The sequence below is a fragment of the Haematobia irritans genome, chromosome 1 (genome assembly GCF_050003625.1).
Source record: "Haematobia irritans isolate KBUSLIRL chromosome 1, ASM5000362v1, whole genome shotgun sequence".
NCBI classification, from domain to species: Eukaryota; Metazoa; Arthropoda; class Insecta; order Diptera; family Muscidae; genus Haematobia; species Haematobia irritans.
Genome location: NC_134397.1, coordinates 270,392,426 through 270,464,514, shown reverse-complemented (window position 1 = coordinate 270,464,514; position 72,089 = coordinate 270,392,426). Strand labels below are relative to the sequence as shown.

The 72,089-nt window shown below is 32.4% G+C and overlaps 1 protein-coding gene across 1 annotated transcript; it reads left to right on the top strand.

The window, feature by feature from the left end:
- The first annotated feature begins 40,961 nt into the window (after positions 1–40,961).
- Positions 40,962–68,771, top strand: LOC142236501 (uncharacterized). Its single transcript, XM_075307716.1, has 2 exons — positions 40,962–44,657; positions 68,631–68,771. The coding sequence occupies exons 1-2, from the start codon at positions 40,962–40,964 to the stop codon at positions 68,769–68,771; spliced, it is 3,837 nt and encodes a 1,278-aa protein (XP_075163831.1).
- Positions 68,772–72,089: the final 3,318 nt, after the last annotated feature.

Below are 72,089 nucleotides of genomic sequence, written 5' to 3'. Positions count from 1 at the left end.
TTTGTGAGAAATTTTTCTATAGAAATAAAATTTTGACAATAAATTCTATAGAAATAAAATTTTGAGAAAAAAAATTCCACAGAAATAAAATTTTGAGAAAATTTTTTATAGAAATAATATTTTGAAAAAAATTTCTATAGAAGTACAATTTTGACAAAATGTTCTATAGAAATAAAATGTTGACAAAAATTTCTACAGGAATAAAGTTTACCACACATTGTTAAAGATCAAGTCTTGCCGGCTTCTAATTTCCTCCTCTAGAGCCACCAAAATTTAAAAATTATTCCAAATTAAAAATGTCCTACATTATGGGCCTACGTCCCTAAAAGATGCTAAATATTAGAACACCCCTACATATAGGGAATTTCCCCTAATTCAAGCAACACTGGCTGTGTTGATATTGCACCTACGGAGTTAGTATGCCACTAATATTGAGCCCATTATTAAAAAAGAGAAAATCGTTAAATTAGTGTGGGTAATAAATACAAATTTGTAAAAATCGAGCAATATTCTTATATGAGAGCTACAAGTACGTATAAGTACGATCGGCTAGTACATCAAAATTTGAAATTTGAGTAACATTGGTTAATAAATAAGAGTACTATGGTAAAATTTGGGAAAATGGACTCTGAACCAATTTGCATAATATTTTGCGGGTTTGATTATTACCACAAAAGGTTACCTTGTGCAAGATTTGAGTACGATCAGTTAAGAAATGAGGCATGTATGGTCAAACATAAGGTTATTAGGGGCGAATTTTTCAAAATCGGGTGATACATATATGGGAGCTATATCTACATCTGAACCGATTTCGATGAAATTTTGCACATACCATTCGTACTACAGAGGACTGAATCAAGCCAACTTTAAGTAAGATCGGTTAATAAATAAGGTTTATATGGCCAAATTTGGGAAAATCGGGCTATACATATATATGGGAGCTATATCTAAATCTGAACCGATTTCCATGATTTTTTGCACATATAGTTAGTGCTATAGCAGACTACATTTAACCAAATTTGGGTAGGATCGGTTGATAAATAAGGGTTTTATGGCCAAATTTAGAAAAATCGGGCGGTACATATATATGGGAGCTATAGCTAAATCTGAACCGATTTCGATGATTTTTTGCACATATAGTTATTGCTATAGAAGATTACATTTAGCCAACTTTGAGTAAGATCGGATGATAAATAAAGGTTTTGTGGCCAAATTTGGGAAAATCGGGCGATCATATATATGTATCGCCCGAGCTATATCTAAATCTGAACCGATTTGGATGAAATTTTGCAGAATTGAAGGGCGATGGAAAAGATTAACTTTTGCCAAATTTGGTGACGATCCGTTTGAAAAAACGCGCAACGTGACCCCATTTGTCGAAATCGGGCGATACATATATATGGGAGCTATATCTAAATTTGATCCGATTTCTTCCAAATTCAATAGCGTTCGTCCCTGTGCCAAAAAAACTCCCTGTACCAAATTTCATCAAAATCGGTAAATAATTGCGACCGGAATCCTGTGAACAACAAATACATGGACAGACGGACGGACGGACACCAAGCGCTAGATCGACTCAGGAGGTGATTCTGAGTCGATCGGTATATATTTTATGGGGTCTAAAATCAATATTTCTGGTAGGCACATTTTTTGGCCGATCAAACTTATTATACCCTGACCACTATGTGGTTTAGGGTATAATTACTTGTTGTTATTGAAACCGGTTATCTGCTTTAAAAAATACCGTCCACCTGTTTTGGCAAAAATTACGGGTTTTCAAAACCGATTAGAATCGACTTTCAAAAAACACTGTTTTTGATCACTCTAGATCCAATGCAAACAATTTTTTTTGACCGTCAAATGTTTAGGTAATATTGAATGTATGCTGGTCCCATTAATGCCCACGTCGAAAGTTGTAAAAAAATAGTCGCACAAAGATGTTCATAATTAAATTTCATTTTTAGCGAGATTAATTTTTTAAGTTACTGTAGACAACACAAGTAGCACTGGTATGTCAAAACATTCTGACTACGTATAACCTTAAAATTTTCAAACTTGACGATGGAGCTGTCAGTTGTCACATTACAATACTACACTGTTAGAAAAATATGTTTTTCATATGTTCCGATATAAACAAACTGTGTTTCGGGCACAATTTTTAAACACAATATATTTAAGTGCAAACATGTAATGTTCCTAAACTAACACTAAATGTTTGGGACACATATGTTAATATGTTATAATATATAAAGGGTGATTTGTTAAGAGCTTGATAACTTTTTTTTAAAAAAAAACGCATAAAATTTGCAAAATCTCATCGGTTCTTTATTTGAAACGTTAGATTGGTCCATGACATTTACTTTTTGAAGATAATTTCATTTAAATGTTGACCGCGGCTGCGTCTTAGGTGGTCCATTCGGAAAGTCCAATTTTGGGCAACTTTTTCGAGCATTTCGGCCGGAATAGCCCGAATTTCTTCGGAAATGTTGTCTTCCAAAGCTGGAATAGTTGCTGGCTTATTTCTGTAGACTTTAGACTTGACGTAGCCCCACAAAAAATAGTCTAAAGGCGTCAAATCGCATGATCTTGGTGGCCAACTTACCGGTCCATTTCTTGAGATGAATTGTTCTCCGAAGTTTCCCTCAAAATGGCCATAGAATCGCGAGCTGTGTGGCATGTAGCGCCATCTTGTTGAAACCACATGTCAACCAAGTTCAGTTCTTCCATTTTTGGCAACAAAAAGTTTGTTAGCATCGAACGATAGCGATCGCCATTCACCGTAACGTTGCGTCCAACAGCATCTTTGAAAAAATACGGTCCAATGATTCCACCAGCGTACAAACCACACCAAACAGTGCATTTTTCGGGATGCATGGGCAGTTCTTGAACGGCTTCTGGTTGCTCTTCACTCCAAATGCGGCAATTTTGCTTATTTACGTAGCCATTCAACCAGAAATGAGCCTCATCGCTGAACAAAATTTGTCGATAAAAAAGCGGATTTTCTGCCAACTTTTCTAGGGCCCATTCACTGAAAATTCGACGTTGTGGCAGATCGTTCGGCTATTCATGATGAAATGTCAAAGCATACTGAGCATCTTTCTCTTTGACACCATGTCTGAAATCCCACGTGATCTGTCAAATACTAATGCATGAAAATCCTAACCTCAAAAGAATCACCCTTTATTATGTTTGGGGCATGAATGTTTCATAAAAATAATATGTGTGAATGTAAACATATATACATTTACAAATTTCGAGTAAACATATATGTATATGTTGTGATATTTTATTCAGAGAGCGACAGAGAGAGAGAGAGAGAGAGAGAGAGAGTATAGAGAAAGAAATAGAGATGGAAACCCGTAGGGTTGACGAAAGATATCAACATCACACAGCGAGAAAATCAAAAGAAAGCAATTTCTGTGAAACCGCTTGTATGTTGTTTCGCAAACTGTTTTATGCTAAGGCCAACAATTTGATATGCTTAAGGCTAAATATTATTTAATTTGAATATTAGAATGAGTATTCGGAGTAAAGAGGATAGACATTCGGAACCAAGAGAATATACATTTGAAAAAAAAAACACCATGTGTTTTCGCCTTGAGAGCAGCATTTTATGTATGTATGTTAGGTTAGGTTAGATGACAGCCGGATGTATCAGGCTCGCTTAGACTATTCAGTCCATTGTGATACCACATTGGTGAACTTCTCTCTTATCACTGAGTGCTGCCCGATTCCATGTTAAGCTCAATGACAAGGGACCTCCTTTTTATAGCCGAGTCCGAACGGCGTTCCATATTGCAGTGAAACCACTTAGAGAAGTTTTGAAACCCTCAGAAATGGCACCAGCATTACTGAGGTAGGATAAACCAAAGATTATAAATTTGAGGAAGATGGGAGATTGGCTTGCGTCATACCAAATGTTGCATTTACACAGAAAAAAAAGTGTCTCGTAAATTTAAGAAAATTTTTACAATAATTTATTACAAGAATTTTCCAGAATTTTAGTTCATTTTTCGTATCTTCAACGAAAATTAACTACTCGGAAGGAAATTTTACAAATTCTAAGTAGCAATCGTTTAGTTCATGGCCTACAAAATACGATGGAAATTCCCTTAAAAAATTTCTTAACTGATAGTTAAAAATTCGTTTGTCATGCTATAAAACTACTTGTGAAATGTAAAGTATTTTCTAAATAATAAGTGCAATTTACTATAAGATTTTTTTGTATGAGAAAATATTTTTTTACGAAAAATGAACTTGAAAGTGGATAGGAATTTCTTACTGACAATTCCTATAGTTAATAATTGTTGGTAAAAAATTACCCAATGAAATATTTTTAGTTCACATGTAATTAAATTTATAGACATTTTCGTCAAAAATGGTAGATAACATTTCATGAAAATTTTGCAAATTTTAAGTTAAACGTTTCATCGTTCATAAACTGGTGTGCTTTTACGAATATTATTCTTAGAGTAAATTGTCAGCAGATGCTATGAACTAATGCATAGTACAGAGATCTTTATCGGCATAGTGGAATGTGATTAATGTAAAGATGATGTTACTTGAGTTTTGTTGTGTATACATGAGCGTGGGGTTGTTTTTATTTTTGTCCATTTAGTGGTTTGTGAGTGTGTGTGTGTGTTTGTTATACGCGGATGGTTTATTTGGCTGGATGAGGTGTTGTTTTCAATAAAGGCACATGTGTTTTTGTTGTTGTAGGAATGTTTTGGCTTTGCTTGGTTTTGTTTGGCATGCTTCAGTTGTATAGTTGGCGTTGGCGTGGGCTGTTGCATCTTTTTAGCTGGTATGCAACAAGGGAATATAAAGACATGGAATATTTTGGATTTTTGAGACATATATTGGTGTTTGTTTATTAAACCTTTTAAATGAAAGTTATTAATATTTTATCGGTAGTTTAGAAAAAAGTTATTAAGAATATTTAGGAAAATATGTTGAAAGTGTATTGAAATTTTTATTATTCTATGTAAACAAATAATATTCAATTCCAGATGAATTTGGAAAATTTTTGTTATATCTCAGCGTATAGTTTATTCATAAATTGGTAAGTATTTTTTTAATATGACTATCTTTTAAAAAGAATATTTTTTATGTATATTATTATTTGTTAATTAATTTTTTGGAAACCAGTTTAATGTTTTTCTTTGTTGTAAAAACAATATTTAATTTCAGAGCAACTCCAGATGGATTCGAACAAATTTAAAAAATAGAGAATTGGTAAGTTTTCTTTTAAAAATTGCCTTTTTTCGACTAGAATATTTACGTTTTTATGACATTTTTATCATCAAAATTACAGGTTTTTAATACTTTATTTTAGTATTTCTTTAATAAATTTTTTTGGAAACCAATGTAATATTTTTAATGTAAAAACAAATATTTAATTTCAGAATAACCCCTTAAAAATTTGGACAAATTTTTAGTACTCCTTTGTCTGTAATTTAATAGTGAATTGGTAAGGATTCTTTAACTTTCTTTTAACTAGAATATTTGGTTTCTTATGCATATTATTATTTTTTTCATTCGATTTTTTGAAAACCTATTTAATAATTTTATTTAATGTAAAAAATAAATATTTAATTTCAGAGTAACCCAAATAATTTTGGACAACTTTTTATATTTCCCCTCAGCGTACAATTTAATAGAGAATTGGTAAGTTTTATATTAAAACTTTGGCTTTCTTTCAACTAGAATATTTATTTTATTATATCCTTCACATCGATAACAACACAGTTTTGTGAGTTTATTTAGAATACTTCATTATTTCTCTAATTGTTTCAGGTACAAATTTTATGAGATACGCTTTCCAAAGAAAAGTTGAATTCCTTACACCATTTGATAAAATGCCCCCAAATATGGTAAGTTACAAGCTAAAATGAAGAATTAAAAATTATATTTCATTACATGGTGTTAATTTTTAACAATTTTCATTTTTGTTTCCATTTTTCCAGCAAGATATGTGAAAAAATTACCTACGATGAATAAAAAAAGGATAAGTAAAAATGTCCAAACAGCGGGTTCAAATGAACTACTCGCTGTTCCACGTGGTCATCATTTTTATTCACAAAAAACATTGTATTAAGAACTTTCATCATAAGTTTTTATAATAAAGTACTTTTGCTTAAAGAAAGTTTAATTTTAATGTATGAACATTTTCATAATTGTAAAACGGTTTGTTGTTCCTTTAATTATTTAATTTCTCTGTACTGTGGAATGATTGATTTATTTATAGTTTAGTCGTCGACATTTTGAAGAGACTGTTAACCAATTTTTATTATCGGGTTTCCCACAAAATAAGCAAGTAAACCAAAATAATACTGACTTTTTAACTTGGTAGGGGTATATAAATCTTATGGTGTTGTAAAAATGAACTAAACTACAATGTTATAGATGAACTAAAATTTAAGAGAATTATAAACTAGACAAGTTGAAAAAAATCTTAAGGGCTAAATCATGGTCAATATTACTACAGTTTAGTTCATTTTGCAATGGAAAAGGGTTCACTGTTTTTTCAGTGTACCAGATTAGTTTAATACATGTTTGTAATCTTTTAGTTGTTTTTCGTTTTTATTTTTTAAATGAAATATGTAATTTTCATAATGCAACAATGTTAAATTTTAGGTAACAACAAAAAAAATTATTTATGGAAATTTATTTCGTGTTCTTAATTTCTTTTTATTTGCATTTTAATGCTATGTCAATACTTGTCGTATACGCGTTTGGTTCGAGTATTAAACTAATAAGGTAAATGGTTTGATGTGCTCAGTAGCCAATCTCCCATCTTCCTCTTCTATAATCTTTGGGATAAACCACCGCTGAAAAACTTTTTGGTGTTCGGTCGAAGCAGGAATCGAACCCACGACCTCGTGTATGCAAGGCGGGCATGCTAACCATTGCACCGCGGTGGCTCCCTTATGTATGTATGGACATGTGCTTTATTTATCATTTTGGCATTATGGGCACAATTTTTTTCTTGGTTCGTCAAAAGAAATCGGAACGAACGAGGAATAAGTCAAAATATTCAGGCAAAGAAAACTAAAAAAAAAAAAACGGTGGAAAATATACAAAAATTACAAAAGAATCTTCATAAAAATAACGAAAGTGCACTATACTCTTTTTAGAGTTGGGACAGTAAATTGAAAAAAATATATAACATGTTGGCTGATAAGTCCCCGGTCTGACACATAGGTGGCGTCGCTAGTATTAAATGCATACTATTTTTATATAGTACCAACCTTCAAATGATTCGTGTCAAAATTTGACGTCTGTAAGTCTATTAGTATAAGATGATAGTGCGTCTTTTGTGAAGTTGCTTATTGTGAAAAAAAAAATTAAAAAAAGAATTTCCTGTTTTGATAAAATACTGTTTTCTGAAGGGAAAAAATACGGTTGAAGCAAAAACTTGGCTTGATAATGAGTTTCCGGACTCTGTCCCAGGGAAATCAACAATAATTGATTGGTATGCAAAATTCAAGCGTGGTGAAATGAGCACGGAGGACGGTGAACGCAGTGGACGCACGAAAGAGGTGGTTGCCGACGAAAACATGTTGATGATTCTGAGCGGTGTTTGCAGCTGTTAATTTTCCGTCGATGTGTGACAATGGATGAAACATGGCTCCATCACTACACTCCTGAGTCCAATCGACAGTCGGCTGAGTGGACAGCGACCGGTGAACCATCTCCGAAGCGTGGAAAGACTCAAAAGTGCTCTGGCAAAGTAATGGCCTCTGTTTTTTGGGATGCGCATGGAATAATTTTTATCGATTAACTTGAGAAGAGAAAAACCATCAACAGTGACTATTATATGGCGGTATTGGAGCGTTTGAAGGTCGAAATCGCGGCAAAACGGCCCCATATGAAGAAGAAAAAAGTGTTGTTCCACCAAGACAACGCACCGTGACTGAGAACGATGGCAAAAATTCATGAACTGGGCTTCGAATTGCTTCCCCACCCACCGTATTCTCCAGATCTGGCCCCCAGCGACCTTTTCTTGTTCTCAGACCTCAAAAGGATGCTCGCAGGGAAAAAATTTGGCTGCAACGAAGAGGTGGTCGCCGAAACTGAGGCCTATTTTGAGGCAAAACCGAGGGAGTACTACCAAAATGGTATCAAATGGAAGGACGTTATAATCGTTCTATTTCTCTTGAAGGGAACTATGTTGAATTATAAAAACGAATTTTGACAAAAAATGTGTTTTTTTTCTTTGTTAGACCGGGGACTTATCAGCCAACCTGTTACGGCCGTAAGTTCGGCCAGGCCGAAGCTTATGTTCCCTCCACCATTGATTGCGTAGAAATTTCTTCTAAACACTGCCATCCACGACGGAATTATTTGCGTTGCGGTAACGCTTGCCAATGGCAAGGTATCTTTTGTCCTAATGTCCTACAGTTTTGACAAAATTTTCTATAGAAATGAAATTTTAACAAAATTATCTATAGAACTAAAATTTCAACAAAATTTTCTATAGAAATTAAATTTGACAATACTTTCTATAGAAATAAAATGTTGACAAAATTTTCTATAGAAATACAATTTTGGTAGATTATTTTTGGCTCAAGTGGCAATCATGATTATGAACCGATATGGACCAATTTTTGTGTGATTGGGGATCGGCTATATATAACTATAGACCAATTTTTGTATGGTTGTTACCGGACATATACTAACACCACGTTCCAAATTTCAACCGCATCAAATGAAATTTGCTTCTCTTAGAGGCTCCGCAAGCCAAATCTGGGGATCGGTTTATATGGTGGCTATATATAATTATGAACCTACGTGGACCAATTTTTGCATGTATGCTGGAGACCATATACTAACACCACGTTCCACATTTGAACCGGATCGTATGAATTTTGCTCCTCCAAGAGGCTCCGGAGGTCAAATCTGAAGAACGATTTATATGGGGGCTATATATAATTATGGACCGGTATGGACCAATTCTGACAAGGTTGTTAGAGACCATATACTAACTCCATGTACCAAATTTCAGCCGGGTCGGATGAAATTTGCTTCTCTTAGAGGCTCCGCAAGCCAAATCTGGGGATCTGTTTATATGGGTCCTATATATAGTTATGAACCGATGTGGATCAATTTTTGCGTGGTTGTTTGAGAGCATATACCAAAACAATGTACCAAATTTCAGCCGGATCAAATGTGGTTCTCTTTGAGGTTCCGCAAGCCAAATCTATCACAATGGACTGAATAGTCTAAGTGAGCCTGAACCTTAATCGGGCTGCCACTTTAAACCTAACATTAAACTAAGCCAAATCTCGTGATCGGTTTATATGGGGGCTATATATAATTATGGACCGATGTGGACCACTTTTTGCATGGTTATTGGAGACCATATACCAACACCATGTACCAAATTTCAGCCGGATCGGATGAAATATGCTTCTCAAGCCAAATCTGGCGACCGGTTTATATGGGGCTATATATAATTATGGACCGATGTGGACCAATTTTTGCATGGTTGTTATAGACCATATTCCAACACCATGTACCAAATTTCAGCCGGATCGGATGAAAAATGCTTCTCTTAGAGGCTCCGCAAACCAAATCCGTTTATATGGGGGCTAGACGTAAAAGTGGACCGATATGGCTCATTTGCAATGCCATCCACCTACACCAATAACAACTACTTGTGCCAAGTTTCAAGTAGATGGTTCGTTTCGTTCGGAAATTAGCGTGATTTCAACAGACGGATGGACGGACGGACGGACATACTTAGATCGACTCAGAATTTCACCACGACTCAGAATATATATACTTTATGGGTTCTTAGAGCAATATTTCGATGTGTTACAAATCCTATGGTGGAGGGTATAAAAAGGATTAAACAGTGAAAAATAAAAGAGTAAAATGATTAAAAAAAGTTTAGTTCCTCTTTATTAATAAGTAGTCCAAAAGGAGTTGACGGACACCTTCAAATATTAAAGCGGACATTAAGTTCGAGTTGTGCAGCTAAAACAATTGAAAAAGTTTATTTTCTTTAAAATGAATTTTTAAAGAAAAGTAAAAGGCAAAACATTTTAGAGGTAATTTTAGAGCGATAATGCCAACATAATACCGGCCTTAAAGGTAAAAATTAAATTAAGTAACTATAAAACACGATAAGTTTTAAATGCATTTAAAATTGTGTTAAATGCTAGTAAGAAACTGTTCACGCCTAAATAAATTTATGTGTATATTATAAAATTATTTATGAATGTTTATACTCGACTCCACGTTCTTATTTTGTTAGAGTTTTGGATTTCCTTCCAAAATTTCCCCCACTCAAAAATTTCGTCCCAATCCACGAAAAAATATGCCCAATACCGGCAACACTGTCTAGAAGCTACAATTTGGATTAAAAAGCATAGCAAGATGGAAAAGAGCCATCTAAAAAAGCGTCTTCTATGGACGTTTTTATATGTTGTCAGCATACACAGATTTTGTAGTTAACAGTCGATTTGTGGATCACACAGAAAAAAGTCACTTGTTAAACTGATGCTAAAATAATTGCAAAAAAAAAATGTTTAATTTATTTTTAAAACTTAAAAAAAAACTAGCAGAATTAAATTTACTTTATTGTAAATATGTTTCAAAATGTTTATAAACTAAACGTTTTTATACAAGTCAATGACCCTACAAATAAGTTCAACGCTTACTAAAGCAGAAGAACATGTTCATACATTTCTTAATAATAGTAAGAATGAACTATGATAAAGTTAATATTATAATGATTTGGCTAATTTTCGCAAAAGGTAGTTCAAAGTGCCTATAAAACAGTTCACTTTTTTCCAGTGTATCAAAAATCTATCAGGGTTGGCCTGTCACAAACTGTGACTTTTGCGACATACATTTGCGACGGTATAATACGTATGTCGCAAAAGTCGTAAACCTACTGTTGAAAACCAAATTTTGAATAGAAGAAATCCTGAACATTTTTTAATTTAGTTTGACAGCATTCGCTGTGAGTTTCTGCAGAAATTTGTGAAAGTTTTCCATGGTCAAGCCTATTTTCTCAGGTGGTATCGAAATTCCCGTTGGTGAGTGTGCAAAATACCTTGGGGTTATATTGGACAGGAGACTGAACTTAAAGCTAAGAAAGGACGAGAAAATCCACGGTTACCCTGTACTCGTGCAAAAGGCAATAGGGAAAATGTGGGGACTAAAACCGAAAATTGTGAACATTCCTAAGAATTGAAACTTCTTCGCACATACCATCGTCTTGGATATTATCGAATTCGCTGCCTAGCTGACGCGACTAAAGTATTTTCAGTTTGCGACTTTTGTTACTTTTTCTACATTTACGACGCGTATGTGACGTTTACGTTTACAACTTTGCGACAGTCGCAAACCTAAAAAAGTTTGATACAGACCATCTTTGAAATCTATTATAATCAATTCTGAAAAACTGTAAGTCGATTTGAATCAATAAAAAATGAAATTTCAAATAGTTTGATGGTGACACAAAAACAATTTTATTCTGTTTTAGTTAGCGTTGACCTTATATGTACGGTCATTGAAATATATAACCACATACTGTTCATAATAAATTGGAGACCTACTTGAAATAAATAATATTTCATCGGTGAAAATTTTCATAAAAAATTTTAAAAATAAACTTATATGTAAAAATAAGTTAATTTTGACATCATTTTAGCAAACAGCCCATCTCAAATTTAACTACATATGATAAAGACATGTAATGGACAACCTAAATAAACTCATCGGCTAGCTATATTATTTTTAGATTATTTACGTTAGCTGACTTTGCTTCCTTCTTTTTAATGAATTATTTCCCATAATATTAAAAGCAAATATATTACTTCAATCACAAAAAAAAAACGTCCAGTGTTTGCCCAGCAACAACAAGTGGGAGAAGTCCTCCTAATATTCATAAAATCACCATTATCATCTACCATAAATCACTTTTACGAGTTTTACCAAAAACCAACCATATTCACTGGCTTTACCTATTCGTCATAAAAAAGAAACATAAACTCTGTTTAGGCATCATACACGTGCCCAAATTTATGATAATACTAGCGGATATTAATACATCATTTAAATATAATATTTCTATATATTCTTATTGTTATATGCTGAGCTAATAAATCAGAAATTGAATACCAAATATGGGTATTTGATTGAGCAAAGTAGCTTTTAATGATGTGCTAAAATTTGATGGGTAAAACTTTTATGACCTCTATGGCGGGGAGGGCTGAGTAAGGAGTGACAAAGTCCAAAGCTGATACATACAACTAATATACAAAGTTAACAAATAAATCCAATTTTATTATGAATACTGGATTCAGAGCAAATACTGAATTTGAATATCTTTTAATAAAGATACAAAGAACCACTGACAGTACTAATATTACAATTCTGATTTAATTTGGAATATTGAACTTTACTTAATATGTTTGTAAATCGCCTTGTCAATATATATACAAAAATGGAAAATCTGTTCTCATTTTTAGTGTATATGACTTTATTATATAAGTTTTATTATTTATCCAAGATTCATTTAAAATAAGAAGCGATCAACGGAAAGGTTGTCATATTTTATCAATTGATGACTCCGTAAAACTGGCATAGATCGGTTGGGAAGTTTCGAGGCATCCACCATGTATCTCTGACCATGAACTATCGGACTTCCATTTGTTTCGGTCAATTCAGATTCCCTTATTGGCTTAAAAAGAAGCCTGGCAAAATTATTCGGTTTTCCGCCAAGAAAACTGACAAAAATATTGACCAAAGGTGAATGAATATGCAAGATATATTTAAGATAGGGTAATATTGGGAAAATTCACGGCTGACACATTTTTGATATTTGGTCGCAACTGGGATTGAGACCACGGTTGCCACAGTTGGTAGAATTCTACCAAAACTTGTACATTTTTACATTTGTTTATTGGAATGGCAGATTTAGTGATGTTTTTGTAGATTTTGCCGAATATTCCCCTCCAACTAAGAGGTATTTCAAAAATTTTCTGCAGAAATTTTGTCAAAATTTTGTATAGAAATAAAATTTTGATAAAATTTTCTGTAGAAATAGAACTTTGATAAAATTTTCTATAGAAATAACATTTTTATGAAATTTTCTAAAGAAATAATTTTCTATAGAAGTACAATTTTGACAAAATTTTCTATAGAAATAAAATGTTGACAAAATTTTCTTTAGAAATAAAAATTTGACAAAATTTTTTATGGAAATAAAATTTTGACAAAATTTTCTATAAAATAAAATTTTGAAAAAATTTTCTTGAGAAATAAAATTTTGACAAAATTTTCTTGAGAAATAAAATTTTGACAAAATTTTCTATAGAAATAAAATATTGACAAAATATTTAAAAAAAACATTTTGACAAATTTTCTAGAGAAATAAAATTTTGGCAAAATTTTCTATAGAAATAAAATTTTGACAAAATATTCTTTAGGAATAAAAATTTGACAAACTTTTCTATAGAAATAAAATTTTGACAAAATTTTCAATAGAAATAAAATTTTGAAAAAATTTTCTATAGACATAAAATTTTGACAAAATTTTCTTAGAAATAAATTTTTGACAAAATTTTCTATAGAAATATAATATAGAAAAAATATTTTTTAGAAAAACAATTGTTTAAACATTTTTATATAGAAATAAAATTTTGACAAAATTTTCTATAGAAATAAAATTTTCTGTAGAAATAGAACTTTGATAGAATTTTCCATAGAAATAAAATTTTTATGAAATTTTCTAAAGAAATAAAATTGTTATTAAATTTTCTATAGAAGTAAAATGTTGACAAAATTTTCTAGAGAAATAAAATTTTGACAAAATTTTCTTCAGAAATAAAAATTTTACAAAATTTTCTATAGAAATAAAATTTTGACAAAATTTTCTATAGAAGTAAAACTTTGCCAAATTTTCTATAGAAATAAAATTTTGTCAAAATATTCTTTAGAAAAAAAATTTTACAAAATTTTATATAGAAATACAATTTTTGACAAAAGTAGAAACAAAATTTTGACGAAATTTTCTGTAGAAATAAAATTTTGACAAATTTTCTATAGAAAAAAATTTTGGCAAAATTTTCTATAGAAATACAATGTTGAAAAAATTTTCTTTCGAAATAAAATTTTGATAAAATTTTCTATAGAAATAAAATATTGATAAAATATTCTCTAGAAATAAAATTTTGACAAATTTGTTTTAGGAATACATCTTTGCAAATTACGTTTTATTATTTATGGCTCGAGTGGCAATCGTGATTGAGACCCACCACAATAAGAAGAACCCTTTTATTTAAAATAAAAAATTAATTAAGAAAATATTCATAGTCGTTTCTTAAAATTTGATTAAATTTAGGACCCGAATCTTGGAAATTTCCGTCCCTCTATTAAAGTCGTAAGTCTTTGAAGCAGGGCAAAATTTCCTTAATGTAAAGTAAACTATTTTTTATTAAAAAAAAAGGTTTTCTTTAAATCAAGTGAGATATTCTAAAGAAAATTTTGTCAAAATTTTATGTCTATAGAAAATTTTGTCAAAATTTTATTTCTATAGAGAATTTTGTCAAAATTTTATTTCTATAGAAAATTTTGTCTACATTTTATTTCCATGCAAAATTTTGTAAAATTTTTACTCCTAAATAAAATTTTGTCAACATTTTAATTCTATAGAAAATTGTGTCAAAATTTTATTTCTATAGAAAAATGTGTCAACATTTTATTTCTATAGAAAATTTTGTCAAAATTTTACTTCTATAGAAAATTTTGTCAAAATTTTATTTCTATAGAAAATTTTGTCAAAATTTTATTTCCATAGAAAATTTTGTCAAATTTTTATACCTAAAGAAAATTTTGTCAAAATTTTCTTTCTATGGAAAATTTTGTCAAAATTTTATTTCTATAGAAAATTTTGTCAAAATTTTATTTCTCTAGAAAATGTTGACAAAATTTTATTTCCATAGAAAATTTTGTCAAATTTTTATTTCTAAAGAAAATTTTGTCAACATTTTATTTCTATAGAAAATTTTGTCAATATTTTATTTCTATAGAAAATTTTGTCAAAATTTTATTTCCATAGACAATTTTGTCAAATTTTTATACCTAAAGAAAATTTTGTCAAAATTTTATTTCTCTAGAAAATTTTGTCAAAATTTTATTTCCATAGAAAATTTTGTCAAATTTTTATTTCTAAAGAAAATTTTGTCATGTCTATAGAAAATTTTGTCAAAATTTTACTTCTACTTTAAAATATTCATAGTCGTTTCTTAAAATTTCATTAAATTTAGGGCCCGAATCTTGGAAATCTGCGCCCCTCTATTAAAGTCGTATGTCTCTGAAGCAAGGCAAAATTTCCTTAATGTAGGGAGCCACCGTGGTGCAATGGTTAGCATGCCCGCCTTGCGATCACAAGGACGTGGGTTCGATTCCTGCTTCGACCGAACACCAAAAAGTTTTTCAGCGGTGGATTATCCCACCTCAGTAATGCTGGTGACATTTCTGAGGCTTTCAAAGCTTCTCTAAGTGGTTTCACTGCAATGTGGAACGCCGTTCGGACTCGGCTATAAAAAGGAGGTCCCTTGTCATTGAGCTTAACATGCACTGAAAAAAAAGCATACTCGGTTCCAAAGATTTTGTCTTTACTTTAAAAAATTTGGTATTGATTCCGAGCCAAAGAAGCGGAGAATACAAGTAAGGATACTTTTAAGACATGATTCTCTTTTAAATTTAGATTTTGTGTACTTGCTTCTAGGAAGCAAATTTTAATTTTTCGCTTTCTCAGCTTTTTTTCTTCACATGCTATCAAAGTCCTTTAAAAGCGAGTTAACGGCAACTTTATTTTCCAAATTAGGACTCGACTTCCAGTAGAAATTATGCTATGTTTGAAGTAAAAAACTTCTTTCAAATAAAGTTTTGGAAAACATGTCATATATTTGAACGATTTTTTGCTTTGTAGTCAAGATGCTAAAAGACAATAAATTTAAAGACAATTTCATTAAATTTAAAGAATTTTTCTGAATTATTAAAGTCAAGTTGACCTTAGCCTATAAATTTTTTCTTTCATGTTAAGATACCCATTTTTAAGTCAAATCACTTAATTATAAGGACAATACGACTTCATTGAAATGTTTATCGACTTTTGGACAAGGAAAATAACTTTATCTTAGAGAAATGCGTCTTCTATGCTAAGCAAAATTTGTATTCGTATTTTAAAGACATGAAATCTTTGACCTCACGACAATATTTTTTTCAGTGTGGAATCGTGCAGTACTCAGTGATAAGAGAGAAGTTCACCAATGTGGTATCACAATGGACTGAATAGTCTAAGTGAGCCTGATACATCGGGCTTAGGTGGCAGCCCGATATAACCATCAATACAATAAATAACAAAAATTGGATATAGATCGCATTTATCGAATTTTCATTCTCCTTTCCCGGTATATTATTTAACCTAACCTACCGGTATATTACTAAAGCTATTCACGTCCAAACAAATGCCAATGTAAAAATGCAAATTATAACCATTACTTCAAAGTAAAAAATATTTTCTTAATTGCAAAACAGCTTTAAACCAAAGATGCAAAATCCCCAAAATAAGTCTTAGCCTATATTTGAATTAATTCAAGAACGAGTTTTTTAAATTAATATAAATTAGTTAAATTTAGATAGCGTAATCTTTCAAAACGATGTAAATAATAACATCTTTGAATTCAAGACTGTTCTTTTAAGTTCATGAAGTGAATCCTGAACTTTCCGATTATCACAGTTTCAAGGACATTTTAATTAATAATTTCCTTTGGAAACATGGACCATAGCTATGCCTTTGACTTTGCCGAATATTTTCCACTGTTAAGTGTTTTCACGTCTCAACTATCAAAATATTATCGAGCCATAAAATAGTTTTTCTCATCAATGCATCATCGCATTTTGTTATGAATGAAAATATTTTCTATCGTATTATTCGCAACTCAATGAACTGCAATCGCTTTTGTTTTGTACATTATTTATTGGCCAATATCGAATAAGCTACGCATCAGAATATGTTCTATAATTTAATGTCGATAGAAGAGAGCTTTCACCAGAACAAACGGTAAAGCTTTATGGCATTTATTGTTAATGAATGTTGTTTGCGGTATAAAATACGTATGGATATAAATAAATTCATTAAAAATATTGTGGACAGCATTGTGGTCATTTATGTGAAATTATTTATTACATGACCATGAGATGTAATTTTCTATTTTTTTTTTCTAAGGATGTTACCCATTGGGTATGAGAGAACATAAATATCTATGTGATGACTATTTTAGGCCCTACAAATTGTATGCCATTGTAAATTTGAAATATTAAGAATTAAAGGCTAGATCATTTTGATTTATGTTTTATTGCATATATGAGTTTACAACGTTATAACCAATAAACAGTGGCGCCAGAAGCAGAGGTTTACAGGCATAGGATGGTGATGAGGACATTAAAAGTATGTCATTCCGCATGATGAAATTTCGATTTTTGACTATACAAAGTATATATACAGAAAAATATCACCAAAATATTTCCAATTAAAAAGGTGCTTGGGGTTGAAAAAATTAAAATAAATTAAAAAATAAATGATTTGAATTAAAATGAAGGAAATATTTTACATTTTAAATTAAAATATTAATTATACCAACTGACAAAAAACAAAATATTTTCAATTAAAAATATTGTTGAAAAATTTATTTGGAAATAATTAGCTTCATAATATTTACTTAAGTTAGAGTAGAGTTAATTCGATTTATTTTAACTGAAATCTAAAGAAAACTTTATGTATAGTTACAATCGGAAAATCCACAAGTAAGTCTAAACTCTTGTGAAATTGCAAAAAAATATTTCATCTAAAGGATTGCCTCAACTAATAACAAGTATATACGGCCGTAAGTTCGACCAGGCCCAATCTAATGTACCTTCCACCAAGGATTGCGTAGAAACTTCTACTAAAGACGGTCATTCACAATTGAATTACTTAGGTTGTGGCCGATGGTAAGGCATCTTAAAACTTCTTAACATCATCTTCTAAATTTTAAGTTCGTCTATGCGGGATATATATTAGACAAAAGAAAAGTCGATTAAATACGTATATATTCAGTTCTTGACCGGTGTATATACACTGTTAGAAAAATATGTTTTTCATATGTTCCGATATAAACAAAATGGGTTTCGGGCACAATTTTTAAGCACAATATATTTAAGTGCAAACATGCAATGTTCCTAAACTAACACTAAATGTTTGGGACACATATGTTAATATGTTAGAATATATTATGTTTGGGGCATGAATGTTTTATAAAAATAATATGTGTTAATGTAAACATATATAAATTTACAAATTTCGAGTAAACATATATATGTTGTGATATTTTATTCAGAGAGCGACAGTGAGAGAGAGAGTATAGAGAAAGAAATAAAGATGGAAACCGGGAGGGTTGACGAAAGATATCAACATAACACAGCGAAAGAATGAAAGCAATATCTGTTAAACCGCTTGTATGTTGTTTCGGAAAACTTTTTTATGATAAGGCCAAAAATTCGATATGCTTAAGTCTAAATATTATTTAATTGGAATATTAGAATGAGTAAAGAGAATAGACATATATTAGAAGGAGTAAAGAGAATATACATTCGGAACGAAGAGAATAGACATTTGAAAAAAAAACATGTGTTTTCGTCTTGAGAGCAGCATTTTATGTATGTGTGGACATGTGTCATTTTGCATTATGGGCACAATTTTTTTCTTGGTTCGTTAAAAGAAATCGGAACTTATGCTAACCACTGCTCCAAGTGGCCAACAAATGTATGTTTCTGTTAAATAATGTTATGTTTGCATGGGCTCGTGGGCGCTGCAAACTATGTTATATAAATGTAACTTGTAACGATAATTGTCTATTGGTGACTATAACAGCTACGTAGCCCAGTGGTAGTGTGTTGGTTTACAAATTGCATGGTTCCCGGTTCGATTCTCCGTCCAGGCGAAAGGTAAAATTTTAAAAAAATTATAAAATTGAATAATTTCTTCAACATTATTTGCATTACAGAAAAAGGTGTCAAGAACTAAAAATTTCGTGGAAGTGAAAATTATGTGAGGGAATGAGCACAATCTTCTTGGGGAGAAAATTCTTCCAAGCATATAATATTTTTGGGCTCAAAATGCTTCCACACATATAATATGTTCACATAAAACAAACATAATAATGTTTCGGCAATATCCAATAATATATGTGCTTCCTGCAAAATATGTTTGGAACATATGTTAGAGAAGCGATTTTTTTTGAGGGTGTAGGCAAGAATTAATTACGAGCCGATATGAACTATTGTGCGGTAATAATAGAGTCTACCAAAAATTGCAGATTTTTTACTGTTTGGTAGATTGGTAGAATTCTTGATATTTTGGAAGATTTTGCCAAATATTTCTCTCCAACTAAGAGATGCTTCATAAATTTTCTATAGAAATAACATTTTGACAAAATTTTCTACAAAAACAAGTAAGGAAAGTCTAAAGTCGGGCGGGGCCGACTGCATTATACCCTGCACCACTTTGTAGATCTAAATTTTCGATACCATATCACATCCGTCACATGTGTTTGGGGCCATATATAAAGGTTTGTCCCAAAGACATACATTTAAATATCACTCGATCTGGACAGAATTTGATAGACTTCTACAAAATCTATAGATTCAAAATTTAAGTCGGCTAATACACTAGGGTGGAACACAATGTTAGTAAAAAAATATGGGAAACATTTAAATCTGTAGCAATTTTAAGGAAACTTCGCAAAAGTTTATTTATGATTTATCGCTCGATATATATGTATTAGAAGTCTAGGAAAATTAGAGTCAATTTTACAACTTTTCGACTAAGCAGTGGCGATTTTACAAGGAAAATGTTAGTATTTTGACCATTTTTGTCGAAATCAGAAAAACATTTATATGGGAGCTATATCTAAATCTTAACCGATTTCAACCAAATTTGGCACGCATAGCAACAATGCTAATTCTACTCTCTGAGCAAAATTTCAACTAAATCGGAGTTAAAAATTGGCCTCTGTGGTCATATGAGTGTAAATCGGGCGAAAGCTATATATGGGAGATATATCTAAATCTGAACCGATTTCAACCAAATTTGGCACGCATAGCTACAATGATAATTCTACTCCCTGTGCAAAATTTCAACTAAATCGTAGTTAAAAATTGGCCTCTGTGGTCATATGAGTATAAATCGGGCAAAAGCTATATATGGAGCTATATCTAAATCTGAACCGATTTCAACCAAATTTGGCACACTTGACTACACTACTAATTGTACTACTATTGCAAAATGTCAACCAAGTTGGGGTAAAACTCTGGCTTCTGGGACCGTATTAGTCCATATCGGGCGAAAGATTTATATGGGAGCTATATCTAATTCTGAACCGATTTCAATAAAATTTGCCACACTTGACTATAGTACTAATTGTTCTTCTCGTGCAAAATTTTAAGCAAATTAGGGTAAAACTCTGGCTTCTGGGGCCATATAAGTCCATATCGGGTGAAATATATATGGCAGCTATATCTTAATCTGAACCGATTTCTTCCAAAATCAATAGGGTTCTATTCTGAGCCGAGACACATTCTTGTGCCAAATATGAAGTCGATTGGACTAAAACTGCGACCTAGACTTTGATTACAAAAATGTGTTCACGGACAGACGGACATGGCTATATCGACTCAGGAGCCCACCCTGAGCATTTTTGCCAAATACACCATGTGTCTATCTCGTCTCCTTCTGGGTGTTGCAAACATATGCACTAACTTATAATACCCTGTTCCACAGTGTGGCGCAGGGTATATAAACATTCTGACAATTTTTTTATAGAAATAAAATTTTGACAAAATTTTCTTAGAAATAAATTTTTGACAAAATTTTGTATAGAAATAGAACTTTGACAAAATTTTCTATAGTAATAAAATTTCGTTTTGTTTTTGAAATAAAACTTTGACAAAATTTTCTATAGTAATAAAATTTCGTTTTGTTTTGTTATTGTTGGCTTTGTTCTTTAATCATTGTTGTTGTTTTTTTTTTTTTTTTTGATTTCAGCTTAAAACCATGCATTGACTAAACTACAAGTGTAGCTTAACCAACAGAGGAAAAGAATGTTTGTCAAGATGGTTGGATGGACGCACGTTTCGGAATTGCCACATTCCTCATCAGCATCCTCTACTTGCAGCAATACTATCAACCAATTATCAGAATAAATTCAGGCAGTTCATTAAACCCAACAATGAAACACACTTGAACCTTCCGAAAAAAGGTTTTATATGATAGCCGGCTTATGCCGAAATAAATTCGTACAAACATATCTCTTTTGCTTTGCCACCGTCAAATCATCGATTTGAGTGCAGTTGGCTGGGTTTATTGTGAGCGTGCTTCCTCCTCTTTCAGTCGTTTTCTTTTGTTATTGTTGGTTTTGTTCTTTAATCATTGTTGTTGTTTTTTTGATTTCAGCTTAAAACCATGCATTGACTAAACTACAAGTGTAGCTTAACCAACAGAGGAAAAGAATGTTTGTCAAATTTATTTGGGCAATCAAATTTTTAATTTAACCAATTTAACAATTATTTGAAGATGGCGAAGAAATCTATAATTTTTTTAATCAAAAATATTTTTTATTTATAATTAATTCTGTGATTGACACTATCATTTTTGTCGAAGTTTCAATTAAAAATTAATTGCATTGCAATTAATTTTTAATTGCAAAGACATCTAGATTTCATTCCAAAGAAATAAAGACAGAAATTAACAAGTGCCAAATTAAATTCTTTCTGACAAGAACAATTTCACTACCAAGCACAGACAAAGGGTAACCATCAAATGCAAATAACGGGGATTATCCAAGAGGTGCCAAGGGATGACTAGTTTTACAACAGAGGCGAGCTGACGATGGTTTTTTTTTGTTTTTAGCAAGCTTCTTGAAGTTAGTCAGTTATGGTGATGGATGCGTAGGCAATAACTTCAATTTATAATACGGAAAAGAATTTTAAAAAAAGTTTATCCTCTCGGGAACCCCATAAAATTTAATTTTATTAATAATACTTGTCCCTAATATTGTTCGTTATTGCAATTACGATTTGTAGTAATAAAGTAAATTATAAAAAAAAACTGAAAAGTTTAACAATATTTTTGTCGTGTAAAGATTCCATTAACTTCATCCGATGTTGGACGGTTTAGGATATATAAATCCTGGGTTAATAATATAATTGGTTTCCTCAGACTTTTCTTACTGGATTATAGTTGATACAATACTATACTTTGTACTGGACTGGAACAATGGACCGTCTATATAGCTTAACTCCCACTTATGCACCACTGTTCACTATCATTCCTGAGCCTTAAATCATTTCGAAATAAAATTTAATAAATCTTATAGAGCTAAAGTTATGACCTTTTGCCCCCATAGACTTATGTTTGACCTTACTAGGTGCTGTAGCCTAATCCGATTTGTACTTGCCAATCATACATATGTAATAACAATTATGTATGATTTACAAAGAAACGAACATACTCGCATTTAAGATGATGCTATTGGTGAAATGTTAAATGGCGTCTGACAAAAAAAAAAAAAAATCAAGGCCACTGGCCTATTTTACCAACTCCCTCAATCATTTAATGTCATTAGAATCAAATTATTTGCATGACTATTTGCCATAATCAACATGCCAGATTTGTTTACTCGAACAAACAAACCAACTTTCCATCACACAAACAAAAGAGGCATTAAATCCACTTGAAATTTGAGTTGACAAAATGTTGGCAATACATGAAAACCCAAAATCGTTTTGCCTCTAATCTAGGATCAATGCCCCTGTTATTAACAGAACAACAGAACCTTAAAATCACTTATAATCAAAATGGAAAGTAGTAGTGTACTCGTAGTTGAAAATATTCACAAATATCATTTCATTTAATGTCAGATAACTACCCTTTTGACTTGTCATAAATTTGGGATATTTATTTTTTTCGTCATAAAGAAAGGCTTTCCCTATTTAAAATGTTTCAGTTAAGTATATGGAACTATTTTGTTTTTATGGTAAACTGTAAACTATACAAAATGTGTGTGAAAAATTTCATTTTCTAAATGGAGCTTATTTTTCACACAAACACATACATAGCATACAAATATTTAGATTTTGCATATTAAGAGTGAAAAATTTGCGGCCTCATCATCATCTCGAGTATTTGCTGATTTCACTAAGTCTATCGATGGAATTATTTTTCATTGATGTCTTAGCTGTAACAAAGACTACGACTGGATTGTCATTGTCATTCACTTTGTCAAGTGAACTTGAAGAGGGTTTATTAAGGGTAAATCCATTTTGTATTTGAGTGCGTTTAGTGTTGATCTCCTTCGAAGGATTCGAATCAATTGTTGGACAAATATGATCAAAATGTTGATGTTAGTCTCATAACAATAGAATGTCTTATTTTTTTAGTTGTATTTCAATTTGAGAATTTACTCGTAGGTTATTATAATAAAATATCGGTTATTAAAAGAAATATTTGTTTAAAAATGAGGTAAAGGGCATTATGCGACGTTGACGCTGGGCACAGAAATTAATGCACTGATATCAAAATATATGTTCATATGCAAAGATTAAAGATTTGAAGAAGATAGGAAATTGGCTTGCGTCATACCAAATGTTGCATTTACCAGATTAGTTTAATACATGTTTGTAATCTTTTAGTTGTTTTCGTTTTTATTTTTTAAATGAAAAATGTAATTTTCTTAATGAAACAATGTTAAATTTTAGGCAAAAAAAAAAATACATTTTCCCCCTTAAGGAAATTTATTTCGTGCTCTTAATTTTTTTATTTGCATTTTAATGCTATGTCGTATACGCGTTTGGTTCGAGTAAATATTAAACTAATGTGGTAAATGGTTTGATGTGCACAGTAGCCAATCTCCAATCTCCCATCTTCTGTAATCTATAATCTTTTTTCATACGTTCCGATGTAAACAAAATATGATTCGGGCAAAATTTTTTTTTATATTAGTATCGGTTGAAGCAGGAATCGAACCCAGGATCTTGTGTACGCAAGGCGGGCATGCTAACCATTGCACCACGGTGGCTCCCAAGAAAAGAAACGGCATTGGTAAATAAAATAAAAAATTAAATAAAAAAATTATAAAAAATAAGACCAAAATGGTTCTTAAAAACTTACACTTTACAAAACTTACATTGGATTTTATTTTTATATAGTTTTCAGATTTATATTTCTATATAGTTTGCACTATCCCATTAACATGGATAAAACACAATTTTCTGGATTGGTTTCGAATATAGTTACAAGGAAAGGCATTGCACCACGGGAGCCAACGTGGTGCAATGGTTAGCATGCCCGCCTTGCATACACAAGGTCGTGGGTTCGATTCCTGCTTCCACCGAACACCAAAAAGTTTTTCAGCGGTGGATTATCCCAGAAGTTTTGAAACCCTCAGAAATGTCACCAGCATTTCTGAGGGTTTCAAAACTTCTCTTAGTGGTTTCACTGCAATGTGAAATGCCGTTCGGACTCGGCTATAAAAAGGAGTTCCCTTGTCATTGATCTTAACGTGGAATTGGGCAGCACTCAGTGATAAGAGAGAAGTTCACCAATGTGGTATCACAATGGACTGAATAGTCTAAGTGAGCCTGATACATCGGGCTGCCACCTATCCTAACCTAACCAAACCTAACCTACAAAGAAAGTTCTCTTATCATCGGATGGAGATTTGAGATCGTTGCATAAAGTGAGGAAGCTTTCTAAATGATATGATACTGATATGATACGATATTCGTCGAACCTAATGAAAATTGGTGGATCCACTTTTCTTCTCCAGTAAGAAAACAAAAAACGTTTCTTTTGTTACCAGTGGAGTATCTCTTTGCAAGCTTCTTGCAAATGCTGTTTTGTGGGCATATTTATATCGGTCCATATATCGAGCTATCACGACCAAATATTGGTCGTTATTTATAAATTGCAGTAAGCAACCATTTCTATTTATTCCTCCCTGTTGTGGTAACTGATTTATTTTTGCAAACTATCACCAAACCTGATTGAAAGTCAGTCTAGCAAATACTTGGTAGTGCTTACCGAGTTGATAGTTATAAAGTGAAATGGTTGCTATGGGCCACAAATAAGTCGTGTGAATGAGTTTTTTAGAACTTATGGTATGCTGCGTGAACGCGAATCACGAAAATATTCTTTTCATGAGTGTATGTGAGGTTAGGTATGGGAGTAAGACTTTTGAGATAGGTACAACTGAAAATTAAGTGAATATTTGCAAAATTAATTTGTTATTTTTTGCAGCTTTGCACGTCCATGGCACTGACAATTCTGAGTGGCTGCATTTCTGTGGTATAGTACCATGTACTTTTAATTTGTCATATATTTAATATTTCCAAATGTTACAAATGTTAAAGATATATTCAAATAAAAATAAACTAAACTGAAATTTTGCTCGTTATTCTTATTTCACAAATGGTACCGAAAGCAAAATATTGATCGTTCCGTTAAATTATCAAGTAGTTACGCTAATTAACGAATGAAATTCTATTGATTGTGATTACCAATATAATTGTCAATTGGTTATCACAACCAATTATGTCGGTTTTATTATGATAGTAGATGCAACCAAATAATTCGGTTGGCAAAGGAATTGGTTGTCCCAACAAATTTGTTTTCTGTGTGCATGCTCTATAACTTCCATGCAAAAATTGATTCATTACGGTTTGTAGTATATCCAGCCCCCATATAAACCGATTCAAAGATTTGACTACCAAAAACTTTTGGAGGAATAAATTACATGCAGTTGAAATTTTGTACTTGACGCTAGTACACCCTCAAAAAAAATCGCTTCTGTAACATATACCCCAAACACATTTTGTTTCAAGCATATATATTTCAGGATTGCTCCAAACAAAATATTGTTTGTATTGTTCAAACATATTATGTTTCACCTTAGGCATAGACGGGTAGAAAAAAAATTAATGAATTTTTTTTTTTTTTGATATATTTTTAAGGCGCCAATTTGTTACTTCCATTCTTTTACTTGCAGCATACTCACTAGGTCTCTCTTTCATTCTTTACAGGCTAGTTCTAAATTAATATATGTTTGCATCCAAGCATATTATTTTTACAAACATTTTATGTCCCAAACATGTTATGCTAGTTTATGAACATTGTATGCTTGCACTTAAAAATATTGTGTTAAAAAATTTGAGTTCCAAACATATAATTTTAACATCTAAACATATGAAAAACATTACATTTCGTCCGTGTATATGCGTGCTAAAAACTAAACAAAACTGGTCCATATCGGTTTATAATTATATAGCCTCCAAATCAACCCACTCCTCTGAATTTGGTTTTAAGCCCCCATAGGGGATTTATTCGTTCCGATTGAAATTTGACCCTCTAATTTCATGCAGAAATTGGTTCGATTTTACTTCTTGAGCTTCTAGAAACAGTAGTTTTTATCCAATTTGCCTGAAATTGGAAATGTAGAGGTATTCTAGGAAAATAAAGAGATGTGCCGAAAATGGTGATTAGCGGACCATGTTTCGATATAGCCCCCATATAGACCGATCTCCCGATTTTACTTCTTGAGCTTCTAGAATCCGTAGTTTTTATCCAATTTGCTTGAAATTGGAAATCTAGAGGTATTCTAGAACCATAAAGGTGTGTGCCGAATATATTGAGTATCGGTACAGTTTTTGATATAGCCCCCTTATAAAACGGCCCTCCGATTTGGGATCTAGATTCTAGAACTACAATTAAATGTGCTGAATACTGTGTGTATCCTTCCATGTTTTGGTATAGCCCCCATTATACCGAACTCCCGATTTAACTCCTAGGGTTTCTAGAAATTGTAGTTTTTATTCGATTTGCCACAAATTGAAAATATACTGGCATTTTAGACCCATAACAAAGTGTATATAATTTAGTTGCATATGTCCATTTGGTAAGGCCTCCATATAGACCGATGTCACTTATTGAGGGTATAGAAGGCGCACTGATCATGAAAATGGTTAGAAACTGAATGCAAAATTTCCAGATTAAACTTCTCGTACACTGTTATAAAAATATGTTTTTCATATGCTCCGATATAAACAAAATGTGTTTCGGGCACAATTTTTAAACACAATATATTTAAGTGCAAACATGTAATGTTCCTAAACTAACTCTAAATGTTTGGGACACATATGTTAGTATGTTAGAATATATTATGTTTGGGGCATGAATGTTACATAAAAATAATATGTGTGAATGTAAATATATATACATTTACAAATTTCGAGTAAACATATATATGTTGTGATATTTTATTCAGAGAGTGACAGAGAGAGAGTGTAGAGAAAGAAATAGAGATGGAAATCGAAAGATATCAACATAACACAGAATCAAAAGAGAGCAACTTCTGTGAAACCGCTTGTATGTTGTTTCGGAAAACTGTTTTATGATAAGGCCAAAAATTTGATATGCTTAAGTCTAAATATTATTTAATTTGAATATTAGAGTATTCGGAGTAAAGAGAATAGACATTAAAAAAAAAAACAGCATGTGTTTTCGTCTTGAGAGCAGCATTTTTTGTATGTGTGGACATGTGTTTTGTTTATCATTTTGGCATTATGGGCACAATTTTTTTCTCGGTTTGTTAAAAGAAATCGGAACGTACGAGGAGTAAGTCAAAATATTCAGACAAAGGAAATTAAAAAGAATTGGTGGAAAATATACAAAAATTACAAAGGGATCTTCATAAAAATAACGAAAGGGCACTATACTCTTTCTAGAGTTGGGACAGTAAAATGAAAAAAGGAGGAAACAGTGAAAAATTAAACAGTAAAATGTATAAAAACAAAGTTTAGTTCCCCTTTATTAATAAGTAGCCCAAGAGGACTTGACGGACACCTTCAAATATAAAAGCGGGCATTAAGTTCGTGTTTTGCAGCTACAACAATTGAAAAAGTTTATTTTCTTTAAAATGAATTATTAAAGAAAAGTAAAAGGCAAAACAGGGTCATTTTAGAGCAATAATGCCAACTTAATACCGGCCTTAAAGGTTAAAATGAAATTAAGTACAAAACACGATAAGTTTTAAATGCATTTAAAATTGTGTTAAATGCTAGTAAAAACTGCACACACCTAAATAAATTTATGTGTATATTATAAAATTATTTATGTATGTTTATACTCGACTCCACGTTCTTCTTTTGTTAGAGTTTTTAAATTCCTTCCAAAATTTCAAACTTTTATACCAAAAACAGTTTTTTATTACAAAATTGTTATTTTTCCAATAAAAAAAATAATGATATTTTATCCAAAAGCTCAGTCCATTTCGTTTATATCAAGCACTGTTTCTGAATGTAAATCTTTAATAACCCACATTTCGAAGTTTTATTAAACAATTTAATATAGTATAAATATAAATGTGTAACGTAAATTAAAAAAAAAATATGGTGTTTAGTCGGAGCAGGGATTGAACCCACGACCCTTTGCATGCAAGGCAGATATGCTAACTACTGCTCCACGTGGCCAACAAATGTATGTTTCTGTTAAATAATGTTTTGTTTGCATCGGCTTGTGGGCGCTGCAGACTATGCTACATAAATATATCTTATAACGATAATTGTCTATTGATGGCCATAACAGCTAAGTAGCTCAGTAGATAGTGTGATGGCTTACAAACTGTATGGTCCTCGGTTCGATTCTGAATAATTTCTTCAACATTATTTGTATTACAGAAAAAGGTGCCAAGAACTAAAAAATGTCGTGGAAATGAAAATTATGTGAGGGAATGAGCACAATCTTCTTTGGGAAAAATTCTTCCAAGCATATACTATTTTTGGGCTCAAAATGCTTCCAAACATATAATATGTTCACATAAAACAAACATATTAATGTTTTGGCAGTATCCAATAATATATATGCTTCCTGCAAAATATGTTTGGAACATATGTTAGAGAAGTGATTTTTTTTGAGGGTGTAGTCGTTTAATTAATTGGGATGAAAATCCACAGATTATAGATTTCAAATCAAGGCATTATTTCATCATTTTTGTGCACACTTACAAGAGATGTTTTGATTCCTCTAAAACTCAAACAAAAAAAGGTTCTTATAAATTAAGAATCTGATCTAGTCTTCATAGGTAAAGTCTTTACATTTATCTGTGGGAAGCGTACTGGTTGAGCTGATCTGCTTGTGAAAATATCTGTCATCAAACCCCCCTGAAATTTTCAAAGGAAACTATTATATTTGGTGGGTATTTAAGATTCGGCCCGGCCGAATTTACTACTGTATATACTTGTTTTATCTAACATAGACTCCTTAACATAGACTCCTTCTTAAAATTGTCTTCAAAATTGTAAGTTAGTCCATATAACTTACAATTTTGAAGACAATTTTAAGAACTTTTCTAGGCAATTCGATTAAGGATGGCTGTTATTAGTATAACTTTTTGTCGCAAACCATAGTGGAAACGACATACGATTCTGCCTGACCGAACTTTCGGCCTCATATACTTATTTATTTATGGGTACCTTTAATAGCAGGGGTTTTCTCCGGGAGTTTAAGTCTATTTGGTATATCATTTAGCATTTTTTAGTTCATTCTTATATGTGTTTGCTAGGGTTAACATAGACTATCATATATTTAATCCTAACCTTCAGCATGCCCCATTTTATCTCGTTTATGAAAATCCGTTGGGCATTTTTCCATGTTTATGGATTTTCCCCTTGTAAAATGTCCAATAAATCAATGCACTTTTAATCCCAATAACTTCAAATAGATACACATTGTTTCAGGGGTCATATTAGATGAAGGACAAACAAAATAGCAAAATAGGTTGGTCCCCACTCAATAATTTTCAATACTCCTAGGTGCTTTTCTAATGTAGCATCAAAAACAGTAGCATTATTTTATGCATTTTTAGAAAATCGATCCATAAATAACATGATGATGGAGGTCAATAAAACCCATAAAGTTAATCCATCATTTATCCGCAATATTCAAATTTTTTTATTGGAAACAAAAGCCACAAAATTCCTATGGGCTTAGTTACTAAACTGTAGAAATACGTGTGTATTAAACGAGGACACATTTTAGTTAAACCAACAAAAGTTTGGTGCTAAATTTTGCAGGCCATAGACATATCACAGTTTATCAAAATAAAATAAAGCAACAATTTAAATGTCCAGAAAAATTTCCATAGCATACACAGAAAAAACTCCAACTAAAAAGATGAATGAAGTTGAAAATTTTTTAAATTACTATAAATAATTAATACGATTACATCAAAAATCAATTAAGTCAATGATTGTTTTTTTTTAATTTTAATTAGAAAATTAATTGACACAAATAGCTTTTTAATCGAACTCGGAAAATTTAGCCATTTTTAAATTTTTTTTTTAATAAAAATTTATTTGAAGTAATCACTTATTTAATCTAACTGAAAACACTTATCCAGTGAGGTATTTATAGTTACTATGGACATTTTAAGGACTTCCCATTTTGGTGTTAAATATTCTTTATGAATTAACCGAGCGGTGTAATCGTCAATTTTTGTTGACTAATTAAGCGTGAGAGTTATTTAGGTCGTGGGTTCGATTCCTGCTTCGACGGAACACCAAAAAGTTTTTTTGGCGGTGGATTATCCCACAAAATTTTAAGAATATTTTTATAGAAAATTTGGTCAAAATTTTATTTCTGAAGAAAATCTGGTCAAAATTTTATTTCTATAGAAAATTTTTTCTTTACAGAAACTTGTTCCAAAATTTTTATTTCTATAGAGATTTGAACTACGAAAACATCAAGAATTCTACCAATCTACTAAAAACAAAAAATCAAACAAATTTATTTTTACGTATTACTCGTATATATTTCATTTTCATATGTTTTAAGATAATTTTAAGATAATGTGTAAATTTTGTAATTTTGTTTAAATTTATACACACTGTGGCGCAGGGTATAAATATTGTAGGGAAATTGTTTTGGGAATGTAGGGAACTTGTTTGTCCTTGTAGGATAAACCGAAAATGTAAAAATAAGTTAGATTAGGTTAGGTATGGTGGCAGCTTGATATTTCCGGCTCACTTAGACTATTCAGTCCATTGTGATACCATAGTGGTGAACTTCTCCCTTACCACTGAGTGCTGCCCGATTCTATGTTAAGCTCAATGACAAGGCACCTCCTATTTATAGCCGAGTCCACACGGTGTTCCACATTGCAGTGAAACCACTTAGAGAAGCTTTGAAAGACTTAGAAATGTCAGCAGCATTACTGAGGTTGGATGATCCTCCGCTGAAAAACTTTTTGGTGTTTGGTCGAAACGGGGTTTGAACCCACGACACTGTGTATGCAATTTAAATATAAACAGACAGTAAATGCAACATTGTACATTGTATTGCGCGAAATAACCTTGTCGAGTTGTTATAAAATAGGGTAAATATACTCTGTTTCGAGCTACACATTTCCGATATTTTTTATTTTGGTAAATTATTAGCATACTTTAGGGAGTTATCTAAAATTATGAAAGTTTTAGTATAGCTACACTCGTCTACACAATTATAAGAGATAATGTCATACAGAAAATTTCCCAAAAGTAAACTTGAGCAAGAGATAGATATTACATCCAAGGTGCTAATACATCCGTGGGGCAAGGACGGGCAATACACGGATTGCTAAATGAGCAATCTGAGCGGACAAAAAAATATACTTTTAACCATTAAACTTATAGCATTGAAATTTGGTATAAAATAATCGCAGATATATAGACGCAATTTATAGAAAAAAATGGGCGGTGTTAAATAGGAACCACGCCCACTTCCCGTACAAATGTGAAGGTCTTATAATTTCCTGCAGTTTTAGTCCAATAGACTTCAAATTTAACACAGGTGCTTTAGGTCAGAATAGAACCCTAATGATTTTGGAAGAAATCGGTTCAGTTTTAGATAAAGATATATATCTTTCGCCCCATATGCACTCAGCAAAAAAAAGAGCTTCCAAAAAAGTAGTTTGGATCCCCAATCTGTGATCCGGAAGTGGTGCAAACTTGGATCATCTCCAATGCATTTTACATGGGCTTGTCATAGGACTGAAGTACTCCCTTTTTGGATCCTTTGCATTGCTTTAGAAGTTGTGCCCTGGAAGTTAATTTGAATGAAGAAATTTAAATAGCGAAAAAAAATTTCAACTAATTTCACTTGATTTTCATCCATATGTTTTATTACATTATTATTTTCCTATTATCTCTTATTTCGATTGGAGAAACTTTTTCGCTCCGACCAGGGGTTGAACCTGGGTTTGCTGGCACCATAACAGAACACCTTAGCACACTGAGCCACAAACGTCATTGAAAATAAAGCGCCGAAAGGTAAATTCAAATGTTTGTAATACGACATCAAGGAATAACATTATAATTGCTTCTCGAGGTGTTCTTTATTAGTATGAACGAAAAAACTAAGAAACGCAGGTTCAAATCTCACCAGCGGCAATTTTTTATCAAATGTTTTTCTAAAAAAAAAAAAAAATATGTTATGCTTCGTTTTTATTTTTTATTTTCGGCATATATTTTCGTATTAATATATTTTTTCCATTAAAAATCAACAAAAAAATTCTCGTAATGTGCAAAACCTTCTCAAAAGAACTTCCATGGAAGCGAAAAAGTCAAACGGCACAGGTTCAAATCCCAGCGGGGATGATTTTTTTTAATTATTATTTTTTTTATTAATTTTCAATTTTTTTATTAGATTTCTATTTATTTTTTTGTAAAATTTAATTGTCCAAAATTTGCACTTAAAATAGCCTGATTGCGTTCTTTCTAATACTTGTCCACAAGGACTGCATCGGAAGTAGGAAAAACAAGTATATAATGCCGTAAGTTCGGCCAGGCCGAAGCTTATTTACCCTCCACCATGGATTGCGTACAAACTTCTTCTAAACACTGCCATCCACAATCGAATTACTTAAGTTGCGGTAACGCTTGCCGATGGCAAGGTATCCTAAAACCTCCTAATACCGCCTTCCAAATTGTATGTATGTACATACGTGGTTATATTAAATCAAAAAAGATCGATCACATACGTATATAATTCAGTTTGACAAAATTTTCTATAGACATAAAATTTTGACAAAATTTTCTATAGAAACAAAATTTTCTATAGAAATAAAATTTTCACAAAGTTTTCTATAGAAAGAAAATTTTGACAAAATTTTCTACAGAAATGAAATTTTAACAAACTTTTCTATAGAAATAAAATTTTAACAAAATTTTCTATAGAAATAAAATTTTGACAAAATTTTCTATAGGAATAAAATTTTGACACAATTTTCTATAGAAATAAAATTTTGGTAGATAATTTTTGGCTCGAGTGGCAACTATGATTATGAACCGAATAAGATTTTAGCAAAATTTTCTATAGAAATAAAATGTTGACAAAATTTTCTGTAGAAATAAAATTTTGACAAAATTTTCTGTAGAAATAAAATTTTGACAAAATTTTCTTTAGAAATAAAATTTTGGTAAATTATTTTTGGCTCGAGTGGCAATTATGATTACGAACCGATATGGACAATGATGAAAATTTGATTATGAACCGAATAAAATGTTAACAAAATTTTCAATAGAAATAAAATTTTGACAAAATTTTCTGTAGAAATAAAATTTTGGTAAATTATTTTTGGCTCGAGTGGCAATCATGATTATGAACCGATATGGACCTATTTTTGTGTGATTGGAGATCGGTTAAATATAACTATAGACCGATATGGACAACTTTTGGTATGGTTGGACCGATGTGGACTAATTGCTGCATGGTTGTTAGAGACCATACACCAACATTATGTACCAAATTTCAGGCTGATCGGATGAAATTTGCTTCTCTTTGAGGCTCCGACAGCCAAATCTGGGGATCGGTTTATATGGGGGCTATATATATTTATGGACCGATGTGGACCAATTTTTGCATGGTTGTTAGAGACCATATACCACACCATGTACCAAATTTCAGCCGGATCGGATGAAATATGCTTCTCTTAGAGGCCCCGCAAGCCAAATCTGGGGATCGGTTTATATGGGGGCTATATATATTTATGGACCAATGTGAACCAATTTTCGCATGGTTGTTAGAGACCATATACCAACACCATGTACCAAATTTCAGCCGGATCGGATGAAATATGCTTCTGTTAGAGGCTCCACAAGCTAAATCTGAGGGCCCCTTTATATGGGGGCTATACGTAAAAGTGGACCGATATGGCCCATTTGCAATACCATCCGACCTACATCAATAACAACTACTTGTGCCAAGTTTCAAGTCGATAGTTTGTTTCATTCGGAAGTTAGCTTGATTTCAACAGACGGACGGACGGACATGCTTAGATCGACTCAGAATTTCACCACGACCCAGAATATATATACTTTATGGGTCTTAGAGCAATATTTCGATGTTTTACAAACGGAATGACAAAGTTAATATACCTCCATCCTATGGTGGAGGGTATAAAAATCATTGGGGGATACCAAGATGCGCTTTAGAAGAAATGTTTGTGCAATTGTCCAAAAGGACTGCGTCGGAAGTGGAAAAAAATCATTCGGGGATCCCACGATGCGGTTTAAAAGAAATGTTTGCGAACTTGTCCAAAAGGACTGCATCAGAAGTTGAAAAAACTCGATGGGGGATTCTGGGATGGGCTTTAAAAGAAATGTTTGTGGAACAACTTCTAATATTTTTTGCTGGGCACTTATATGGCCCCAGAAGCCAGAGTTTTACTCCAATATACGTTAAATTTGGCACAAGGAGTAGAATTAACATCCTTACTATGCATGCCGAATAACATACGCCCGATTTACACTTATATGACCACGCAGGTCACATTTTCACTCCGATTTATATGAAATTTTGCACAGTGAGTAAAATTAACAATCATACTATTGTTAACAGTAGAATCGACAGCTCAGATTTAGACATATGTCCAAAATACACGGATTTTCCTTTGTAGAATAGCCTCTGCTAAGTCGAAAACTTATAAAACTGACTCACACTTTTCTATAACTCTAATACATATTATCGATCGATAAATCAAAAATGTAATTTTATTTTATTTTTATTTATTTCGTCTAGGGAAAGTATTCCTTACAGACTAATGCTTAATAATAAATTGTGTTTAACAAGTTCTTAAATGTATTAATATTCAAAGAAAAGTCTACGTCGTATAGCAAACTTATTCTATTACATTCTGTAAGAAATCTGGTGATGGGCTCATTCATAGCGTAGCTAGTTCTATGACAAGGAACATGAACAACTTCATTTTACTAAGAATATAAGGACACACACATATAACTTTATATAAGAATAGAATGCATTGCAGAAGTCTTCGATCTTTTAATGTAGGCAAATGTATCAATTTACATCGCTGCTCATAGAGTGGAATTGGCTCAGTAAAATTGAGTGAACTTAAGCAAAACTTCACAAATTTTTTCTGAAGACGTTCAATACGATTGATATGCGTACTACACGATGGGCTCCCAACAATTTGTGCATATTCTAACTTTGTCCTTACAAGCGCAGTGTACAAAGTCTTGCGAACATAAGGATCTTCAAACTCTGTACAATGTTGTCTGATCAAAGCCAAAAAGGCATAGGCTTTTGGCATTATGTAATCAATATGAGCATTAAATGATAATTTAGAATCGAAAAAAATGCCGAGATCCAAAATCTCACTAACTTGCCTAACACGATTATCGGTAACACAATACTCAGATATCATTGGGGAGTGACGACGACTAAAACATATATAAAAACATTTTCTAACATTTAGTGACAAGTGATTAATCTCACACCAATTGTGCGAAGTTGCCTAAAATTTTTTTTTCAGATTTAAATATTTCTCATAATTTTCACTAAAACTGTGTTTCACCATATTCAACTTAAATTTAAGTCTATAGATTTTGTAGAAATCTTACAAATTTTGTCCAGATCGGGTCATAAAGGTTTATGTTCCCATGTAAATGTATTTAAATCATACGAACATGGGAACATAAACCTTTATATATAGCACCCAACTTATTTGAATGATTTGTAATGATATAGAAAATATAGATCTACAATGATTTTAGACCTTCTTCACTTGTTTATTTTAGGATTTTGAAGAATACTGGCTTTGTTTTCGTAAAAACAAAAAATGCTACATTATCTAAAAATATCTATGTAATATGTACTTCACAAAAAAAAATTGTGGCGCTTGCATCTTCAGTGACGTTGAAAAGTCCATAGACTGAAAAATAATAGCCATTGGAAAAAAATAAATGCTTCCAACCTGTTCGTGCCAATGTAGGGTTAAATTACATATGAAATATAGAGGTCAGCTTAGTAGACAAATACATCGATTACTATAACATATTAATCATTTTTTTTCTAATTTCTTTTACTTCCTGAATTGTAAAGCAAACACTATTTTCCCTTTTTCATTCCGAATGTGTTTTCTGAACAATAAAGTTGTGTTTATTAATCCGTGAATTCATCTAAAAGCATCGTTTTTATTCCATCCAAAGTTAAGGTCATTTCTGATTTTTACAGCAATAAACAGTACAAGGTATTGTAAAGAAACATTATTTTAATAATCGCTTCTCTTAAGTAAATTAAAATCATCAAAACCTGCGACCAATTATTCAAGCCAATAATTATACAGTCCATTAGTTTCTAACATGGTCCTCCAATCCGGATTTCAATTTACATAATAGAGAAGCATTCCAAAAAAGCCAACAAAATTATTCTATTTTATTGAAATTCGATCAGTGAATAGGATAGAATAATGTCCGATTGCTGAAAAGTCATATAGTCTTCGCTATGTATTTCGCATTGATTTTCTAATTTACAAGCAAGAATCGTTTAATGTACGATAAAAGAAATATCTTCCGTCGAACCTGAATAATTGTCCATGCTTCAGCTTCTCAGATTTGGATATAAATTCATAGTTAATCAATTTCAAAGAATATTCAAAAGTGTGAAGCAAATTCAAAAATAAGAATAATTTCCAACATGCACATGTGCATAGCAGACCTATGATATAAAACCTCGTCGATTTTATTATAATTTGTTTCCAACATTATTTCGTTTCTCTCATGGTAAATGAGACTCTTTGGTCGAGACAATTAATGTAAAGATCGGTCAAACCACTGTTAAGCATTAATCTCTCTGATTAAGCTGCTCATCACTTGTGCGTTAAGTATAATTCATGATTGGCAACAACAATAAGTACATTGTCTAGACAAGTGAGAGCATTGGGCAACATATCCATAGGCCTATACAAATCAATTGTGGTCAAAGTGGAATACGAAAAGAGTTTTTTTTTATTTCGATCTCCTCATAGTTTTTTTGCTACTTTGTGAGTGACTAGAAGTTCAAGCATAGCTAAACTATTACTTTTTTTAATATTTCGTGAAAACAAAAATTTCTGATATTGAAATTTCCACAAAGATATATATAAAAAAAAAAAAAAGAAATCGCCGGGTATTTCAGAAACAGTAGAAAACCTTTCTGAAATTCGAAAATTGCCAAAAAGAATTTTTTGAATTATAGATGTTTGCAAATGCAAAAACCCTATGGCATTACGGAAAAACGGCGGAGTACCGTAAATAAAAAAAACATATAGCGTGCAATGAAATCCGAGAATTTACAATACTCAGATATCATTGGGGAGTGACGACGACTAAAACATATATAAAAACATTTTCTAACATTTAGTGACAAGTGATTAATCTCACACCAATTGTGCGAAGTTGCCTAAAATTTTTTTTTCAGATTTAAATATTTCTCATAATTTTCACTAAAACTGTGTTTCACCATATTCAACTTAAATTTAAGTCTATAGATTTTGTAGAAATCTTACAAATTTTGTCCAGATCGGGTCATAAAGGTTTATGTTCCCATGTAAATGTATTTAAATCATACGAACATGGGAACATAAACCTTTATATATAGCACCCAACTTATTTGAATGATTTGTAATGATATAGAAAATATAGATCTACAATGATTTTAGACCTTCTTCACTTGTTTATTTTAGGATTTTGAAGAATACTGGCTTTGTTTTCGTAAAAACAAAAAATGCTACATTATCTAAAAATATCTATGTAATATGTACTTCACAAAAAAAAATTGTGGCGCTTGCATCTTCAGTGACGTTGAAAAGTCCATAGACTGAAAAATAATAGCCATTGGAAAAAAATAAATGCTTCCAACCTGTTCGTGCCAATGTAGGGTTAAATTACATATGAAATATAGAGGTCAGCTTAGTAGACAAATACATCGATTACTATAACATATTAATCATTTTTTTTCTAATTTCTTTTACTTCCTGAATTGTAAAGCAAACACTATTTTCCCTTTTTCATTCCGAATGTGTTTTCTGAACAATAAAGTTGTGTTTATTAATCCGTGAATTCATCTAAAAGCATCGTTTTTATTCCATCCAAAGTTAAGGTCATTTCTGATTTTTACAGCAATAAACAGTACAAGGTATTGTAAAGAAACATTATTTTAATAATCGCTTCTCTTAAGTAAATTAAAATCATCAAAACCTGCGACCAATTATTCAAGCCAATAATTATACAGTCCATTAGTTTCTAACATGGTCCTCCAATCCGGATTTCAATTTACATAATAGAGAAGCATTCCAAAAAAGCCAACAAAATTATTCTATTTTATTGAAATTCGATCAGTGAATAGGATAGAATAATGTCCGATTGCTGAAAAGTCATATAGTCTTCGCTATGTATTTCGCATTGATTTTCTAATTTACAAGCAAGAATCGTTTAATGTACGATAAAAGAAATATCTTCCGTCGAACCTGAATAATTGTCCATGCTTCAGCTTCTCAGATTTGGATATAAATTCATAGTTAATCAATTTCAAAGAATATTCAAAAGTGTGAAGCAAATTCAAAAATAAGAATAATTTCCAACATGCACATGTGCATAGCAGACCTATGATATAAAACCTCGTCGATTTTATTATAATTTGTTTCCAACATTATTTCGTTTCTCTCATGGTAAATGAGACTCTTTGGTCGAGACAATTAATGTAAAGATCGGTCAAACCACTGTTAAGCATTAATCTCTCTGATTAAGCTGCTCATCACTTGTGCGTTAAGTATAATTCATGATTGGCAACAACAATAAGTACATTGTCTAGACAAGTGAGAGCATTGGGCAACATATCCATAGGCCTATACAAATCAATTGTGGTCAAAGTGGAATACGAAAAGAGTTTTTTTTTATTTCGATCTCCTCATAGTTTTTTTGCTACTTTGTGAGTGACTAGAAGTTCAAGCATAGCTAAACTATTACTTTTTTTAATATTTCGTGAAAACAAAAATTTCTGATATTGAAATTTCCACAAAGATATATATAAAAAAAAAAAAAAGAAATCGCCGGGTATTTCAGAAACAGTAGAAAACCTTTCTGAAATTCGAAAATTGCCAAAAAGAATTTTTTGAATTATAGATGTTTGCAAATGCAAAAACCCTATGGCATTACGGAAAAACGGCGGAGTACCGTAAATAAAAAAAACATATAGCGTGCAATGAAATCCGAGAATTTACAATAAAATTAGCAGAAACGAATCCAGGTATTAAAAGAAAAACAAAAATATATGCATATGCAAGTGTAGTAAGTGTGAAAATTAAATAATCTCTAACCTATAATATATTAAAGGATAAAGTGTTCCTCATACGTAAAACATTCAGAAAATATCCTTCTCAAGACTTTTTTTCATTGTTTGTGATCATAAGAATTATCAGTTCATATCAGTAATATGAAATATAAGGTTTGTTCCTCGACAATGCTCCATGTCTAATTAAAGAAAAGGTTCACGAATAAAGTGTGACCAGTATCTTTAACTCATTTCAAAAGTGGCGAAACAATTATTTTTCCTTGTGACCGATTTAGAGTGGTTTTCGGTCGAAAACGTTTTTTACTTATTTGGTTCTCCTGCACAATTTTATTCCATTATAAAGGAAAAAGAAATCCATTTCATGATGCGACTTTTCCAGTAAAGGCCTCGTTCGAAAATAGTAAAACAAAATTTGAAGTGTCTTTTTGAATTCTCTTTCTCAATATTCATTATTCGATTTTGGACATTACAAGTGAAATTTTATACAAGAAGGGGAAAGATTTCATCCCGCTATACTGTCATCAACTTTAGTACTTGTTTGCCATTGTGTAATATTTTGCTCTGTGTCTATGGTCATTTTGTGAAAAATAGACGAACAAGCATTTGATTATTTTAGCTCCAATTGCATACCCAGATTTTCCATCGTAAAAATACTCGTTTAACACCGGCAAAAGGAGACTCCAAACCCAAATTTCTGCTTCTTCTTCGAATTCGACATCTATTTCGGGCGTGAGAATTATTTTCGGTTGTGTATGATCATTTCCGTGTATCTTTAGATGAATGAAGTGACTGAAACTTGGGCCAATTAGTGTGAATTTGCGTATACATATAATATCGGAGAAAACTTCTTTTTTCAAATAATCGTTTGAAGGTATCGACAGTTTGCATTGTTCTTATTGAAAATTTGAATTTCAAACGCTTCTGGGTAAGAATCATTGAACAGTTGTAATATTGCTTTGTTCACAGAGGTGATTTTGAGTTTGAAGTTTATCTTCCATGAGAGTGGATCAAATTGGAGTTCTCTGCAGAAATCGTTAATGTTCCAATAATAATTCCGGAATCCAAGGTTTTTAAATCTACATTTTTGTGTGTTTCATTAATTCAAAAAAAAAAAAAAAACAAAAGGGATATATATCATTAAGTGATTACTTTCATTAATCAAGGGATTAATTTCGTACTTTCTCGCATCCAGTCGATTTCTAACTCCTTAATTTCATATCTCTTTCGAATCAGATTCATAATCATGACTTCTTTGTGCAATTTCATTAGAACAACTGATAATCTGACTATATTTAACTCGGGTATTACCGAGGATCTTCTGACATCCTCCTCAGTTCACTCTCTCGAAGTCCATAGGGAGGAACTGCGCGAAATATGGGGGCGGGTGAAGCTGTCCTATGAGGAAAGCCTGAAGGAGGTTTCCATGGAACCAGGCGAGGAGGCGAAAAATGATCTGGAAACCCTTCAGACACGTTACCAAACGGTCTATATTACATATGTCGCATGCGTGGCTAGGTTAAGTGAGTGTATTGAAAAGAAGAGAACATTTAGGGTTCCGGTTGAAATTCCAAACAGCCCCCACATTAACCTGCCACCTTGCGACACTGAAGTCTTTCACGGGGACTATTCTTCCTGGCCTACGTTCAGGGATCTCTTCACGGCTATTTACGTTAATAATTCCCGCCTCTCTTTAGTCGAGAAGCTGTACCATTTGAACAATAAGACGAGAGGCGAGGCTCGGGAAATAGTTCGGAAAGCTCCATTGACGAACGATGGTTTCGAAGTGGCCTGGAAAGCCTTGAAGGATCGTTTTGAAAACAAACGATTGCTTATTAATTCTCAATTAAAGATCCTTTTCAATCTAGATACAATCTCTTCCGAAACTAGTGGAGCTATAAAAACCATTCAAAGTACAATCAATAATGTGATTTCTTCCTTGAAGTTATATCAGGTCGAGGTAGCATATTGGGATCCGATTTTCGTGTACTTATGCTGTACGAAGCTACCGGAAACTACTCTGTCTCTATGGGAGCAATCAGTTAAAACAAAAACTGAATGCCCCTCTTGGTCTGAACTCGATACTTTTCTTACAACACGTTTTCAGACACTGGAGACTGTTTGCGATTTTTCCAATTCTGTTTGTCCTAAAACGACCGTTACTAGCAGTAAAATTCCTCAAAAGGGTCAGAGTCCAAAAAAGATAAATTCATTCCAAAACGGCGTTCATATTCCATCCTGTAAATTGTGTCCGAAAGAGAATCATACCATAAGATTGTGTCCTAAATTTATAGCTATGTGTCTTAATGACAGACTTGCCTGTATAAAAAGACTCAAGCTTTGTATGAATTGCTTTTCCAAAAGCCATATCGTTAAGGACTGCAAAAGTCGATACAGTTGCATGCATTGCAACCAAAGACATCATACTTATCTCCACCAGCAAAGTCCCAACTTTGGCCAAAATAATATTAATTCAGTTTCTGATCAATCTGCTTCTGGTCCATCTACATCCCATTCTGATACATCCACAGATCAATCCAATTCCGATTCTGCAATAAATCAAATTCAGTCCTGTGCAGCTACGGGTTCGAAAAATGTTCTTTTGGGAACAGCTGTCGTCGATATTATCCATAATGGGGACATATTTAAAGCCAGAGCTTTATTCGATTCGGGATCGGAAGCAACATTCGTGTCTCAAAACTTTTTCAATTTACTGAAACTTGAAAGTGATGCTATGACTACCGAGATTTCGGGATTGAATGGGTCCATTTCTGCTTGGTCTAGTCGGTCTTGTAGCTTAAAGATTTCATCTCATATCCAACCAAATATTCTAATCGACGCTACTGCCATAGTGATTCCGAAACTTACATCCTCTTTGCCAACATTCCCAGCAAATCCAAATATGTTCAGGGATATGCCAAACATCCAATTGGCTGATCCAGAATTTTATAAATCGTCATACATTGATATTTTATTTGGTTCCGATGTTATACCAGCATTCATGCTGACAGGCGTTCTTACTGGGGTGTGTGGAACTCTTATGGCACAAGAGACAGTATTTGGATGGGTACTTTCAGGGCCTATACCCATCACTACAGTTCAATCGTTCCGTGCTACTGTTTCTTACCATAATAATTCCAGTTTGGACCAACAAATTTCAAAATTATGGGAGGTGGAAGACTTTCCTAAGAAAAAGCAATTAACAATTTCTGAAAAAATATGCGAAGATAACTTCGAAAAGACCACAAAACGTAACTCTTCCGGAAGATACGTGGTAACTCTGCCATTTAAGGAGGAATTTCAAAAGTCTTTAAAACTGGGTCAATCAAAAGGGATAGCTCTCGCCCAATTTCTCCGAAATGAGAGTCGACTTTCAAAAAATAGAGATCTGAACGATCAATATTCCAAAGTCCTCAATGAGTATATTGAACTAAGTCATATGAAAAAGGTAAAATCCATCCCAAATTTTGATTATGAAAATTGTTATTACATGCCTCATCACGCTGTTATCCGTCCAGAGAGCAGCACAACAAAAGTTCGTGTAGTGTTCAATGCCTCGTGTCCTTCTTCGAATGGACTGAGCTTAAATGACACTCTCCATTGTGGTCCATCACTCCAAAATGATTTGGTCAATTTGCTGCTTCAATGGCGATTCTATAAAGTCGTTTTCAATAGCGATATAGAAAAAATGTATCGTCAGATACTTATCGATCCTCAACAGACCCAATTTCAAAAAATTTTATATCGCAGTTCTCCTGAATCCGACATTTCCGAATATGAGTTACAAACAGTAACTTTTGGTGTTAATTGTGCACCATATCTGGCTTTGCGCACAATTCAACAATTGGCAGTAGACGTTAAGGATATCTATCCTTTAGCTAGTGATGTTTTGCAGTCGTGCATGTATGTAGATGATGTCTTGGCGGGTAGCCATGATGTCACTTCCTCCATTCGTATAAAAGATGAATTAATTTCTGCATTAAGTTCTGCAGGATTCTCACTACGAAAATGGACGTCCAATTCAAAAGAATTTCTCCGCTCTATTCCCAAAGAGCATTTATTAAACGATGAATTTCTTGAATTTGATGACTGCAGTATGGCAAAAACCTTAGGCGTACGGTGGAATGCCAGATTAGACCATTTTTACTTTTCCGCGAAGTCTCTAAATGTTCCTTCCAATCCAACTAAACGACAAATTCTCTCCGAAATTTCAAAGCTTTTTGATCCGGCAGGATGGCTGTGTCCTTACATACTTCTTGCTAAATTACTAATGAGAGATATTTGGGTTTCGAAAATTGATTGGGACGATAGTTTGAATTCTCAAATTTTAGAATCCTGGAATCGATTCGTAGAAGCGTATTCCAATATAGAGGAAATGCAAATTCCTCGGTGGATAGGATATTCACCAGGATGTGAAGTCCAAATACATGGATTTTGCGATGCATCCGAGAAGGCATATGCTGCGGCTATTTACATCCGAATTGAAAGTCCTTTAGGAGTAATAACTACTCATTTACTTGCCGCAAAATCCAAGGTATCTCCGTTAAAGACCATTTCCATTCCACGCCTTGAATTGTGTGGGGCTTTACTTCTGTCAGAGACAATTGATTCCTTGCAGACTTCGTTTCCTATTGAATCCTATGAGTTATACTGTTGGACCGATTCAATGATTGTCCTGGCTTGGTTACAGAAGCCAGCCTATCAATGGAAAACTTTTGTGGCAAACAGAGTTTCCAAGATTACCGAAATCGTAAATAATAACCATTGGTCTCACGTCGAATCCAAGGACAATCCGGCGGATATTGGTTCTCGAGGCGCTTATCCTCACGAGTTTATGAATAATGAACTATGGCGAAATGGTCCTTCATGGTTAAAATTGCCGTCCAGTTCTTGGCCCAAACCCACAGTTTGTCCAGTTAACGAAGATCTTCTTGAACGGAAAGTTATTCATTCTCATTTTTCATATTTTCAGAATTACAATGATCCCCTAGAACGATTTTCTTCGTTAGGAAAAGCTCTACGAGTACTTTCGTACGTTCTTCGGTTTATTTCGAAATGCAAAAAGATTTCTAATATTCCATGTTCTCCCACTATTTTAAGTTCCGAAATTTTCGTGAATTTTATAAAAAGTAACTATATTGTACTTTAATATTCGCCTTAATTTGCAACGTATAATTTTAATTTTATACTTATATACACATATATTGTTAACACCAATATCACCTTACAACTTTATCATTGATTTATATTGCAATACTGCAACATAGGCCGGCAATGTTCGTGCCAATGTAGGGTTAAATTACATATGAAATATAGAGGTCAGCTTAGTAGACAAATACATCGATTACTATAACATATTAATCATTTTTTTTCTAATTTCTTTTACTTCCTGAATTGTAAAGCAAACACTATTTTCCCTTTTTCATTCCGAATGTGTTTTCTGAACAATAAAGTTGTGTTTATTAATCCGTGAATTCATCTAAAAGCATCGTTTTTATTCCATCCAAAGTTAAGGTCATTTCTGATTTTTACAGCAATAAACAGTACAAGGTATTGTAAAGAAACATTATTTTAATAATCGCTTCTCTTAAGTAAATTAAAATCATCAAAACCTGCGACCAATTATTCAAGCCAATAATTATACAGTCCATTAGTTTCTAACACAACCCATAAATACGTAATATTTTGAAATTTTATCTTTTCTATAATTTGAAAACACATAACTTCAAATTTTGATTTTGTTTTTATTTATTTATTTATTTTTTTCGTTTTTTGCACAGGTCCAACAACAATATTATTTTAATGTGAAAGGGTTCCCCTACTAAGATGACTTTCCAGTTTTTATTAAGATCATTCTCAATCTTTCCGCACCACTTTCTAGGTCCTACTTTCATCTTACTGCCAATAAAATGTTAATATTATATTAACATTAAGATTTAAGTATTTAAGAAAATTTCTTAAATACAGTAATCCCTCGATTTACGTCGTCTCGGTTTACGTTGTTTCGATTTACGTCGTCAAATTTTTTGTTCCTTCAAACTTCGATTTACGACGCCATTCGATTTACGTCGTCGACTTTTTTGCCCACATTATAAAAAACGCCTTCCATAAGTACAATAAGTATAAACGATGATGACATCGAAACATTTTTTTTCTGAAATTCTTACTGAATTGCCTTTATTTTTGAAGAATTTTTATTATGTACACACACATACATACATAAATGGACTTAGGAATAGGTATGAGCAATTTTTAACTCGGTTTACGTCGTTTCGATTAACGTCGTCAAATTCCGGATCCAATCACGACGTAAATCAAGGGATTACTGTACTTAAATTAAAATTAGTTGAAATGTGGCATATTGAAAATAATTTCCGAGAGGAAAATCACTCATGCCTATCAATGACACCAAAAAACTGTTTTGCAAAAATGCTCTTTGTTTTTCCATTAAAATTTATAGCAAATTTCCATAAAATCTGTGTATTTTGCTATTTTTGCTTTACTCGACGTATTTGCTCTTTTGTCTTTGGTGGACAATTTGCTTTGTTTTTATGTTTCTCACTTTCATAAGACAAGAGTCTCGATTTTCCTGCCACGTGTAAGAAATGACTGTCATTATCTCTCAACTATTTGCATGCGAAGTAATTGACCTCTATTTCTTTGGCTGCTAAGGAGTCTTACTAAGTTTCTATGATAATATTTTTTAGTTTTGTAGATAATCACATAAAATATAATTTTTATGGGAAATAATTTAGACAAATTAGTGGATGACAATTCTGAAACACCTCATTAGTGTCAGCAGCTAATAAAAATATGAACTGCAACACGTGGAAAGAGGTTGAACTTTTAAATGTATGCTAATAATAATAGTGGAGTTGAAGGTAACTTTAAAGTATATTAATTTTTCTTGAAATTAAAAATCTTTGATTTGGATATCCTCCTCGGAAAGCAAACTAAGGCATGGAATTATTGATCTGTGGTGCACAAAGTATATAACCGCTGTCTAAATGGGTTTGCCTTAATCAATTTGACAAAACAATAATGCAAATATTATAAATTCTTAACTTTATTTTGGCAATAAATTTCCATATATTGATAAAACTATTTTCATCCATATACCTTAGGACGTGTATGTATTTTTGTATAAATATTCGTCAACGCACTACTGGGACTTCTATTTTTAAACACTACTTAAATTGTCCATGCTATTGCCTCCCTCCATTGCGACTGTAAAATTGAAGATATATGAAGAAAAGCAATCCTGTTTCTTTGCCTGGCTATTTGAAGAACATGAGATAACTTTTGGGGTTTACATTATACTAACAGTGAAAGGTTTCAGCATAGATTCAAGTGAGATATGGCTAAATATATGGCGTTGAAATTTGAATTGATTTGATTTATAAGCATGTAATTTGGCTTAATTTCCAGTTACTTTTGGAAATTTCAAAACTCTACATATAATATTGGTTCACTGTGGCGTATGGTTTATTAAAAATATATACAATACGCTCCCATGAACGAGTACATAATCTTATTACTAATACACACTCAAGAACAATTATTTTTAGGGGGTTTAGAAGTAAATTTGCGTTCATAAATTCATGTTGATCGAACTTCCATTTCAACTTCTCGAGCAGAGAGAAGACTTTCTCCTGGTGTTGTGTTTCGAAATCTTGACCTTATTGCAGTTCACAAACAAAAATTTATGTTTTCCTTTTTTTCAATTTACACATCGAAATATCGAGTTCCGACAATATAAAGTATATATTCTTGATCAGGGAGAAATTCTAAGACGATATAAGCATGTCCGTCTGTCTGTTGTAATCACGCTACAGCTTTCAATAATGGCGCTATCGTCCTGAAATTTGTTTGCCGGCAGGTCAAGTTCGAAGATGGGCTATATCGGTCCAAATTTTGATATAGTCCCCATATAAACCGACCTCCCGATTTGGGGTATTTGGCTTATAAAAACTGTAGTTTTTATCCAATTTGCCTGAAATTGAAAATCTAGAGGTATTTTAGGACCATTAAAAAGTGTACCGAAAATGGTGCTTATCGGTCCATGTGTTGGTATAGCGCCCATATGGACCGACTTCCCGCGTCTTCTTGGGCGTCTAGAAAGTGTATTTTCTATCCGATTTGTCTGAAATTGGAAATCTAGAGGTATTCTAGGTGTGCCGAAAATGGGGTGTATCGGTCCATGTTTTGATATAGCCCCCATATAGACTTATCTCCCGATTGTACTTCTTGGGCTTCTATAATCCGTAGTTTTAATCCAATTTACCTGAAATTTGAAATCTAGAGGTACTCTAGGACCCTAAAGACGTGTACCGCAAATGGTGATTATTGGTTCATATTTTGATATAGCTACCATATAGACCGATCTCCCAATTTTACTTCTTGGTCTTCTAGAATCCGTAATTTTTACACAATTTGCCTCAAATCGGAAATCTAGAGGTATCCTGGGACCTTAAAGAGGTGTGCCGAAAACGGTGAGTATTGGTTCATATTTTGATGTAGCCCCCATATAGACCGATCTCCCGATTGGGCTTCTAGAATCCGTAGCTTTTACCCAATTTGCCTGAAATTGGAAATCTGGAGGTATTCTAGGAAAATAAAGATATGTGCCGAAAATGGTGATTATCGGTCCATGTTTTGATATAGCCCCCACATAGACCGATCTCCCGATTTTACTTCTTGGGCTTATAGAATCCGTAGCTTTTACCCAATTTGCCTGAAATTGGAAATATAGAGGCATTCTAGGAAAATAAAGAGATGTGCCGAAAGTGGTGTTTATCGGACCATGTTTTGATATAGCCCCCATATAGACCGATCTCCCGATTTTACTTCTTGGGCTTCTAGAATCCGTAGTTTTTAACCAATTTGCCTAAAATTGGAAATCTAGAGGTACTCTAGGACCATAAAGGGGTATGCCGAATATATCGAGTATAGGTACAGTTTTTGATATAACCCCCTTATGAACCCGCCCTCCGATTTGGGGGATTCTAGAACTACAATTAAATGTGCTGAATACTGTGTGTATCCTTCCATGTTTTGGTATAGCCCCCATTACACCGAACTTCAGATTTAACTCCTAGGATTTCTAGAAATTGTAGTTTTAATCCGATTTGCCACAAATTGAAAATATACTGGCATTTTAGACCCATGAAAAAGTGATTTAGTTTTATCGGTCCATATAGACCGATTTCACTTATTGAGGGTATAGAAGACGCACTGATCATGAAAATTGCTTGAAACTGAAAGCAAAATTTCCAGATTTTACTTCTAGTAGTCATTTAAACAATTGGGTTGAAAATTCACAGATTTCAGATTTCAAATCAAGGCGTCATTTCATCATTTTCTTGCACTTACAAGAAATGTTTATGATTCCTTTAAAACTCAAACAAAAATTGGTTGTAATAAATTCAGAATCTGATCTAGTCTTCATAGGTAAAATATTTACATTTATCTGTGGGAAGCGTACTGTTTGAACTGATCTGCTTGGGAAATTATCTGTCATCAAACCCCCCTGAAATTTTCAAAGGAAACTATTATATTTGATTCATGTTGGTGGGTATTTAAGATTCGTCCCGGCCGAACTTACTACTGTATAGACTTGTTCTTTTTAATTTTTATTTTTTTAATAAAACCTTGTGAAAAATTTATTTGCACGCTCAAAAAAAATCGCTTCTTTAACGTATGTTCCAAACATATTTTGCAGGAAGCACATATATTATCGGATACTGCCAAAATATTAATATGTTTGTTTTATGTGAACATATTATATGTTTGGAAGCATTTTCACCCCAAAAATATTATATGCTTGGAAGAATTTTCCCCAAAGAAGATTGTGCTCATTCCCTCACATAATTTTCACTTCCACGAAATTTTTTAGTTCTTAGCACCTTTTTCTGTAATACAAAAAATGTTGAAGAAATTATTCAATTGACGGAGATTCGAACCGAGGACCATACAGTTTGTAAGCCAACACACTATCCACTGGGCTACGTAGCTGTTATAGTCACCAGTAGACAATTATCGTTATAAGTTACATTTATATAGCATAGAGCCCATGCAAACATAACATTATTTAACAAAAACATATATTTGTTGGCCACGTGGAGCAGTGGTTAGCATGTCTGCCTTGCATGCCAAGGGTCGTGGGTTCAATCCCTGCTCCGACCGAACACCTTTTTTTGTTTTTTTTTTTTTAATTTATACATTTATATTTATACTATATTACATGTTTATAATGAAACTTCGAAATGTGGGCTATTAAAGATTTACAGTCAGAAAAGAACAGTGCTTAATATAAACGAAATGGACTGAGCTTTTGGATAAAATATTATTTTTTATTGCAAAAATAACAATTTTGTAACAAAAAACTGTTTTTGGTATAAAAGTTTGAAATTTTGAAAGGAATTCAACAACTCTAACAAAAGAAGAACGTGGAGTCGAGTATAAACATACATAAATAATTTTATAATATACACATAAATTTATTTAGGCGTGAACATTTGTTTACTAGCATTTAACACCATTGCATTTAAAACTTGTCGTGTTTTCTACTTAATTTCAATTTTATCTTTAAGGCTGGTATTAAATTGGCATTATCGCTCTAAAATGACGCTGTGTTGCCTTTTACTTTTCTTTAATAATTCATTTTAAAGAAAATAAACTTTTTCAATTGCTTTAGCTGCAAAATTCGAACTTAATGCCCGCTTTTATATTTGAAGGTGTCCTCTTGGACTACTTATTAATAAAGAGGAATTTTTCACTATTTCCTCCTTTTTTCATTTTACTGCCCCAACTCTAAAAAGAATATAGTGCCCTTTCGTTATTTTTATGAAGATCCCTTTGTAATTTTTGTATATTTTCCACGTTTTTTTTTTTTAATTTCCTTTGCCTGAATATTTTGACTTACTCCTTGTACGTTCCGATTTCTTTTAAGGAACCAAGAAAAAAAATGTGCCCATAATGTCAAAATGATAAACAAAACACATGTTCACACATACAAAAAATGCTGCTCTCAAGTCGAAAACACATGTTGTTTTTTTTTTTTCAAATGTATATTCTCTTGGTTCCGAATGTCTATTCTCTCATTCATTCTAATATTCAAATTAAATAATATTTAGACTTAAGCAAATCAAATGTTTGGCCTTATCATAAAACAGTTTTCCGAAACAACATACACAAATAGCTCTCTTTTGATTCTCTTGCCGTGTTATGTTGATATCTTTCGTCAACCCTTCCGGTTTCCATCTCCATTTCTTGCTCTATACTCTTTCTGAATAAAATAAAATGAATGAAATATCACAACATATATATGTTTACTTGAAATTTGTAAATTTATATATGTTTACATTTACACATATTATTTTTATGAAACATTCATGCCCCAAACATAATATATTCTAACATATTAATATATGTGTCCCAAACATTTAGTGTTAGTTTAGGAACATTACATGTTTGCACTTAAATATATTGTGTTTAAAAATTGTGCCCGAAACACATTTTGTTTATATCGGAACATATGCTAAACACATTTTTCTAACAGTGTGGGATTTGTGTGAGGAATTTTAATTTAAATGAGCGGTTTTGGGGAAAAATACTGGCATACAAAGGGTCATGGGTGCAATACAAGTTTCGACCAAAAAGTTTTTCAGTGGTGGATTATCCCCTCTGAGTAATATTGGTGACATTTTAGAGTGTTTCAAATATTCCCTACGTGATTTCGAATTCGGCTATAAAAAGAAAGACAACAGGTTACCCTTATAGCTAACTTAACTTACTGTAGAAGCCATTGGGTTAGGGTTCATATTTTTAACCTAATACATCCTAATACAACTAACAAAATTAACAATGTCTCAATTATGATCAATGCTATTCATATGGCTGCAAATCCTTGATATACAAATTCAAGTCGAGCGAAGCAAATGCAAAAAAATTCCACGAAACAATCCCAATATTTATTGTCTTGTAAAGTGTTCGAATTCAGTGAACATTCCGAATCAATCAATGATTCCCAGAAAATTCCTTGCAATACAGCACATCCGAGATTATTAACAAAGAATGTCCCATATGAGTATAAGAGAATGTGAAGGTCTGTGTGCCTATACAAAAGAAATAGCTAACCTCTGATTGTATGTTTCAACAGCAATTCCGTTGAGGGAGGCTTGTCAAGCTGGAGTCCAAAACAATTGCACCAGATTACTCGTAAGTTAGAGTAAGAATGGAGAGGCGAGCAAAGCTTGTCACTAAACTAAAACCAACACAAAAATAATTGAACACTGAATATTCTGAAGTAAGATAGAAGAAAATAATTAAGGAAAGTCTAAAATCGGGCGGGGTTGACTAAATTATATCGTGGTCCAGTTAGTTTGGTGGTACGAAATTTTTCACAAGTGAATCATAATTATCGGTCGATGCATATGTGTTAGAGATATAGGAAAATGTGAGCCATTTTTTCAAATTTTCGGCTTTGAACATTGAAAAAACACATGTCCGGTTCCAAGGATTTTGTCTTTACACCGATGATTTTGGTATTGATGCCGAACCAATGAAGCGGAGAATTGAAGTTAAGATACTTTTAGTACACAATTCTCATTTAAAGTTCAGTTTTGCATACTTGATGTTTGGAAACAAATTTTAATTTATGCATCTTTATACCTTTTTTCTTCATGTGCTATCGAAGTTCTTTAAAAACGTGTCAACAACAACTTAAATTTTCAAATTCAGACTCGACTTCAAGTAGAAATTATGCTATGTTTCCAGTATAAAAATCTTTAAATAAAGCGTAAAAAAAAATCGCTTATTTTTTAAGTTTTTTTTTTTTTTTGCAAAAAGACGACAAATTTAAGACTATTTATTAATTTTGATTGATTCTATGATAAGCAAAATTCGTATTCCAATTTTAAGGACATGAGACTTTGACATCACTACAATATTTTGTCAGTGCAGTGGCGATTTTACGAGGAAAATGTGGATATTGTGGCCATATTTTTCCAAATCAGAAAAACATATATACGGGGGCTTTGTCTAAATCAAATTACGCATCCACTTATGGGCCAGTCGTGGGCATTATTGCCAATGTGCATATCTCGTTTTCTTCTGGGTATTGCAAACATATGCACTAACCCTGTTGCACAGAGTGGTCCAGAACAAGTATATACGACCGAAAGTTCGGGCAAACCGAATCTTATATGGTCTTCACCATACATTAGGTATAAACACCCAGAGAAGGAATATGATCACCTCAAACATATTTCAAGAGCACAATGTTACTTTTTCACGGCGACAATGTAGCATTTTTGTTGCAAAATTATTCTTTTCTCGTCAAACATAACGTGCTTTCCCAAATCAGATACATCATTTGCAAGAAAATAACATGGTGTCGACAAACATGTTACATGTTTTCCGTGAAAAAGTAAAATTTTGCCCTTGAAACATGGTTGGGGTGATAATATTCCTTCTCTGCGTGAAGGTAATTTGCTGATGACAAGGTATCTTAAAGTTTTTTAACGTTATCTTCTAAATTGTAAGTTAGTCCATATGCAGTCTGTTTATATATGTGTATAATTATTGATCGATTTAGACCAGTGTTTGTAATGGAGTAGAACTTTAGTAGAACTTTGCCAATAAGCATTCCATGGTAGGTACACAAGACTCAGGCTGGTCGAACCTTTTACCGCATAAACTATTTTTCATTTCATTAACCCATATGTCGTTATCTCGAAACTTTCGTAAATCTACATTTTGACAATCAAAAAGTTCCTGTATTTAATTTAACAATTTGTCAACAATTTGAATTTAGCACTGTTTCATTATACCCACCACCATAGAATGGTGACGGGGGTATAATAAGTTTGTCATTCCGTTTGTAACACATCGAAATATCGATTTCCGACTATATAAAGTATATATATTCTTGATCAGGGAGAAATTCTAAGACGATATAACGATGTCCGTCTGTCTGTCTGTCTGTCTGTTGTAATCACGCTACAGTCTTCAATAATGAAGCAATCGTGCTGAAATTTTGCACAAACTCGTCTTTTGTCTGCAGGCAGGTCAAGTTCGAAGATGGGATATATCGGTCCAGGTTTTGATATAGTCCCCATATAAACCGACCACACGATTTGGGGTCTTGGGCTTATAGAAATCGTAGTTTTTATCCAATTTGCCTGAAATTTGAAATCTAGAGGTATTTTATGACCATAAAGAGGTGTGCCAAAAATGGTGAGTATCGGTCCATGTTTTGGTATAGCCCCCATATAGACCGATCTCCCGTTTTTACTTCTTGGTCTTATTGAAACCGCAGTTTTTATTCAATTTACCTGAAATTGGAAATCTAGAGGTATTGTAGGACCACAAATACGTGTGCCAAAAATTTTGAATATCGGCCCATGTTTTGGTATGGTCCCCATATATACCGATCTCCCGATTTTACTTCTTGGGCTTATAGAAACCGCAGTTTTTGTTCAATTTACTTGAAATTGGAAATCTAGAGGTATTGTAGGACCACAAATACGTGTGCCAAAAATTGTGAGTATCGGCCCATGTTATGGTATGGTCCCCATATAAAACGATCTCCCGATTTGGGGTCTTGGGCTTATAGAAACCGTAGTTTTTATCCAATTTGTCTGAAATTGGAAATCTAGAGGTATTTTAGCACCATAAAGAGGTGTGCCGAAAATGGTGAGTATCGGTCCATATTTTGGTATAGCCCCCATATAGACCGATTTCCCGATTTTACTTCTTGGGCTTCTAGAATCCGTACTTTATATACAATTTGCCTGAAATTGGAAATTTATAGGTATTTTAGGTCCATAAAGAGGTGTGCCACAAATGGTGAGTATCGGTCCATGTTTTGGTATAACCCCCATATAGAACGATATCCCGATTTTACCTCGGGCTTCTAGAATCTGAGGTTTTTATCCAATTTGCCTGAAATTGCAAATCTAGAGGTATTTTCGGCCCATAAAGAAGTGTGCCGAAAACGGTGAGTATCGGTCCATATTTTAGTATAGCCCCCATAAGAACGATCTCCCGATTTAACTCCTTGGGTTTCTAGAAACCGTAGTTTTTATCCGATTTGCCTGAAATTGTAAATATTCTGGAATTTTAAACTCACAAAAACGTGTATCGGATTAAGTTTTTATCGGTCCATTTGGTAATGCCTCCATATAGACCGACTTCACTTCTTGAGGACATAGAAGGCGCACTGATCATGAAAATTGCTTGAAACTCAATGTAAAATTTCCAGATTTTACTTCTCGGGTGAAAATCTACAGATTTAAGATTTCAAATCAAGACGTTATTTTATAATTTTCTTGCACACTTACAAGAGATGTTAATGATTCCTCTAAAACTCAAACAAAAATGGTTCTTATAAATCCAGAATCTGATATAGTCCTCATAGGTGAAATCTTTAAATTTTTCTTCGGGAAGTGTCCGCAAGTCCTCAAGCCCTCTTGAAATTTCAAAGGAAACCCTAATATTTGGTTCATGGTGGTGGGTATTTAAGGTTCGGCCCGGCCGAACTTACTGCTGTATATACTTGTTTTTTATTTTGTTTTACCCCATAGTTTGTTTTTCATTTCGCTTTACGACCAAGAGGAGATCACAACTTCTATATTCTTAAAGAGCCTATAATATCTTCTATCGCATAGTATTTATTTATCTTTGACATCTTTATGTGCACATCAAAGAAAAGTGCTGTTAATAAATCGTCTTTATTCATGACTTCATAAACTCTACAAATGGCGCGTGGCAACAACTTAACAACGTCCTTAGATTCAATTATGCCATAAGGTGACATTTACACCTGGAGCTCCATCTTCTCGGGCAAAATTTATCATTTAATCCGAGTAGCAACCACACTCCATTGTGGTTACGTTTGATGTTATTTTTCTAAACTTCCACGTGAGTCAGTTGGTACTTTTTGTGGTAGATATCCTCCGTAAATTAACTGTGGAAATAGCTATCATCTGTTTCAACCGCAAAATGTAAACAATGGAAGTAACAAAGAGAAGCTTGACACATGAGAAATAATTTGGAAAACAACTTTAATTTATGAAAGAGTGAAGTGTGGGTGGATTGTATTGTGTTTCTTTAACATTTAAGCAACAATTAAAATTTAATCATCTAGAACGAACAGGAACTTTTAAAATTATTGTATTGTATATTTTGGTAGTACCGAAAAGTAATCGTTTTTTATTAGAAATAGTTCAAAAGATTTTCTAAATTTGCCAGACGGAATAAACGGACAGACAAGTCTAAACAGTATAAACAGAAAAAAGTTAAGTGTTTTGGAAATTTCCATCTCTGTTATGAACACATGTTAAACTTTGTTTCGATCTGCCAACTCCTTCACATAGAAACAGGTGTTCAAAAAAGACGCATCCGCAATTTTTTTACAATGGAAAAATTAGAAATGCGTGCTGTCATTAAATATTTACATAAAAAATGTTTATCGGGACAAGAAATTCATAATGATATGGAGAATGTATTAGGTGAAAGTGCTCCTTCATATGCAACAGTAAAAAATTGGGTTGCTGAATTTAAATGTGGTCGTACAAGCATTGAAGATGAACCACGTAGTGGACGTCTAAAAACAGCAACAATAACATAAATTGTAGCCGAAGCGCATGATATGGTATTAAAAGATCGACGAATAAAAGCGCGTGAAATTGCTAATATCATGGGCATCGCGAATGATCGAGTCCATTTAATTTTGCATGAAGAACTACAGATGCCGCATTTGTTAACAGTCGATCAAAAACGCATTTAAGAGAAATAAAATGGATTTTAAGCGTCGTTTCATAACTGTTGATGAGACATGGATCCACCACTACACTCCAGAGACAAAAGAACAATCCAAACAATGAACTCCAGCTGGAGGAAGTGCCCCAAAGAAGGCAAAAACAATTCAATCGGCTGGTAAGGTTATGGCAACGGTTTTTTGGAACTTCAAAGGTATTTCATTGATTGACTATCTGCAAAAGGGTAATATAATAAATTCAGAGTACTATTGCAACCTTTTGGATCAATTAAATATAAAAATTCGAGAAAAACGTCCTGGCTTACAACACAAAAAAAAATAATTTTTCACCAGCGCACAAGAGTGTTTTAACAATGGCTAAAATCAACGAATTAAAGTACGAGTTGCTTGACCATCTCCTCCTGATTTAGCTCCTAGTGACTTTTACTTGTTCCCAAATCTAAAAAAATTCCTTGCTGGCAAGCGTTTTACCTCAAATAAAGATGCAATTACAGTTGTAAACCATATTTTGAAGACCTTGAGGAAAACTATTTTAATCAAGGGATAGAATTGCTAGAAAAGCGACTAAGGACTAAGTGTATTGAAGTTTCAGGAGATTATATTGAAAAATAAAAATATTTTTGAGAAACTAATTATTCTGTTTCATCCATAGGCTAAGAAGTTTCCGAACCGCCCTCGTACATATAATTTGTTAACTTTTCATATAGTTCAAAGTCCGCATGCAAACTTAAATAACAAAAACACTTTTGTTACCAATTTTTTTTTAATTTTTCCAAAAATTAGAAATCTTTTCATTTTAAAACTATAGCCAAATTTGTTTATATCTTCCTTTATGACACATCTTGATATTTCCTGATTGAAATGAAAATATAACATGGTACTACGTGGGTTTATATTTCGCGATTATAAAACAAAAACAAATAAAAACAAGTAAGGAAAGTCTAAAGTCGGGCTGGGCCGACTATATTATACCCTTCACCACTTTGTAAGTCCACATTTTCGATACCATATCAAATCCGTCCAATGTGTTGGATGCTATATGAATCCATACACATATATTCTGTATATCTGAGCAGATCTGTACAGAGTTCTGCAATACTTATAGATTTTACATTTAAGTCGGCTAATGCGCTGAGGTGGAACACAATGTTAGTAAAAAACAAGTAAGGAAAGTCTAAAGTCGGGCGGGGCCGACTATATTATACCCTGCACCACTTAGTAGATCTAAATTTTCGATACTATATCACATTCGTCAAACGTGTTGGGGGCTATATAAAGGTTTGTCCCAAATACATTTAAATATCACTCGATCTGGACAGAATTTGATAGACTTCTACAAAATCTATAGACTCAAAATCTATGAACACAATTTTAGTAAAAAAAATATGGGAAACATTTAAATCTTAAGCAATTTTAAGGAAACTTCACAAAAGTTTATTTATGATTTATCGCTCGATATATATGTATTAGAAGTTTAGGAAAATTAGAGTAATTTTTACACCTTTTCGACTAAGCAGTGGCGACTTTACAAGGAAAATGTTGGTATTTTGACCATTTTTGTCGAAATCAGAAAAACATATATATGGGAGCTATATCTAAATCTGAACCGATGTCAACCAAATTTTGCACGCATAGTTACAGTGCTAATTCTACTCCCTATGCAAAATTTCAACTAAATCGGAGCAAAAAATTGGCCTCTGTGGGCAAATGAGTCTAAATCGGGCGAAAGCTATATATGGGAGCTATATCTAAATCTGAACCGATTTCAACCAAATTTAGCAAACATAGTTACAGTGCTAATTATACTCCCTATGCAAAATTTCAACTAAATCGGAGCAAAAAATTGGCCTCTGTGGGCAAATGAGTGTAAATCGGGCGAAAGCTATATATGGGAGATATATCCAAATCTGAACCGATTTCAACCAAATTTTGCACGCATAGTTACAGTGCTAATTCTACTCCCTATGCAAAATTTCAACTAAATCGGAGCAAAAAATTGGCCTCTGTGGGCAAATGAGTGTAAATCGGGCGAAAGCTATATATGGGAGCTATATCTAAATCTGAACCGATTTGGATGATATTTTGCAAGTTTTTCGAGACTCATAAAATATTCGGATGTACGGAATTTGAGGAAGATCGGTTGATATACACGCCAATTATGACCAGATCGGTGAAAAATATATATGGCAGCTATATCTAAATCTGAACCGATTTTTTCCAAAATCAATACGGATCGTCTTTGAGCCGAAACAGGACCCTACACCAAATTTTAGGACAATCGGACTAAAACTGCGAGCTGTACTTTGCACACAAAAATACATCAACAGACAGACAGACGGACATCGCTAAATCGACTCAGAATTTAATTCTAAGACGATCGGTATACTAAACGATGGGTCTCAGACTTTTCCTTCTTGGCGTTACATACAAATGCACAAACTTATTATACCCTGTACCACAGTAGTGGTGAAGGGTATAATAAACGCAAATAGATTTATTGTTTCTTATTATACAATTATTTTTCGAGCTTTGTGGACAGATATAGATTAAGGAACATGGTTAATAGAGCCATTGAAAAGAAAACGCCAGATACCAATCTATACACGCCTGGACTGTACATGTTTCGGTTCGGGCGAATGAACCTTTCCACAGCCTTTAGTATAGTCTGGCTGGGAGAGATAACTCAATTTTGGGCCCTTTATGCTAACTCCTTATGGAGAAAACATTTGGGAAATTTCCTCTTACAAATTGAATCGTCCTTTATCCCACTGTACATCATCTTTTCATATACACAGTCTTACACAAGTTTACATACGGATTAAAAAATTGTATTTTCTTTAATTATTAAAATATAATAAAATATGCATATATATGCTTTAAATTTTGTAAATTAATTTGAAAAACAAAGTATTTGTCCATTTTCAAGAAGATGTTTTTAGTCTGGATTATAAACAACAACAAGAAACATGTTTAGTTATAAGGTAAAAACCTCAAGGGTATGTAAACTTATGTGAGACTGTGTAACTTACAAGTCCCTTAATCTTATTTTTATTTCGTTTTGTTACATAGTAATGCAACAACACGAAATTTATTTTTAGAAAGCTAATTTGTTAGAATTCACCTAAGTGGTGAACAGTCGAACAATGCTTGTTGTTTCTACAGTCAACTACAACATATGACAATTAACAGAAACTAATCTATATCTGTCCATAAAGCTCGAAAAATAATTGTATAATAAGATATAATGAATTTGGACGTCAATTGCCTGTTTCATTATCAGGCTAACATGAAATATAATTTATTGTTTCACAAAATATTGCCCATTAATATCTATACATGGGAGCCACCGTGATGCCTTGCATACACAAGGTCGTGGGTTCGATTCCTGCTTCGACCGAACACCAAAATGAATCGGGCAGCACTCAGTGATAATAGAGAAGTTCACCAATGTGGTATCACAATGGACTGAATAGTCTAAGTGAGCCTGATACATCGGGCTGCGACCTAACCTAAGATCTATATATTACAAATGAATATACTAGATATTGTCTTTATGTAGATTAGAAATTTTGGTATTGATTCCGAGCCAAAGAAGCGGAGAATACAAGCAAGGATACTTTTAAGACACGATTCTCTTTTAAATTTGGGTTTTGTGTACTTGCTTCTAGGAAACAAATTTTAATTTTTCGCTTTTTCTGTTTTTATTTTCTTCATATGAACTCAAAGTCCTTTAAAAACGAGTTAACGGCAGCTTTATTTTCCAAATTAAGACTTCGACTGCTATGTTTCAAGTAAAAAACGTCTTTAAAATAAAGTGTTGAAAAACATGTCCTATATTTGAACGAGTTTTTGCTTTGTAGTCAAGATGCAAAAAGACAATAACAATACGACCTCATTGAAAAGTTTATCGACTTTTGGACAAGGAAAAAACTTTATATTAGAGAAAGGCGTCTTCTATGCTAAGCAAAATATACATTCGTATTTGAAAGACATGAAACCTTTGACCTCACGACAATTCTTTTCAATGAAGTCGTATTGTCCTTATAATTAAGTGATTTGACTTAAAAATGGGTATCTTAACATGAAAGAAAAAATTTATAGGCTAAGGTCAACTTGACTTTAATAATTCAGAAAAATTCTTTAAATTTAATGAAATTGTTTTTAAATTTGTTGTCTTTTTGCATCTTGACTACAAAGCAAAAAATCGTTCAAATATAGGACATGTTTTTCAAAACTTTATTTTAAAGAAGTTTTTTACTTCAAACATAGCATAATTTCTACTGAAAGTCGAGTCCTAATTTGGAAACTAAAGTTGCCGTTAACTCGTTTTTAAAGGACTTTGATAGCATATGAAGAAAAAAAGCTGAGAAAGCGAAAAATTAAAATTTGCTTCCTAGAAGCAAGTACACAAAACCTAAATTTAAAAGAAAATTGTGTCTTAGAAGTATCCTTACTTGTATTCTCCGCTTCTTTGGCTCGGAATCAGTACCAAATTTTTTAAAGTAAAGACAAAATCTTTGGAACCGAGTATGCTTTTTTTTCAGTGTGCGTTTGAAGCAATTGTCGAAGCATTTTTATATCCACCATCATAGGATGGTGATGGGGGTATAATAATGTTGTCATTTTATTTGAACACATCGAAATATAGATTTCCGACTAAATAAAGTATATATTCTTGATCAGGGAGAAATTCTAAGACGGTAAAACCATGTTCGTCTGTCTGTTGTAATCACGGCACCGTCTTCAATAATGAAGCTATCATGTTAAAATTTTGCATAAACTCTTCCTTTGTCAGCAGGTAGGTCAAGATTGGGGATAGGATTATTCCAGATTTTGATGTAGCCTCCATGGTTAAGTTAAGTTAGGTGGCAGCCCGATGTATCAGGCTCACTTAGACTATTCAGTCCATTGGGATACACCATTGGTGAACTTTTCTCTTATCACTGAGTGCTGCCCAATTCCATGTTAAGCTCAATGACAAGGGACCTCCCTTTTGTAGCCTAGTCCGAACGGCGTTACACATTGCAGTGAAACCACTTAGAGAAGCTTTGAAACCCTCAGAAATGTCACCAGCATTACTGAGGTGGGATAATGCACCGCTTAAAACTCTTTGGTGTGTGGTCGCAGCTGGAATCGAACGCACGACCTTGTGTATGCACGGCCGGCATGCTAACCATTGCACCACGGTGGCTCCCATGTAGCCCCCATACAAATCGTCCGCCCGATTTGGGTCTTGAGCAGCTTGTCATCCCAATTTCTTCCCGATTTGCCTGAGTTCCAAAATCTAAATAAGTATGGTGTGATTCGGTCCACATTTTGATACAGCGCGATCTCCCAATTTGACTTCTTGGGCTTCTAGACGCCGAAGTTTGCCTGAAATTCGAAATCTAAAAGTATTTTCAGTCCAAACACACATTTGGATAAAGCCCCCGATTTGACTTCTTCTAGACAACCGAATTTGTCAGAAATTCAAAATCTGAAGGTGCACACTTAAGTACGCTGTATCGGTTCACATTTTGCTACCCACATATAGCCCGATCTCTGATTTGACTTCTTGAGCGCCTAGACAATAGAATTTTTATTCGTTTTGCCTGAAATTAAAAATTTAGAGGTATTTAGGTTCGTACACACAAAAAAAAAGTTTGTGTCCAATAACGAAATTAATTGATCCAATTAATTTTTAATTGAAATGTCTTCAATCACTGATTGATTATATTAACTAGTGTGATTGATGTTTGTCTCATTTAATTTTTTTTTTTCAAAAATTCGCAATTTTTCTAAAATGGATTTAGCATTGTTTTCGCCAGAACTTAAATAATCTGTACCATTTTATTAATTCTTCTGTTCTCTGTTTTGAAACAGAAATGTTAAAATTACCCATTACAAATATCAAAAAAAGCGAGTTATAAAAATATTAATTAAAAGAACTTCCTTTGTGGTTAAAATAAAGAACATATTTGGGAGGACATATTTCGAAGTGCTCTTAAAGTTCTGCCTTTAGAACAACTTCCAAATTTTTTTGCTAGCGGTGTAGCGGGTATGGTGTATCTCCGATATGGTTTGGTATAGCCGCCATATAGCCCGGTCTCACGATTTGACTTCTTGGGCTTCTAGATACAAACATTTTATTCTGATTTGCCTGCTGCAATTCGAAATCTGGAGGTATTTTGGGTTCCCACATAAGTTCGCCGAATATAGTGCGTATCAGTCTACGTTTTGATATAGCCGCCATATAGCCCGAACTCTAGATTTGACTTCTTGACTTCCGAAATTGTATCCTATATTGTATCCCCATATAAACCGATCCCCCGATTTGGCTTACGGAAATTTGAAATTTGGTACATTGCACTAGTATATGGCCGCTAACAACCATGCCAAAATTGGTCCATATCGGTCTATAGTTATATATAGCCGATCCCTAAAAATAATGTACCAAATTTTTATTTCTATGGAAAATTTTGTCAAAATTTTATTTCTGTAGAAAATTTTGTCAAAATTTTATTACAAAAAAAAAAAAAAAATTGTCAAGATTTTTTTATTTAGAAAATTTTTGTCAAAATGTTATTTCTATAGAAAATTTTGCCAAAATGTTATTACTATACAAAATTTTGTCAAGATTTTATTTATATAGAAAATTTTTGTCAAAATTTTATTTCTATAGAAAGTTTTTGTCAAAATGTTATTTCTATAGAAATTTTTGTCAAAATTTTATTTCTATAGAAAATTTTGTCGAACTGAATTACATACGTATTTAATCGGCTTTTTATTGTTTAATAAATATCCCGTATGAACTAACTTACAATTGAGAAGACGGTGCAAAGAAGTTTTAAGATACATTGCCATCGACAAGTGTTACCACAACCCAAGTAATTCGAGTGTGGGTGGCAGACTTTAGTACAAGTTTCTATGCAATCCATGGTGTAGGGTACATAAGATTCGGCCTGGCCGAACTTACGGCCGTATATACTTGTTTCTTCTTTTTCTTTCCTAACCTATAAAGATATAAAATAACCTTGAACACAGAAATTCTCAGTTTCGTTTCTTTATTAAAATTACCCACGACTTTTCATTTCATTAATCAAAATTACTTTCTACTTGGAGTCCATCATGGAACTATGTACATGTATTGCAGCCATAATTTCCCCTTGTTTGATTTTATGAAGGTGTGTAAACCATTGAAAGATTTTTTTGAAGAATTAACGTTGAAAAATAAATAATGTTCACATAGTATGAAATATGTAACTTCTATATATCTATGTCATCCCAATTTTTGAAAATTAATCTCTAATAAGTAGTGTCTTACTTATCTTCATGTAGTTCAAAGTTGCTGCACCCATGTCAAATAGCGGTTATATATATTATCCTACATCATAGTTCATTAAATTTTTTTTTTATCCAACACCACTTTTATAAAATGTATAAATAGTAACCCAATGTTTCTTCTTTCTCTTGCTTTGAGCCTATAAAGATAAGCAATACAAACCAAGCTTAACACTAACGTTGTACCATTACACATAAATTTTATTTTCGGTTTTCCTTCATTATGAAATTTTCCCAGGATTTTTCATTTCATTAATCATAATTTCACATGACTTGAAGCCAACCATGAAATAAACCATATGTACACATTTTTTTCCAACAACTTTTGAAGAATTAATATTAAGAAATGCAAAACTTCCACATATGAAAGATGTATCATCTACACATCTGTGTTATCCAAATTTTGAAAATTAATCTCTAATAAATAACAGGGCCTTACGACATTGTATTTAATGTTTACTGGATGAAAATGTGTAGTACAAAGCCTTTTAGGTGGTGTTAAGGGTTTTAGAGAATTTGAAATTTGTATTACTTTGAAATTTTTAAAACGGCCTCACAGCGACAAGTTCTGGTGGAACTGTTATTTAATCTTAAGGAGTATTGCAATATCCAGAATGCTATTAGAAATGTGAATGCTGACTATTGCTTCTACAGTGAATCTCTAGCATTTATAAAGTTAACCCGAATTGTGCTGTAATTATTTTTTTTTCGAATTTTGAAATGTCAATGGTATCCTTATTAGTGATCAACACGAGAAGATTTAGTGACGGTCTAATGTGTATGACCATATGGTCACACTAGTACAGCCCGGGTTAATTAGAAATTGAAACTGAAGTAAAAGGTATTCAATATTATTTTCTTTCAATCATCCTTGCAGTTATCCCTATGCTATGTAACCTTTTATTACTAATGCCCCACACTAGAAGAATGCATTGAAATGCATCGAGTTGTAAGTGAAAAAATAATTGATTTCTTCCAACCAGAGTAGGATTTTGCATTCAATTTCATTCCGTTGCAAAGTAATCCAGACAAAGAAGTACATGGCATTTCAATATCCCTTGTTGGCTTAGCTTCGTTGGACGTGGCTACTTTATCTTAAGTTGTATGTTCCATATTAGAAACGTGATGATATTTTACTTTATTTAAAGGTTTGCGGAAAAATTTATTTATTCTCACTGAAACAGATGAAGTAAACTAAAAATTCGACTAAGTCGAATATTCATCTCCCTACATCGTAGCTATCCAGTTCTTCTAAAGGCATAACTTTAAAAGCACTTCCAAAAATGTCCTCCCAGGAAGTTCGTTTTAGCCAATTTTTATATAACTCGAGTTTTTCATATTTTTAATGCGAAATTTGATTTTTTTGTTTCAAATAGGATAAAAGCAGATTAAGAATTAACAAGTATATACGGCCGTAAGTTCGGCCAGGCCGAATCTTATGTACCCTCCACCATGGATTGCGTAGAAACTCCTACGAAAGACTGTCATCCACAATCGCATTACTTGGATTGTGGTATCTTAAAACTTCTTAACATCGTTTTCTAAATTGAGAGTTAGTCCATACGTGGACGGACAAATGGGCCATATCGGTCCACTTTTACGTATAGCCCCCATATAAACGGACCCCCAAATTTGGCTTGCGATTGCTCTAAGAGAAGCAAATTTGATCCGATCCGGTTGAAATTTGGTGCTTGCTGTTAGTATATGGTCTCTAACAACCATGCAAAAATTGGTCCACATCGGTACATAATTATATATAGCCCCCATATAAACCGATCCCCAGATTTGACCTCCTGTGCCTTTTGGACAGCAAAATTCATCCGATCTGTTTGAAATTTGGTACGTGGTTGTAGTATATGATATTTAACACCCATGCCAAAAGTGGTCCATATCAGTCCATAATCATATATAGCCCCCATATAAACCGATTCCGAGATTTGGTTTTAGAGCGTCTTGGAGGAGCAAATTTCATCCAAGTTGAAATTTGGTACATTGTGCTAGGTCCATATCGGTCTATAGTTATATATAGCCCTCAGATAAATCGATCCCCAATCACACAAAAATTGGTCCATATCCAGTTCATAACTCTATATAGCCCCCATATAAGCGACCCCCATATTTCAATTTCCATGTCGATTCGTAATTATTTGTAGACTTGCCTATACATAACTTTTTTGTCTAATAAATATATACCACGTATGGACTAACTCACAATTTAGAAAACGATGTTAAGAAGTTTTAAGATACCACAACCCAAGTAATTCGATTGTGGATGACAGTCTTTCGTAGAAGTTTCTACGCAATCCATGGTGGAGGGTACATAAGATTCGGCCTGGCCGAACTTACGGCCGCATATACTTGTTCTAAATTAAATTAATATCATTTGAAAGTTACAATTTGTATTTCTATTCAAAACTTTTATTTCTATTTATTTCTATAGATTTTTTTTCAAAATTTTATTTCTATAGAAAGTTGTGTCAAAATTTTATTTCTATAGAAAATTTTGTCAAAATTTTATTTCTATAGAAAGTTGTGTCAAAATTTTATTTCTATAGAAAATTTTGTCAAAATTTTATTTATATAGAAAATTTTTTCAAAATTCTCTTTATATAGAACATTTTGTCAAAATTTTATTTCTATAAAAAATTTTGTCAAAATTTTATTTCTATAGAATATTTTGTCACAATTTAATTTCATTTCTATAGAAAATTTTGTCAAAAATTTATTTCTATAGAAAATTTTGTCAAAATTTTATTTCTATAGAAAATATTGTCAATATTTTATTTCTATAGAAAATTTCTCAAACTTTTTTTTCTATAGAAAGATATCGAAAAATTTTATTTATATATAAAATTGTTGCATAATTTTTTATCTATACAAAATTCTTTTAAAGTATATTTCTGTACAAAATTTTGGCAAAATTTTATTTCTATAGAAAATATTATTAGAATTTTATTTCTATAGAAAATTTTGAAAAAATTAAAAAAAATTGACGAAAATGGACCAAAATCAACCTAATTCCATTTGGTCTGACCGTCGGACAAAATTTAAAAATTAATAATTTTTTGGATCAATTTTGGTCCGATCGGACCATAATGACATCCCTGGTGTAGGAAACAAATTTTAGTTTATTATTTCTTCAGCTTTTTTCTTAGACTATTATTATTATTATTATTGGTGAATAATAAAATAAATAATTAAGTAATTAAACAAATGATACTATCACTACCGAAATAAAGCAGTATTAAGAACTTGAAAGTTTCTTCTATTTTACTTATATTAACAGCATGTAAAAGAAAATTGTAATTTTGAGAACTAGCTCAATTAGTTTAAGAGCTGTATGAGTTTGTTCTGATAACTTGTGAAAAAATGCCTATTTGGCTTAAAATATCTATCGAAATAAGAGAAAAAAATCAAAACAAAATTCGAAATAATATCAGCTATAGTTTTTGCATGAATTTCCATTTACTAGAGGAATGCAGTAAAAAATGGTCGCAAAATTTCGTATTTTTCGTTTATTTTTAAAGGTGTTTATAAAAATGCAATATGGAACATATTTGTAGCTTAATTAGATTAAAGCCTCTACTTTAAACTAACATCGAGAAATAAATTGAAACTAAGTGGGGAAATAGAATTTAGTGTCGTTTTTGAATGTCCTCCTAAATGCACATCGGTAGTCGATGGGTAAGAACAAATGAATGGAGTTTGTGACCAAAATCAATTAAAAATTTTAATTCAACCAACTAAAAATTGAATTACAGGGGCCCAAAAAAATCAATGAAATTTTTGGTTTAATTTATTTTTTTATTTCTACTTAATTTTGTGATTGATACTATCATTTTCGTGATTGAAGCAATTTCAATTAAAAATAACGGGATCAATTAATTTCGTGAATGAATCAGAAAAACAGTTTTCATGTCTTTAAAATATGAATGCAAATTTTGCTTATCATAGAAGACGCATTTCTCTAATATAAAGTTTTTTTCTTTGTCCAAAAGTCGATAATCTTTTCAATGAAGTCGTAATGTCTTTATAATTAAGTGATTTGACTTAAAAATGGGTATCATAACATGAAAGAAAAAATGTTTGGGCTAAGGTCAACTTGACTTTAGTAATTCAGAAAAATTCTTTAAATTTAATGAATTTGTCTTTAAATTTGTTGCCTTTTTGCGTCTTGACTATAAAGCAAAAAATCGTTCAAATTTAGGACATGTTTTTCAAAACTTTATTTTTAAGATGTTTTTTACTTGAAACATAGCATAATTTCAACTGGATGCCGAGTCTTAATTTGGAAAATAAAGTTGTCCTTAACTCGTTTTTAAAGGACTTTGATAGCATATGAAGAAAATGAGCTGAGAAGGCGAAAAATTAAAATTCGCTTCCTAGAAGCAAGTACACAAACCCCAAATTTAAAAGAGAATTGTGTCTTAAAAGTATCCTTACTCGTATTCTCCGCTTCTTTGGCTCGGAATCAATACCAAATTTTTTAAAGTAAAGACAAAATCTTTGGAACCGGGCATGCTTTTTTCCAGTGTGAGTAGTGTTAGTCTTTAAATACCTGGTTGCCTGATACAAAAGGGGAACAAAGTAAAAGTGAATTTTGTTTTAAATGTATGCAATCAATACCAACATAATTAAAGTAAAAATAAAATCTTTGAAAATGGATAAGGTTTTTTTCAGTGTACATTAGTGTGTGTTTCCACGAACAAATTTTAATTTAAGTCATCTGTTGTGGAATGCTTATTCTGAAGTAACAACATCCCCCACAAACAAAGACGCCCATACGTTTTAAAACTTTTCTTTTTATAACAGATAAATGCCAAGGATGATAAATTGAAAGTTAAACGAATATGTGTGAACTTTGTTTGCGTTCGCGCCTTTGTCTTAAATTTCCGCCAAACTTTATCCCTTACATGGATGCCATTTTCCGTAAAAGAAAACTTTAAACATTAAGCATCTTAGTGTTAGAATTTTAAGTGTGTGGTAAGGCGTATATACAATAAAAAAAAAAACAAAGAATTGAATTAACTAAATTACGTACGTGATATATAAGTAGGAATAATATAACAATAATAAAAATTAATGACCCTTCATGGCCAAAACTCGTCTTAGGTTAGGTTCCCAGCAAAAAAGTGTCTCCAAAAAAGTAGTGAAAATGTTCTTTTTGGATCCGGAAGTGGTGCAAATTGACGCAGAAGCGATGAATTTAACATGCACTGAAAAAAAGCATACTCGGTTCCAAAGATTTTGTCTTTACTTTAAAAAAGTTGGTATTGATTCCGAGCCAAAGAAGCGGAGAATACAAGTAAGGATACTTTTAAGACAAAATTCTCTTTTAAATTTGGGTTTTGTGTACTTGCTTCTAGGAAGCAAATTTTAATTTTTCGCTTTCTCAGCTCATTTTCTTCATATGCTATAAAAGTCCTTTAAAAACGAGTTAACGGCAACTTTATTTTCCAAATTAGGACTCGACTTCCAGTAGAAATTATGCTATGTTTGAAGTAAAAAACTTCTTTAAAATAAAGTTTTGAAAAACATGTCCTATATTTGAACGATTTTTTGCTTTGTAGTCAAGATGCAAAAAGACAACAAATTTAAAGACAATTTCATTAAATTTAAAGAATTTTTCTGAATTATTAAAGTCAAGTTGACCTTAGTCTATAAATTTTTTCTTTCATGTTAAGATACCCATTTTTAAGTCAAATCACTTAATTATAAGGACAATACGACTTCATTGAAAAGTTTATCGACTTTTGGACAAGGAAAATAACTTTATTTTAGAGAAATGCGTCTTCTATGCTAAGCAAAATTTGTATTCGTATTTTAAAGACATGAAATCTTTGACCTCACGACAATATTTTTTTCAGTGTGCGCTTGTCATAGGACGGATGTCCACCATTTCAACAGCCGTTGCACTGAATTTGCAACTCTTCTTAAGGTGTGATGTGAATCCAGTGTTTTGGATGTGAATTAAGAAATTTTTTGATTTTATGACGAATAAATAATTTTTTAATTTTTTATGATTTTTAATGCATATTATTAAAAATTTGCAATTTTTCTAGAAAAGATGTTGACTTTTATACGTAAAATTCAAATAATTTGCATTATTTTATTAATTTTTAATCTGTTTTTAACCTATTTGAAACAATAAAATTTAAAAATTTCTCAATAAAAATATGAAAAAAGCGAGTTATAAAAAACATATTTAAAGGGACATTTGGAAGTGCTTTTAAAGTTGTGCCTTTAGGCAATTTTTTTGCGTCAGGTTAGGTATAGTGGCAGCCCGATATTTCAGGCTCACTTAGACTATTCAGTCCATTGTGATACCACTGTGGTGAACTTCTCTCGCCTTGCGAAGCTTTTAGAGAAACAAGCCAAAAAGCACAAGTGGTTAAAATAAAAATACCGTTTTTGCTTTGTTTTCTTGTTATACCCTAAACCACATAGTGGTCAGGGTATAATCGTTATCGTCACCAAATTTGGCAAAAAATAATATTTTCATCGCCCTTCAAGTCTGCAAAATTTCATCCAAATCGGTTCAAATTTAGATATAGCTCCCATATATATGTATCGCCCGATTTTGCCAAATTTGGCCGTAAAGCCCTTATTTTTCAACCGATCTTACTCAAATTTGGATAAATGTAATCTTCTATAGCACTAACTATATGTGCAAAAAATCATCGAAATCGGTTCAGATTTAGCTATAGCTCCCATATATATGTACCGCCCGATTTTTCTAAATTTGGCCATAAAACCCTTACTTATCAACCGATCTTACTCAAAGTTGGCCAAATGTAATCTTCTATAGCACTATAGCATCGTCGAAATCGGTTCAGATTGAGATATAGCTCACATATATATGTATGCCCGATTTTCCCAAATTTGGCCATAAAACCCTTATTTATTAACCGATCTTACTCAAAATTGGCTAGATCCAGTCCTCTATAGTGCTAACGGTATGTGCAAAATTTCATTGAAATCGGTTCAAATGTAGATATAGCTCCCATATATGTATCGCCCGATTTTGAAAAATTTGCCCCTAATAACCTTATGTTTGAGGCCTCATTTCTTAACTGATCTCACTCAAATTTTGCACAAGGTAACCTTTTGTGGTAATAATCAAACCCGCAGAATATTATGCAAATTGGTACAGATTTTGATATAGCTTCCATATATATGCATCGCTCGGTTTTCCCAAATTTGGCCATAATACTTTTATTTGTAAACCAATGTTACTCAAATTTCAAATTTTTATGCACTAGCCGATAGTATTTATACGTACTTGTAGCTTTTACATATTTTACAATTAAGTTTTTAATCAAATTCAGAAGACTAAGTCAGTTAAAAAAGTGATGAACATTTCTTAATCCAAATAAAAACTCTAAGTCAATTCAGAATGTAATTGAAAATAGTTACCTTTTTAAATAAAAAATTAATTGGGGTTTGCATTTAGAAGCAATTAAATTTTTAATCGAATCAATTAAAAAATTAATTGAAAATTGCCAATAACATCAATTAATTTTTTAATCAAGGATTTTGTCTATGCCCAATTAAAACTGTGATTGATGCTATCATTTTCGTGATTGAAGACATTTCAATTAAAAAATTAATTGGATCAATTAATTGGATCAATTAATTTCGTGATTGAATCCGATTTTTTTTTTTGTGTGTAGGTGCAATATCAACTACAGCCAGTGTTGCTAGAAGTAGGGGAAATTCCCTATATGTAGGTTTTTTTCTAATATTTAGCGTCTTGTAGGGACGTAGGGCCACAATGTAGGGACATTTTCACTCAACACAATTTGTAATAATTTTTACATTTTGGTGGCTCTAGAGGAGGAAATTAGAAGCGGGCAAGGCTTGATCTTTAACAATGTGTGGAAACAACAGTTACCACTAGTGCCAAAAAAACAAACTAAATTTCAAGATAACCACAAATCTACCAAACAAATATTTCTATAGAAATTTTTGTCAAAACTATATTCCTGTAGGAAATTTTGTCAACATTTTATTTCTATAGAAAATTTTGTCAAATTTGTATTTCTACACATTTTTTTTTTTTTTCAAAATATTATTTCTATCAAAAAAATTTTCTCAAAACTTTATTTCTATGGAATTTTTTCTCAATGTTTTATTTATATAGAATTTATTACCAAAATTTTATTTCTATAAAAAAATTTCTCAAAAAAAAAACTGAAACTTTTTTCAAAAATTGTATTTCTATAGAGATTTAACAAAAAAAAAATTACTATTTTTAGTAGAATTCTACCA

Excerpts from the sequence above, each read along its gene's own strand:
- LOC142236501 (XM_075307716.1), top strand. The coding sequence starts at position 40,962 with ATGACTTCTTTGTGCAATTTCATTAGAACAACTGATAATCTGACTATA. Across the intron at positions 44,658-68,630 it reads AAGATCTTCTTGAACGGAAA|ATAAATGCCAAGGATGATAA; the intron begins GTTATTCATTCT and ends TTTTTATAACAG.